The following is a 72,089-nucleotide window of genomic DNA, read 5'->3' on the forward strand; positions in this document are numbered from 1 at the left end:
ATGACATTGTGATTTGGAATTCTAACAAATGCATCGAACGAAAAGCAGCACGGAAAGTCGCATGAAGGCTGCACGTCTTGCATGTAGCATTAACTTCTAAATCGAACAGATCGAATCGAGCTATATTGCTATAAGAAAGGTTTAATCAGCTGTTACCAAACACAATGCCTTAATGTGTATTAAATATATATATATATATATATATAGATAATTTAAATAAATTAAATAAAAATATCGGTGATTTAAATAAAAATATCGGTGATTTATCAAAGCACTCATGTCTGCGCTAGCTAACTTTTCAAAGATAACTTTTGGCTAACCAGGTTCTGAAAGCGTTATATTCTGAGGTGACCATAATACCAAAAGTGATCCATGTCACCAAACTAGACATAGAGAGAACACAAAAATCAACTGATTACATATTATACCGCTCTCAAATTGTTTTACCACTATTGGATCAGCCATTTTACCTTCGTATTAGCTCCTCAATAGACGGTGTCATCAAGTGCGACGAAAAATATGTGACATGGTGCGTTCATGTGGTATCGGACACATCCTAAAACCGAGTTTCCGAGGCGAAAAATGCAAGTGAACGAAGAGTTTATTCGGAAGTGTCGGAATAAACAACTTGGAAACTCGGGAAATATTTTTGTGACTCATCAACCTGACGGTTAAAAGTAGAGATTTCTATTTCTAGTAGGCAAATATTAACGAAAATACTAGAGAAAGTTATCAATATATTATAGAGTATAACTCTGTGCGCAGTAACAGTCCACAAGTCTTCTTCTTAGCATCCATATTGTTGTTTGTTGTTGTTACAGTATTCTGACTTGACTTCCACATGACATATGAGAGCCGAGAGCAAGTGAGCACGCTCAAGTCGGAAGGACGACTTTACAACTCGGACCATCCGAGGAGCACATGAATGCGCCATGAGGCCAGCTCGTTTTGAATACGACCTAATGAGTCGTAATCTGTGGCGGAACAAACGACCTATGTGGTCGTATGAGTTGGAGGACTTGTTGTTATTAGAATGTCGATGTGCAGAAAAAAACAACTGTGTCTTAGGCTTGTTCATATTTCTTCTATAAATGGTGTATTAATGACAATAGATTAGCTGTCAGGCTATACCAAACAAACACACAAACACACATGCACAAACACATGCACACTCACACAACCACACACACACACACACACACACACACACACACACACACACACACACACACACACACACACACACACACACACACACACACACAGTGAAGGTGTTTATCACATAACGCACCACTTAACATGGCGAGTCCATTAGGGGGCCGTGGTATAAGAAATGATTTGCGAGGTGGTTCTTACATAATGACTGCATAACAAAAGAAAAAAATTGTCTGTTAAACACACATAAATCAACTGATTTTTTTTGGTTTGGCAAACTGAAAGAGTCAGTTGTCTCACATGCATATTTAACCTGACTGTTGGCCTCTTGTCCTGTTGTGGCATGTTCTCTAACACAAGGATCAGACTTGCGGCGGCAGACTCAATTGAAAGGCCATTTTTTAGGGGCCCCCCTCAAATACTATATCTGCTCATCAGCTCTTCTTAAAATGTGCCGATGACAGATTACCTTGCACCCTCTCACTGATTACAGTATATGAAAAGTCATCCATGATTTATCATTACAGATTGACCTGCAGAGAGAGAGAGATGGAGTGAGAGAGAGAGAGAGAGAGAGAGAGAGAGAGAGGAGAGATGCTTCTAATGTATACACTCTCAAATTATGTAAGCATCCTTTTGTCGTTCGAAGGAACACAAGAATAAATAATAATTTGTAATTTATTTATAAACAAATATGAAATGAAAAGAGACTGAAATTGAAATAGAGGTAAATAAAGAGAGAATCAGAAAAAAAGTAATTAAGCTTGTTTTTTCCCACACAAAGTCTGTGATAGATGAATCCCCTCCTCAACTTAATTAATATGAAGTGCAAACAGCTTATTCTCAAATACCTGTCAAAACACATTTGGATTATAATTTAGTGTCTAGGTTTCTTCCTCATAATTTAAAAGAGTTAGTAATGTGTACAAACATCGTGGCTGTGTTGGTTTCTGCGTATTCATTATAAGCATGCACCGACTTCTCCATGTTGTGCATGTTTGTTGTGCAAGGCCGGAGCCAAATACGTGCTCTATCCACTACGCCACCGGAGTGCCCTAGGTATGTGTATTGATGGAGAATATGCCTTAACATTAGAAACTTTACTCTTTCTTTGTTTCATCGTTTTTTTGTCTGTCTTTAGAGATTAATTATCTGTAAGTTGTACGGGTCCCTTAGTTTGGACAAAGGTACATAGCACACGCTGTGGAACTATTTCTCACCCAGTGCTCAGACTAGCCACTGGACTCTTAGTAACTATCTGCTAAAAGCTGCTAGGAATGTGAGCCCGGACTCAGGCTGCCTATAAGCTGCTGTATGAGAAAGGACACGCTGAGAGGTCAGGCCAACCGCTGTTTACCTACCAGATCAACCCTCAATCTGTTCACTTATGGGGGTTTCTGCCAATACACTCAATTCTACTAGAGAGTCTCTTATTTTGAAGAACAATTGAATAATCATAATTCTTGTAATGTTGCTTATTAACCGAACTTTTTTTAACACATTTATTTTACCCCAAAGAAGCATTAACCTGTTTTGGATCTAAATCACAAGTGTCTGTGGGTCAATGATGTTCAATGGCTAATACTATGTGAATGACATGTCTTTAGATAAAAGGGAGAATTGTGACTTTAGGATGGGTTTGTGTCTCCTTCTGTCAGAGCAAAGGTTTGAGACTGTTCTCCCTTGAGACATTTTCTTTGGGTTCATTTTCTCTTTAAGCTCTCTGGGATTGCTTCTCACAACTACTTTACCAAGGCCTGTTATAACTTCAACTCTTAAAGTGTTACCTTTGGTAGTTTTCCCATTACAAAAGGGACTTCAGTTTTTATCCTAGAGCATGTCTCAACTGAATACTGCAGTCTTCCTAGAAATAATAATAAGGCTTCTGGCAGGACTATATTCAGCCTGCACAGGGAATCAACACGGTGCAGGCTCATGTTTTGGTGGATGATTGGGACAGGTGTCACAGGCACTTTTCTCTGCTCATGCCTATATGAAGTGTACACTGAAAAGATGATTCACTTATGCTTGTTGGATGCAAACACAATCCATATTATTTAATATGAAAAATCATGTTCATTACAGAATGGAGAATCGCTCAAATATATAAGTTCCTGTTTATATTTGATGCTATAACATAGTGCTTAGTTAAGGTTAATTTATCATTAACTAAGCATTAACTAACCGTCAATTATTGTACCCTTATTGTAAAGTGTTACCCAGAAACGTTCTATTGTCTGGTGGAATTATACGTCAGAAAGCTATATATGGTTTGGTGACAACTGAAATGAAGGTTATAGGGCATGAACAATGAAACATATTTCTGTTTTAATTGCGTTATCTTTGTTAGCCAGGTGTGTCTTCCTCTGGCGCAGCAGTCCATGACCTCAGACTTGAGGTGATGCAGCCTCCAGCCTCAGTGGTCAAGCTCCAGCCTGAACAGGCATTACACAAACACTGCAGCAATGCTGGGCTGACATTAGACTGATGGTGGGGATAACCTGCCCTGCTCTACAAAAAACAACATTGAAATGTCCAGGGGGTGTTTTTATGATGAGGTAGATTGATTGTGCTGTGTGTGAGTTCAAAGCTTGTGTTCACCCCGTCGGCTTTAGTTAGTACAACCTCTGACCTTCACCCAGTTGGGATTCTGTGCTGGCCAAATGACACATTATCTATCTATCTATCTATCTATCTATCTATCTATCTATCTATCTATCTATCTATCTATCTATCTACCTATCTATCTATCTATCTATCTATCTATCTATCTATCTATCTATCTATCTATCTATCTATCTATCTATCTATCTATCTATCTATCTATCTATCTATCTATCTATCTATCTATCTATCTATCTATCTATCTATCTATCTATCTATCTATCTATCTATCTATCTATCTATCTATCTATCTATCTATCTATCTATCTATCTATCTATCTATCTATCTATCTATCTATCTATCTATCTATCTATCTATCTATCTATCTATCTATCTATCTATCTATCTATCTATCTATCTATCTATCTATCTATCTATCTATCTTACATGCAGTTGCGATGTCTCCTTTTATAGTCTCTGTTGATAACATATTAAATATCAGGACACCCGGCCGACAAGTTACCAGGTGTTGTACATCACTTCTGCAGGTAATGATTATCTCCGTGAAAATGAAACCTATCGAATGAACGTGACTTATGATGCGGGACTTGAACTGCAGGCGAACCGCTCGCCTCATCCATCCGTCCCGGGACAGTGTCTGTCCTGTGGGAGGGAAGAGGCGGAGGAGGGAGGTGGAGAACAGAGGGAGGGAGTGAGGGTGAGACAGAGAGAGAGAGAGAGAGAGAGAGAGAGAGAGAGAGAGAGAGAGAGGGAGAAATTGAATGAGAGGGACAGAGTGAAACTAAGAGGACCCACCACCACAACAAAACTTCTCCCAACAATCCAGCAAGTGGAACTACAGACTGGCTTCTCTCTCTCTTTTTTTTCTCCCCTCCCGGTTCCTGTAGGCTACTAAACAGCCTATAACTTCTGCTGTGTAAAGTTGTGGTGGCGGAGGCAGAGAGAGGGGGGGTCACTCACTGCTGGTAATGATGGACCATTTATTAAGGAGCAGGGCACGCAGGAGAACAGCGTTATTTATTTTTATCCTACATCACGTGACGGCGACACAGACTGGTAAAGTATTTGAACTTGTGGAGTTAATTAATAAATATATGTCCACGTGCTTATAGATGCTAGAGTCAGTGTAAAATGCCGACGTAAGTCCCGTCAGTGCGCCCTGCAAAGGATGAAGTCACCTTTTTACAACTTTATGCGAATATGTTTTGGGCGCCTTTCGTTCACCACTTGACCCCCAGCCGACACTTGAGTTATGAGCTCGTAATCTTTACCTTCAGGTTTACTTTGGGTGAACCTTAAAATACATCCGTGTTTGGAATCTGTGTGCATGTTTTGGAGATGCTTTCCTTTGCACCATAGAGTCGCTTTAGGCTGGGATTACAAAGGTGAGGCTAAGAAGTTGTCTAAATGTTTAAGAACTGTGTAGTAGATGTTCAAATATAGTTTATTTTTTGCATATAAGCATATAGGCCTATCTATTGTAATGCACCTCGTCATTGCACAGTACAGGGGGCACATACAATTGTGATTGATCCAGTTTACGTTTTGTTTGGCAATATGATTTAGCCTATAATGTTTGAATTTCAATGCGTCAGGTGTGCTGCTGTAAGCCTCGCAGCGACCTCGGGGAGAGATGTAGGCTATGACGATGATGTCATGCGTGTTTGAGTTTGCTTGTGACCAGCGTCGGTTTACTGTGAAGAGGTTTAGCGTTGGCTTGAGAAAGAGGCGAATGGGCTGAACACTGACCAAACTGAGTAGATTAAAATTCCTGTCATGGATCTGTTTAATGTGCCCTCTGCTCGCATAGGTCCTGTGAATGCGGCGCTTAGCACTCACACTCCTACTGCCTTAGTTTAGATTTCACAAAAATCAATATTTGACATGTTTTGTATGTAATGCAGGCTTCAACCTCAGGTCAAATGTGTTGTTACTTAAGTGGCCCAATCATACTTACTATTGTAGGAGTGGAGAGAGTGGACTCTTTCAATGATCCATTACCAGCTAGAAGAGGGTCTCGCTCTCTGGCAAACAGCTGTGCCTCTGTCTGACTTCTAACAGTGTCCTGGTGTCCACATTTGCTGCACTTTTCCGGCCTGTTCAGCACATGCTGCAGCCATTTTAAGACTTCCATGTTCCAAAGATAGCCAGTTACAGCCACCTTGTGCAAACACATTGTATGTCATCAGGCCCACCACTGCTTTCAGTAGCCACAGTCCTCCATGCCCTGGCCATATCCTGAGTATCATCAACTGGCAGCAGACACGTTCCTATCAGGTGCCATGGCTAGAGAGACTCCCTGATGGAGAGATATGCCTCAACAGCAGGGATTAACCCTGTGGTCACCAGAAGTGCTTAAAGATGTCTTATTTTTCATTCATGTTGCACCTACTTTATGGCTGACATTGTTTGTTGGAATTTTAGATATGTGCATTTGATTGATAATGTGTCTTTTGAGTATGTGTGTGTGTGTATGTGTGTGTGTGTGTGTGTGTGTGTGTGTGTGTGTGTGTGTATGTGTGTGTGTGTGTGTGTGTGTGTGTGTGTGTGTGTGTGTGTGTGTGTGTGTGTGTGTGTGTGTGTGTGTGTGTGTGTTGCAGTGAGGGGAAGCTGTCCCATATGCTTTGTATATATATGTGTGTGTGTGTGTGTGTGTGTGTGTGTGTGTGTGTGTGTGTGTGTGTGTGTGTGTGTGTGTGTGTGTGTGCTCGACAGAGAGATGAGAGGATACTTTGTAGTCCATGTTTGCTGACAGGAAGCAAGACATTCTTGCACACGTCCACAGTTAGTTTCCTCTGTTCTTTTGCCTCAACACATTTTTCTTTTCAGTTGTATTCTTTATTTATCCTTCCTTTCCAAGTGTGGGAATATAAGGCAGTGTTGGTTTATGATTTCATATGCCATATCTCTTCATTTACATCATCATTTTCCTCTAGCTCATCATGCCCTGCCTCATCCCTGACTAGTTCTATGACACAGGGGGAAAAAATGGCGCATTCAGCCCCCTCACTGTGTCTCGTTTGATCCAGACTTGTTGCCAATCTTGCACCCACCAACTCCCAGAGGTGGGTGGCAAGCCTTGTTCACCCTTTGATCTGGCAACAAATTAGTGGCAAATTAAAAAAACAAATGAAAAAGGCAGCTGAATAGAGCAAGATAAAACATAGGGAAATGTATGCCTGTTTCGGCTCTAGTGTGTTTCTTCTGCTATGCGTGAGTTTGTTTTTCTCTTAATGGTAACCGTAAACATCAGTAATTTAAGAGGTCTGTCCCTATAGTTGCAGACTCTGCAAGTGTCATATCAAACTGATCCCTATGCTTTTAGACAAGGCACATTATTTGGAAGTCGCCCCCAAGTCTCTGTAATATTATAAAATTATGCCTCAAACACTTCCATGGCGCTGGAGTGTGCAATCTATAGTTTTGCAACACACATCTGGCTTGCAGAAACTCAGTAAATCCCCTTCCCCTCTGGCTTTTTTTTTTGGCTCGGTGTTTCTGATCGCTGGATGCTGCAAGAAGCTTTCTGTGGGACTTGTTAGCGAAGCTTCCTGTAGAATGGTAATGAGCAGACATCAGAAGAACTAACTTCTTCAAGTGACCCCTCTACATGTCATCTGCCTCCTTAACCCACTTTATGAGCTTCACCAAAAGTTTTATCACAGTCATCCGTCACATGGCCATACACGTCTTATTAGTGTGTAGAAGCTTTCATACCAACGCTATCGGTAGAGCCTCTAAAGAGACTGTTGGAAGATAGAATGCTACCCTAAGTGACATCGTGACCTGGCTCGTATTTCAACTTATCTAGACCTGCCAAGTATCCTTAAGCATAGATAGACACCGATCTGCTAACAAAGAGGAGAATGGTCTTGGTCTCAAGTTTTCAGGAGTTCCGAAAGTGTTTCTGTCCCTCAGAAGCAAAAAAGGAATAGATTATCTACATGAGCATGCATACATAACTGTAATGTGTGCGGTGTGTGCACATATAGTACTAATCTTTGATTTAGCCAGCTCCAGTGTTACACTCCACAGCAGCTTCAATGTTATGATATCTGTAAAGCGAAATGATGGATTGGGGTTGAAACTTCAATGGGCTCGGTCATGTGTACGCTTACGTCTTTGAATTTAGGTAATCCGTTGTGCCTGAGGTTTGTATGCTGAGAAAGCCCATGTGCCATAAGAACTTTTTAAACCCTATACCCCACACCACCGAAAGGGTGTTTGGTGATTAGAAAGTGGGCCAGGCTTGGTGAAGGGCCAATGTTAGGCATGCAGTGGAGATTATGGTAAGGAAGCTGGGTTTACTGTCGTCAAAGAAAGTCCTCATGAGTACAAATGTGTGTTTCCTTGTCTAGTGCCTGCCTGGCGAGAAACATTGAGTGGCAGGTGTTTTCTCTACGGGCCCAGCAGTTGTTGGCCCATCAGCCCAGCACGCTGTGAACAAAAACATGAGAAGAACAAACTGTGGAGATTGAAGAATGTGAATGCTGATGTGAATTGGAAGGAAATGTGTAACCAGATTCCAGTAGAAATGATCAGCTTTAACACCAAAAGTAGAACTCCCACAGTAGTAGTTCGCATTACAGCCTGAAGAACAGCACCCAGCCACTCACCCAGATTCAACAGAGCACTATGAGAAATACATTATTTTATAACTGTTTTGATTGATTTAATTATAAGTTTCACATCCGCTTATAGTCTTAAATGTGTAGTTTTTTTTATATTTTTATATTCAAGATTCACAAAAACTTCATTTATCCCCAGGGGGTTAATTAAAGGTAAGGTAGATAGACCAGACATTGCAACAATGACAAAAAAGTTACGAAGAATAAATAGATCAATAAGTTATGCTCTTTCCTCATGTAGTTTACAATGAGCATCGAGATATGTTTATACAAGTGGCCCACCTAAGTGACTCCAGTGTAATCAACAGTGAAAACTAGTCACCATCTGGAGATGGGGATGTCTACTAATGATGATGAGAAAATGCTAGGATTGCAAGGCGAGATAGAAATACACCCACTGCCGTATAGTACACGGATGCACCTTTAGTGCAGGCATTGTTGTTCATGTTCGCTTTATTACAGAGATTTCAGGGATTCCCCACACACCGTATATTATTAGAATGCACACATGCACATGAAATGGTTAAGACATGACCATAGTCTCCATGGTATCGTTTGCACAATGCTCCAGAACATTTCCTGTTGCTGGTCAAGTCAGGTCCAGTCCTCCCCTGTTACTGGCCCTTCCTTCCACTCTTTCAGTGCATGTGTAGTTCAGCAATAAAACTCTACAGCCTCAGAATGTAATATATCGGCCATAGCCTCCGTGTTTTGTATCTCCTTATGGTATTACAAATATTTCAAATGAATCCAAAACGTAATGTTGTTGGGCTCTATCGGTTGTTTTCACCGATTTTTTGAAAAACATTTAAAAAAAAATCCCAGTAGTCGTCTACTCTACATTTATGACCACTGTAATGACTTGCTTCAAAACATTCAATGACAAATGAAGAAGACCCAACCAAAACGCACATTCAGGGGGCGGTGAACATCTCTGGCTCTTAGTTTGCACACTTCCAGCCTAATAACAAATGTCTTGGTGTCTCCATGTTACAATGCCTTTGTCATCAATGTTGTAAACACAGTCTTGTCTGTTTTGAATATCCTCTGTTCACAAGTAGAAGAGCAAAGTGTGACGAATAAAATAATACAGGGGATTTAGAGAGAAATGTTCACAAGGGCAGAGGTCCAATGTGCTGGGGTTTTTTCCCCCTTCTGTGGGCGTTATAATGAAGCTATATGAACTGTGCGTGCAGGTTGATTAGTCATGCTATTGTGACTGTGTGTGTGTACAGCTAGTGTAGGCCTATCAATCTTGTTTGGCTGTGTTCATGCGTTTCAATTTCCATTTGCGCAGAGAGTGTATTAGCTCTCCCGGTCTCATAGTGTTCTTGTGGACAAACAGCAGTGACCCAGACAAAAGGTCACACCCGCTGCTAATTAGATTAAGGCTATTCGTTATGGAGACCTTAGTGAAAAAACTGTGCCTGGATTTATTCAACCACTTCCCTTGGATCTATTACCAATTTCTCACTTTTAACCCCGACATGTTTGTTACAGCTTGTTACATTTAAAATCTAGAAAATGTAAATGGCTCTCCCGACAGACAGTAGCTTTTATTGAGAGCGGAATGTCAGTAAACAAATTATTCTTATCTATTCCTATCTATTGTCAGAAGCCTGCACATCTCCAAACTGTTATTCAAAGTGATTTCCTCTCCACTTTATTTTAGGGTGTGGTCCGAGATGCTATGGGAAATTCTCATTGTCCAGTCTTACTTTGGCTTTATTTCTTGTTAAAAATTCCCCAAATCCCAGAAGCAATATTTTTTGACAGCGCAGTACTGTGTGTGTGTGTGAGTGGTATTTTTCAGGCAGCGCTGGAGTGTAGGTGGTGGTGAGTCATAAAGAATGTCTTTGAGAGACATTTGCTTTAGAAACACAGAGAACACATTGTATCGATGATGTGTGACTGAAATTGTTATATGTTATATGACCGCAAGGCATGGAGAGACTGTGTCACCCGTCAGCCAGATAAGATAGACAGATGTGGATTGTTTGGTGGCACTTCCAGGGTGATGGAGGGCTCAGCAATTTTCTGTCTGTACAGACTGTGGACAACACTGTTGCTGGGGCAGATATGTCAGTAAAAAAAAATAAAAAACTATATTTATACTATTTCTATAACTAGGAAAATAACTAAAGAAATGTCTCATATATGGAGACTATGTGTTTTTGTGAAGTTGTGTGTACCTACAAAATAATTCCATGCTGTGTAAGCTACTACTGTTTTCTCAGATTTGCCAGATGTCTGTGAAATCGCTAGATCTTTTAGCCTCTTTTCCGATGTGTTCTGACCTTTTGGCGTGATTGGAAAAAAAGCGCTCTGAGTCATCAGTCCTTAGAGATACTGAAATGCTATTCAAAACATGATGAACTGGAGCCTAATCTTTTCAGTGGTGGGTGCAGTATGTTCCACATGCAAGGGTAACTAACCACCACTTCCCCCTTTATGCTTATCCACTTATTCCTAACTTTAGAAGTATAGCATTATATTTGACAGCTGAGGCAATGAAACCGATTAGCACAGAGAGTAATGAGATGCAAGCAAAGCCTGCTCAGACAGTCAGTGCTGCAGGATGGGCCAAGCTAAATGTTATATAAATTAATCCAAGGGAGTGAATAGATATATTTTATTGATTGCCGCAATGATTCCAAGCTGCCTGCCAATAGCCTGGGGTTTTCCTCTTGACTCCTGAGTCAGGGGTGGTGGTATTGTGACATAAGGTCGGATACTCCACACATAAACTTATGTGTTTTATGTGGGTGGTTCTTTTTTTCCAACTGGCTTTTAATGCTGTTGCAGCAGCTGTCAAGATTGCCTTCTCTTGAATCCAAAACACAGGCCTTTTCCCATGTCCTCTGAATCAGCTTGCCATAGTTATTCCTCAAACATTTATTTTGCACACTTGGATGCGGGATGCCTTCTATTGCCTGCCTGCACGTTTAACTGATATATGACAGTGCAGTGTCTTCTTTTTTTTTTAAGGAATTTCTGTTGCTTGTCTCAGGTTTCCACCTTTGGCATTGTTGCACATTCTGACTGCGCGCTGATGTGACTGTTCTCTTGAGAATGTCAGAGGTCAACAGTCTCCTCTCCTGTCAAACCCCATAGCTGTAACGTCCTGTTTAGAAACTGGGCAACGGTTATTTTTAAAACTCATAGAGGGGCTGAGTCAGAAATCTACTCTGTGGATCATGTGGAGGCAATGACATACCGTCTTTGGATTGGTTGAAATTTTTTCGCTAAAACGTTAATCGTGTTATTTTGTTTTGAGGGCCATTTTGTCAGGTGCTGTTTCGGATCATGGACCAACAGAAATCCAAGAATCCTGTATAATTAGATCCATGTTGCTTCAATTTAAAACATTATTCATACAGTTCAAAAACATCACAGCCTTGTGACCCCTCTTCCTCCCTCTGCATGAGTATGTATTAGAGACGTAGATAGTTAGAGAGTCAGAGAGTGAACAGAGAGTTGACTGGATTCTCACCTCTGACTGAAACACAAACTTTAAACTTTGCTTTCCCAAAAGGAAACTGATTTAAATAATCAAGCAAGGCCACAAAAGAGCTACAAAGAGCTGACTTGGGATCAGGCTAAGACGGATGCATTCCTACCAATTAAATTAAAGACAAACATAATGGATTAGGACTCAGACATGATGATAAAGTGCTAATTGAAATGCTGTGTGAAGAATAAAGCGCTTTGACAGAATGCAGATGCTTTAAAAACCAGTCCATTTTCTTATGAAAAAAATATTTAATACATGAAATCAAATCAATAGATTTTTTTTCATCGTTTGGATTTCAAAACGGATGTGGATCGAACGGAAGATAAGGATTAAAGTCTTAATTAAATCAAACATTGACACTAATCCTCATGAAACCATTGCACACTGAATATTAATATTTCTTAATAAAAAACTAACACTACTACTCTTCCTTGCACATAGATAATTACAAACTGGGTCAAGAATCAAGATGGCAACCCAAACATGTCCTTATTCTTGATCTAAGCGTAGGTGACCGGGATGTGACCTTTGAAAGTCAGTCGTTGCCTTGTTCCTCGACATTTAGTTCTTGGTTCGTTGTCATGATGGCTAGAGCAGATCATCCTGACTGTGTGTGGGTGAATATGTATCAGCCTGAGGTTTCTGTTGTTCAAAGCCAGCAACTTCTGTAAGGATTTCATTTACAATTTCTTTGATAAATCTGTATACAATAAAAATGGAAGTCCTGAGGTCTTAAATACCTTCAGATCTGTACCCTAACATTTTCTATTGTTGAAGCCTGGCTGTAATTCACAGCTAATTTACAGCCCTGTTGCCATGATGAGGGGTGACTGAGAGGGTTTAGCTCTCAATGGCCTCTGCTGTGCAAATATATAACAACACCATAAAATGCAATGCTCGGCTTTTCTGAAAGCAATGTCTGGACAATAGTAAACTCTCCCTTCATGTTTAATTAACAATGAGAATAAAAGGAAGAGCTCTGTATAAGCAGCAAGAGCTACGAGACAATTTGGGTTTAGGATCCTCATTTCAGATGCCTGGAATGCTAAGTGCCGAGTGACCGCGAACAGGCTCTCTCAAGCAGCTGGTGGGAAACTGGCTGCACACACACACACACACACACAACTCTGAACCTGGATAATGCTCACAGCAACACTTTATCAACAGGACAATCTAATAACATGACTAGCGGACTGCAAATTAATAACAGGCTCATTGTAATGAGACAGAGCCAGCAGGGGAAGAAACCTCCTATCAGAGGCAACGGTTGACATGCTCATTGCAAATGAACATAATTGGATATACACTATACATGTACAATATTAACAATTGATCAGATTGATAATTTGTCCTGTTTGTCATGCTTCAATAGTTTTGATGATATTACCATCAATTAACTAGAGAGATAAGGAGATTATACCTTATTCATGCCAGTGAAGTGTTCAGATTGAATGAAGATGAATGCGATTGCAGACATATTGTTGCTTGCCGGTCGGTGCAGGGTAAGCGGTGTGCAGGTGTCAGCTGTCAGGTGCGCTGCGCTAGGATTATGGGTTGGGCTGTGTACCACCCCTATGCTATAATAATAACAACCCACAGAAGTCTGGCCACCTGCCGCCACATCTCAGAGGAGCCCGTCTCTCTTCCGCCTCCTAGGAAGCAGGAAGCCTCCACGCTTTAAGGCCCCAGCTTCCAGCCGCACTAAACCCTGCTCTTCAAGCTCTCTAACAACCGACACTTAACTGAGCCAGACAACAAAGTGCTGTCACACCGGCAGAGTTTAAGTATTAGGAATGAAATGGCTAAAAAGCATGCTGCATTCATCTGCTACCAACTCCACCCTCTCATATGTTTTTATGTTTAATTAACAATGCTAAAAAATACAGAAATAAAGATTTGCAATTCTTATTAAGAATTAAAAAAAATATATATATTAAATTGTAAATAAACCCTGTAATGATATAGACTATGTACAGTCAAGCATGACATCTAAAGAAAAAACAGCATATTTCTTCTTCTCCTCTTCTCTTTCAGTATGTGCATTAACTAAAGATGGTTATTTTTCTTTCTTTTCATTTCCAGCTGATCCCATTGATGTGCTGCGAGTGTTGGGGCTGTCAGAGAACATGGAGGGGGTGTCTTTGGACGCTGGTCTCTGCACCAGCAGGAGGGGAACGCAGGAGACGGACCTGGCCTACAGGATAGACCAAAAGATCCAACTCAGCGCTCCCACCAAACAGCTCTTCCCTGGTAGTGAACTGTTTCCCCCCTACAAGGCTACAATATACAGCAAAGCCTCCAGTCCCCTGCAGCAATGCAATACTTAACAAAATGTATTCAAATGGGGTTTCAATGTTTTTGAGAGGGATTTTTTTTCTTAGTAAAATAGAAAATTGACTTTGAACGCTCTTAAGTCCTCCTCCTGGGTTGCTCACTGCTTTTCCCGGGCAATATTTTTCATCATTATTACCTTAAATCAGGTCTCACTGGCAGCAGGTGGTGCCTCTGCATGCCATAAAAATGTCAGCTACCCTGCTGCGTTCTCCTTCGTTTGTATGACTTAACCGCCTCCTCCACTCCTTTCCTCTCCTCTCCTCTCCTCTCCCAGATTCGTTATTTCCTGAGAATTTCTCCCTGATGGCTACTATCCGCGCTAGAAAGGGCTCCCAGTTCTTCCTGCTTTCGGTGTACGATGACCAAGGGGTGCAGCAGCTGGGGCTCGAAGTGGGCCGTTCACCTGTCTTCTTGTATGAGGACCAGCATGGGCAGCCCACACCGGAAATGTACCCCACCTTCAAGAAGGTCAACCTGGCTGATGGAAAGTGGGTAGTTTGACGGGCTTAATAACTTCTCCATGAGCATTATATTTATGACATATCTGTCCTCCTTTTGATTTGTAAGCACACAGTATTGGTTGTGAAGGTTCAATCGATCAGATTCAACATCACTTTGCATTTTATATTCATTAACTGTTCCCCCAAGCTTTAAAATCTGGAGCAGGCAGTCTGATGATGCATACAGCTCACCCTGTGCTTGACCTTGAGTGACATTGAGGTATTATGATACTTGGGTTAAACAGGTCTTTGCATTGCTATGAGACACAGAGTTATCTTGAGAGACAAAATACTTCCACTACTACATTTTCACAATGGTCAGTACAAAGGCACAACTATGGGTTAATTATCACTCTCACCTTGCTCTTTCAGATGGCACAGGATAGCGTACAGTGTGCGGGATAAGTCTGTGACCCTCTACCTGGACTGCCAGAGGGTAAAGACCTTGGATCTGCTGCGAGGGGACAACGCTGTAGTCAGCACAGAGGGTGTCACTGTGTTTGGGACACGGCTGCTGGACCAAGATGCATTTCAGGTAGGAGGACAATGCGGTAAAAACTTCTAAAGGCATATAATCAAGTGTTCTTACTTTGGCATCACCCTTTTAAATGTTCCACATGTTTCCATTAGTTACCAAGAAGAATAACACATTTGAACACAGCTTGGCCTTTTTTTGTGCATTTATGAATGAGGTAGACAAAGGAAGTCAACAAGGAAGTATCACATGAACTTTGTGTGATTAAGTATATAGGAAAAGCCATGCTATATTGGGAAAATATACAATATATCATCTTTTTCTCCCTTTTTCTGGTTAGCTGAATGAATTCAATGCGCTTTGAATAGCAACATGCACATGACATACTGTAGGATATTGCCCTCTCCCACCTGGGCGTGATGGGCTGTTCAATGACCACAGTTCAAGACCATACCATCAGGCCCTCCGAAGTCTTCATCAAACTCAGAGAACTAGGGCTCAACCACCAAGAAGCTGTATGTCTAGATCCTGAATGTTTGACCAGCAGACCCTCAGACAGTGTAGATAGACACTACCGCTTTCTCCACCCTGACTCTCAACACCGGCGTCCTTCAGGGCTGCGCGCTCGGCCCTCTTAAGTTTTGCTGCCGTCATTGATCACCAACAGGGATGGGGCTTCCTACAGAGAGGAGGTGAGAGAGGCACCACATGTTGGTGACACAGGTCCGCAAACTTCATCTCAACGTCAGGAAAACAAAGAAGCCCATTGTTGATTACAGGAAGTGACAGGGTGAGGGACACCACCCCATCAGCATGAATAGGACTATACAGTGTAAAGAGTCATCAGATGCAGGTTCCTCTGAGCTCACATCAACCAAGACCTGACCTGGACTCAACAAACAACAACATGACACGCACAACAACAGATCTTTAACTTCTGCAGGCCGAGGAAGCACACTGTGGACTCTAGGATACTCAACTGCAATTTCTGTACCATTCTAGAGTATCCCGACTGCATCACCGCCTGGTATGGGACTTAACTCAGTAAGGCTTTAGAGAGGGTGGTAAAAATTGCACAACACATCACCATGACAGCACTACCATCCACTGATGACCTATACATCAAGCAGTTTAAGAGAAAAGGCCAACAGGATCATTAGACTCTAATAAACCTAGCAACAAACAATTCTGCCTACTGCCGTTTGACAGAACCGCAGAATTTTTTCCCACACCATCAGGCACAGGGACAGCTTCATCCAACAAATCCATCAGATCAAGACTGAGCTCTCAAGCTTACCCATTGTCACTTTACTACACTGCACCACTGTTAACATAATGTTATGTATACATATTATACAGTACAGTATATACGTATATACGTGTGGAATGGAATCTCCCACCCCCTTACCTTGAAAGCTATTTAAGAGAAGATTTAAAGAGAAAATCATGGTTCAAAAGGTTGTAGGGTGATAATGATCTTCTGCCAATCAAGTGCTGCAGGAACAAAGCAGAGTGGAGGAGAATAGGTGTTTGGGAGGGAGTTAAGAGAATGGGAGTTGTCGTTCAGACATGCCTAGCTTCATCAATTTGCACGCAAAGCCAAGATATAACACATTCTCTCTGCTGTTTGGATATGTCAGTTTAGATCCGCTGGCTAGAGAAGTGTCGGTTGTGAGTCTGAACGGCCAATGTGAGTTTGGACATTCGCTTGACTTTGAATGTGCCGTAGTTTAGTAATGTCTTGTGATAGTCAGGACTCATCCTCTTGCAGGAAGAATACATGCTTCTTGTGTCAACACTGCTTCGGCTTCATTTAAATAATACAGAAAGATAGATAGTAAAGAAGTTACTGGTTATGTCATTTTTTTTTCTACTTGACATTAGATAATGTATCCTTTTTTAAGTTAAAGTACAATTGATCAGTTAAAAGCACTGTGGCACGTGTCCATATGTGTCCTATTACGCTCAGGGGAGGGAAATGAAAGAGCAAGAAAACGTAAACTAAGTTTTGTGAGTGGATCCAATTCTTCTTTTTCTTCTCTGCAGTAACCTTCATTTGTATAAGTCCTAGTCTGTGCCTCCCATGACAATATGCAACCCCGGCTCCATTGTCATTCCCAATGAGGCTCTACTCTAAATCTCGCCCACAGCATGAAATAGAGATGAGCTCGAGCCCCTTTCCCCTGCCATGTCCTCGGGGCTCTGTCTCTGCTCAGCAACTGAACTAGAAAGAAAAGGAAAAAAATAGACAGTAGTATAAAGGGACAGTCCGTTTCAGAGAAGTGAACATCTTTCAAAACCTCTTTTTTCTCTTTGTGTCCCAAGAATACCCCACAGTCTACAAAAGGAAACTGGTCAACTTTTAAGGAAGAACAGAGGGCGGATGGTCATTACTCCCTATTGGCCTAATAGACAGAAACCCTAGCCCTCTTCACTTTCACCAGGAGGAAACCAGATGTCCTTGCTCATGACAATTGAAACACCTACTGCCTTTGGGCTTTGCGTGTGAAGTCAATAATTACCTTCCGAATCATGTCTGCGCGTTAACTTTACCTTCCCCATAACTTCCCCCCTAACATAACTTCAGTTGCCCCTCCCAAGCTGTAAGTTACTCGCCGCTCCTTTCCTACACTTCCCTCTCAGAGACAGTCACAGGCATTTCAGTTTTTAAATGACTCAATATTTCACTCCAGTTAAGAAATGTGTCTCCTTGTGGGCTCTATAAATGTCCCTTTTTTAGAAGCAATGGAGACTGTTTAATCTTTGGCCTTTCTCCTAAAACACTCCCATGTCCTTATATATCGTCCGTGAAGAGATGATGATGATAGAGTATCTATGGTGATTTCAGATATACCCTTCAGACTATCTGCTGCTGATCACATCCATCCTTTAGTCCAATCCTTGCACCTTTTGTGGTCGTGTATTGAAGTTTGCACTTGATTCAAAATTGAGTCAGTTTTTCTTCTCTATGGAGAATTGGGAAACATTTTCTAATCATTGTTTTCATTCATTGATGTGTGTGACAGTAAAACTTGCATTTTTAGTGTGTGAATTGACATGATGTATACACAGCCATTAGTATAAAGTCGGTATGGCTGTGCATATTAAGCATCAGTGTTGAACACCTCGAGTGAGGCTGGTACCAAGGGAAGAGAGATTAAGCAGGCTGACCTCTGGGCCTGTGTTTCCCAGGCCCTGGTTCTGGGGGAGGAGGCTAGTGTTCCGGCCCAATTCTCCCAGCGTGGGAGCTCAGCGTGGGAGCCTGGGGACCATGGTCAGCCACTAATGGCTCTATTGCTTCCAGATTGGTCTGCAAATGAACACAGAATTTTCGGTGTTCAAACTCAACAACACCCGGCTTGCATTTTTAAAACTTCAAACTGTCCGGTTGTCTGCTTGTGCTCCTTCTTAGCCTCTGTGTGCCCTGTGTGTGTGTGTGTGTGTGTGTGTGTGTGTGTGTGTGTGTGTGTGTGCCTCCAACCACACGCTGACTGCTAAGATAAGATCCAGCCCCAGCGTTTATTTGTTAGGAAATTGAGATCCATTCTGTTTCGATTATGTAGCAGTGGAAATGATAACTGTTTTTGGCTCACTGTCACAGGCATATTAAAAACCATGACTCGTCAAGCATATCATTAAAGGAAGCTCTATTTCAATTCCTATCAACCCCATCGATTTACCACACAAATAGAACAAGCACATTAAATTGGTCAAGGTCTGTTTAAGTCATATTTCATCAGGGTAATGACATACTGTATGATGGTGGTCAGATGTTTTGTAGTTTAATGAGCATCTGTTGTACTTTATGCAAATGAGGACTATCAAAATGCTGTTTCACTGCGGTGGTGGTCCCACACCCAAAGATATGCTCACTCAAGAAACCAAGTTATTTTAAGAGATTGAGATCTAATTAGGCCACTGCAAATAAATTAGCGTACCGCCTGTTATATGGTCTAGTAAACTGTAATTTGGCGAAGGCATATGACTCTTGTCTATCTGGCCCCACATACCTTGTTGTAAACAACATGGGAAAGCAAAGCGGTCCCTCTCTGAACACTATTTGCCATCATAGCCATGTGTGACCTTCTGTTTGTGAGCCATCAGAAATCTGTGGATTCAGCTGAGGTGTTTTTCAACATTGTCTTTGCCGGGTCTTCAATGGGAAACAGCAGAGCACACATGATTTTGGGCAACACTTTAATCGCTGTGGGTTTCTAGGAGAGAGCCCCTGCTATGCAAGAAAAACAGGGAAACGTATTAGTGAAAGTGATGCCTTTGATCTCAAATTGAGATTGCATTCGATTGGATTAACTCCCTGTTGCCTTTCTCTCTCACTCTTTCTCTCTGTCTCTCACCTAGAGTGAAATCCTTTATTTTGCTTGACATTGGCTTTGAGCCAAAATAGAAGAGGAAAGAAGGATAAGTGGATAACAACTCATTTCAAGTTTGATGTGTTAAAGTGACTGTTTCAGCAGTCTCTTCCTAGTTTTTCTCTATAGTGATATAGACTTTAAGACTATAAGACTTTGTGTAGTCATGCACTGCTGATAAGGCATGATAACAGCTGATGGCAGGTAACAGTGAAGTGATGTGTTTTGATATATTTTCCCTCTGACCAGTTAAGCCTAATTCAAGAGAATACAATAGGATGATAATTACCACAACATCAAGCAGGTAATCTGACTTGATTTAAAAAATAATAATAAATGGCTGACCAGCTGTGCCTGGATAACATTTCAAGCGGCAATATGTTTGCAATGGCCTGTCAGTTATTACACTGTGCCATGTGGCTGCCTGAATTCTGTTTATTAAAAATGTCCATAAAATACCTTTTATTAATTTAAATGTTATTTTGAGACAGAATTGATGAATTCATATTGTTGTCTTTAAAAAAGTATTGCACATGTTATTGTAATGTGCAAAAATCTACATTTTTAAACCATTGTGTTTGGTATTTCACTTAATAGCTGACAATGTTGTGCTTTGCTGTGTACATTTACAGTGAGACAACTGCTTATTTCAGCAGTAAAAAGCATTCTATAATAATATAATGAGGACATGGAATAAAGTGAGATTGAGTGTAAGGGCCATTAAAGCTAAGAGAGGCTGTGGGCTTGGCGCTGCAGGGTCCAGCAGTGCTGTCTCTGTGCATGTTTATGTACACACTCACTACGCCTCCCGGGCAAGAAGAGAAGTGAAAGGTCCTGACAGGGGGGTGAGAGAAAGCTCTTTGACTGTTCTGTGTACACAATCAGGCCCCATGTGGAGTCATTGGAGCACCACAACACATTAGTCATTAGCAATTGTACCAGTAGTGACAACTTAATGATGCTACTGTGTTACATTTGGTCTTTGCTGCTGCATACAGCTGCTTTTGTTGTTGTTTTCTCGCTGCAGCATCTGTGTTGAATTGTTACAGGTTCAGTATTCTGGTTCCTGAAACATGTCTTCACTTTTTCAGTAGCAGCTGCTGTTATGTGTCTTCCAGTGTGACATGATGATTCTGCTTCTCCTGTATGCCTGGCTTTATAACGTGACATTTGTCTTGTCTGTTTTCTGTCTGTTTATTTCACAGGGAGATATTCAGCAACTACTGGTCGTGGATGATCCCCAGGCCGCTGCCAACTACTGCATGGACTACATACCAGACTGTGACTCTGCTTTGCCCTATAACAGCCAAGCCCCGCAGCTGCAAGAGGTCAGTACTGCCACCAACAGGAGGCAATGCCTACTGACAATAACCCACACTGATCTTTATACAGTTCTTTGACAGCTGATATTATACTGTAGAGTGTAGAGTATAGCTTTAGATCAGGTGAATTAACTTTAGAGACATGGCTTGCTTTTCTTATTAAAGCTAAAAAAGGCAGAGGTATCCGAGTACATTCGTATTTTTGCTTTTTGCCTTGTGTTTCCACATTTCCTTAGAGGCCCTGTGTTTTATAGCAAGTCTTAAGAAATGTAATGAGCTTCTACCTATAGCACTCATGTTCAAACATATTCAAGATGCCGAAGTGGGATTACATAAGCCCTTGCTTGCTAGCATGCCTATCAATAGACCTATACAGTATGTGTCCCTAAAAGACTTGTATGATTTACAAGCAGACAACCGCCCCACCCAAGAAGAGGTCTGAGTACATTGCAGACGTACTCAGTGTTTGCAAAAAGATACTTGATAGATTAAGACAGACCACCCCATCTGTCAAAGGAGAAGTGTCTTCTTTCAAATGCAGCCAAGAGGGGAGCATTCTTAAGGTCAGGTGTTCCTTCACTGAGACACACACACACACACACACACACACACACACACACATGCACAAACACGCATGCACAAACGCATGCACGCACACACACACACACACACACACACACACACACACATACACACACACGCATACATGAACGCAAGCATGCACACACACACACACACACACACACACACACACACACACACACACACACACACAAACACACACAAACACAAACACAGCCAGAAGCCAATAACTCAAACATGATATAAAAGTGCTTCACCTCCTGGAAGTGCATTAAAGAATTGAATCGATCATTGATATGAATTACTGTATATTTCTTTGGTGGTGCGTGAAAGATAAGAGATTAGGAGGAAGCAGCCAGGGAAAGTGTAAATGTGTGGCAGGGTGGGAAGGAAAACACTGTTGTAACTGAATACTTTTTTTCTTTATGGGTATACCACGTGTATAAACATGTGCATGCACACACATGTGAGTGCATGTGTGCTGCTGAGTCATTAATAGGAGGACTGTTGTGTGGATAATGCTCCAGAGAAGGTTCATTAAAGGTTGTGTGAGGCCATTTCGTCAGTCATTCAGCTGTGTTTTCTACAGCTACAGCTGAGCAATGAGCTCTGAATCCAGAACATGTCAACATCTGTCCCCCCATTGACCTACTTCCCATCATTCTCCATTACACGCTGACCTTGTTTACAAGTGGATCTAAATCACATCACTGAGGTCTCTCACACATTCCGCTTTTTCATTGTCATTTCCAGCCAGAGGGCCATTCATATAACTGACATGCAATAAAACATCACTGTGAAGGATGGATGACCCAACCTATATTTCTTCCCTTTGTCGGAGCACAGTAAGAATAAGCATGTCTGTAGATAGAATCATAAAAAGGGGGGTGACCTATGACCAAACAATAAAAGATATGTCTTTCAACGACGCTGCATATGTCTGTCCTTTCTCATTTCATGTTTACTTTAGGTTTATTTGACAAGCTCAGTGGGAATCACAGTAGGTATCTGACCCTATAAAGGTGTCGCTGGACCTGTGTATGCATTGTTTGACTTTGTACTGTTGCTGGCTATATCCTTTACCATATTTCAATTCACAACAGTCTTTTGTTTTTCTCCAATCCTCCACCTGTGCCCCTCATCTTGCGTTCCCCCTTTTCATAAAAAAGATTTCCAAACTTGGGTCTGATGATGCCTTGAAGCAAAGCGACCAGCCCAAAGATGGAGAACCAAAGGAGCACTCCAGAAAGGACAGGAAGGGCAAAAAGAATAAAAAGAAGAGGGACAAGGGATCTAAGGGCAAGGGCAAGGGAAAAGGCAAGGGCAAAAAGGGATCCAGAAAGAAAAAACATCAAGAGGAGGTCCTTGAAGATGGCTACCTCCGAGTGTCCACTACACTGCCTGAGTATCTGTCCCAAGAACCCTTTCGGCCCACAGAGTTGCCAGAAATGAAGAGCCCTTTAGAAAATGTCATCCCCGTCGAAGCCCTCGACAAGACCCTGGTAGAGATGCCCACACATGAGCCTGAGTCTACGTCTGAGGTGCCCAGTGCATTGCCTGAATCAAAGGTTACCGAGGAGGTAGACAAGTTTACCCTGTAGATTCCCAACCCCCCTTCTGCCATTTGCAGTTCTAATCAATCACTCCCTTTTTAACCATAGAGAGCACTTCTTCCGTCTCCAGTTACTTACCACCACCACTAACCAGCACCATCCTAATCATCACCTCCCCCACACCCCTACCACAAAACATGAGAAATCTTTGATGATCTCACTATATGCCTTCTCTTTAATCTTTGTGTTTAGAAAATGAGTAGTACATGCATACCATATATCCGAAAAGCATATGGTATGCATGTCTTTCTATACGTGAACCAACTACTACGACTATGCCACAAGAACTTTACATCTTTAAAAAAAAATCCAATCAGGTTCTTTAAATCCCCGTGCAACAAACAAGGAATATTGTTTGTTTGTATGTCTCCTTTCATGTTAATTATTTACTCATTTCCCATGCTGTTTCTGGAGCCGTCGCAGTGCTCTGCCGCGCTGCCACATCTAGTCCATCGGCTGATTACACATTGTAATTAACACGCACACCTGTCAACCCGTATTCCAGATAATCAGCACTTCCCCATTAAATCCACTTGTTTTTGCTAACATTCATGTACTACATTTTACTAAAAATGTATTTTCTCGGAAGCTAATGAGACACGGTCAGGTTTAATCTTTGCTAAATGACTCATTGAAGCCTGTGTGTTGGCTTGCAGCGGGAGGGCAAGCCAGTGATGGAGCCAGTGGTGGAGGAGTACGCAGATGACCTTTTCCGAGACCTCTATGATGATGCCTCAGTTTCCACAGTAACGGCGGGCCCCAACGTTACTGGATACGAGGTGAGGTTAAATGCAAATGGATGTCATGTCTTCACCTGACCTGAGCGTAGAAAAACGCTGAGACGTATAGTTTAGTATTCACTGCACTGCTGCGCTACTACTGGTGTTATTTTTCCTTTTTTTCCCATTCCTTAACAGATTATCGGATTTGAAGATTACAAGAATGACACCGAGTCCGAGTACGAAGAGTATGAAATCTACGAAGACGGCTTTGGCTTTGCAGAGCGGGAAAAGGCCGAGATGTGGGATGGAGAGGTATACATTTTCCAAAAGTGAAACTCAATAAAACAAGTGAATGGTGTGAATGGTCATGCATGAGTCCTCACAACAATCCACATGTATTCATCTCTTTTCTCTCTCCTCCTCAGGCTAGCCTCAGAGCAGAGAAAGGCCAGAAGGGAGAGCCAGCTATAATTGAACCGGTGAGCTGGCTGGAGGCATTTCATGAATAGTCTAGTAGCTTTAGTTATAAGCATGGGGATGCATTGATATTCTCCTAATGTGCATTTGGTTCTATCTGTGTTTGTTTATAGGGTGCATTAGTGGAGGGACCCCCAGGCCTACCAGGGCCAGAGGTAAGACTATTTGTTGCCTGATGACAAAGGAACACTTTTCTTTTCACAGTGTTTGGTCTCTGTAATTGCACAGGGCTGTGCTCTAATGTGACATAAGGTAGAACTGTGCAGATATGCCATCATATTACAATTGTGGTGTTTTTAGAATGGGGATCAGCGTTTTCAGGGGTGAACACCCAGAAAAGAACATCTGCACTCTTCACTACATTTCAAGAGATGCAAGATTGTGTCTGTTAAGAGTTGAGACTGTTAGTAGATGGTCTTTTGTATAGATCATTTAGCAGACAATGAAAAGGCAGCTAAAATCCAAAACATTATTGCCAATAAGCAAAATTAGTTCAATAACATAAAGAAGGGATTTCTGAATTGACGTTAGGAAGAAGATGATTATTTAATTGAAAACAAAGTCACAGTACGTAATGTTCTGATTTGGGCTCTATGAATGTTTCCTCCTCAGGGGATGCATGGCCCAGCTGGACCAACAGGCCCTCCAGGCCCCAGGGGGGATCCCGGTGAATTGGTGAGTGTGGCGTTTGGCCCTGGACCTGTTTCCATTGGGAGTGGTTTGGCCCGGTTTGACTCTTTACCTGTGGGACAGAGCTGTGGCTTTATATATATTATATGTGACCTGACTTTGAAACTAACATGTTGATGGGATCACAATGACCCGCGTCAGTCCTGAATAGGAAACTACTGGACTTCAGGGACAGATGTTGACTCACATGTTTGACCTCATTTACTGTTGTGTGGGTATGAGTGGGTGTGATTCCTTACAGAAATGTAGTTGTCCATGATTCATCACAATGGAACATCCCAAGCACACGCACACAGACACACATAAGCAAATGGTCTGTAATTTCCCAGTTTGTAATTGTTATTTAATTACTATCCATCCATCCATCCATCCATCCATCCATCCATCCATCCATCCATCCATCCATCCATCCATCCATCCATCCATCCATCCATCCATCTATCCGTCTATCCATCCATCCATCCATCCATCCATCTATCCATCCATCTATCCGTCTATCCATCCATCCATCCATCCATCCATCTATCCATCCATCTATCCGTCTATCCGTCTGTCTGTCTGTCTGTCTGTCTGTCTGTCTGTCTGTCTGTCTGTCTGTCTGTCTGTCTGTCTGTCTGTCTGTCTGTCTGTCTGTCTGTCTGTCTGTCTGTCTGTCAATAATTCAATAAAACAACTTCACTTGTGCCAGAAATTTAAATATGTATTCTATATATATATTTTATTTCCAGTTATTTCGCAAAAGTCAGTACTAGGAATAATATAACATTTGGTACATATTTATTATAATCACTAGTAGAGCACTGCATGTTACCAATTTGAATACTTATTAGATAACTTTAACAGTAACCCGATGAACACAATCCGACTGTGCACCATTAAATGAGTTGTTAAAATTGATTGTCACAGCGTGTAAACAGAAGATAAGGCAGTGTGTGTGTGTGCGGGTGACATGCCTTGTGAAGATGGCGCAAAGGTTGTTTTTGCAGTGATTAGATCGAAGGGCTGTTTCTTCTCTCATTGTAGATTTTATCTCTTTTTCCCTGTCTCACTCCTTTACTCTCTCTCTCTTTCTCTCACACACACACACACACCGTATAGCTGATTTTAATCCCTTTCCTTTATTTTTCAGGGTCCCTCAGGACGTCTTGGTCTTGCAGGGGCTGATGGGATTCCAGGTCCTCCAGGAACCCTGTTGATGCTACCGGTACGATTTTTAACGATTGCTTACACGCACGCACACACACACACACACACACACACACACACACACACACACACACACACACACACACACACACACACACACACACACACACACACACACACACACACACACACACACACACACACACACACACACCATTTCCCAGTGTGGAGTAGTGTTGTGACCACAAGGGGGGGCTGTGTGATTGAACTTCATTTCCATTGGGGGAGTCTTGCAGTGGGGACTGATTCCTCATTGTCATTGCCTTTCAGTTCCAGTATGGAGGTGATTCCCAAAAGGGACCAGTGGTGTCTCCACAGGAGGCCCAGGCTCAGGCTATCCTGCAACAGGCCCAGGTACACACACACACATGTACTTTGATGTCACTGTATGCCATATGTTTAAATTAATTCCACACTCTCTTTATGTTATTGCTTATTATGGTTGGTATTTCTTATAGACGTGTCCGTACTCGTTCTGCACTTTGAGCTGCATATATGTTTGAAAGTTCCTACACAAATACATGATTGTTATTCATTTTTTCACATGTTGATATTTTTTAAAGGTGCACTATCCAATTTTCCTGTGAGGAAAATTGGATCCTCGGAATACTGTTTGAAGTTAGAAAGCTACCTGAAAAGTTACTGTTTCACCCACCGTTTTGTTTACAAAAATATTCTAGTCTTAAGTTTGGTTCCAGGTGCCTCAAAATAATTGTGTTCTGATTAATGATGATATAATTATTCAATACTAAGAAACTAAAAAAAATTATATGTTTTGTAAACTCACCGTAGGCTCTGCAAATGTAAACAAATCTCCCCCATCCTTGAAACTGCATAGTGCACCTTTAAATGTCATGCTGTATGAAGACCAGATACAATTCATACTCAAATTGAACAGGTACATCCCAATGTTCACACATAAATCTTCCAGTTGTGTTTTTTTCTTCCAGATGTCAATGAAGGGACCTCCAGGCCCATTGGGTCTTACAGGTCGGTCAGGCCCAGAGGTAAGAGGCTCTCTCCCCTGGACTCAATATGCTCCTGTAACCCTTCATTTCACATTCTCTCTGACCAGAAACAAGGGCTGTGTTCGAAAAGCCCTACCAACATCCTACTCATACTAATTTTTCAATTTGAGTATGTTGTGGTTGTGTATGCGAGTTTGTGTAGGTGAGAGATGCCCCGATGAGTACTTACTTCCAGGAAGATTATTTGTAATGGATCGATAGGTTACTTTTTCTACTCAACTGCCCCACAATGCATTGCGTCTTCTCAAACGACATGGAAGTTAAAAAAATTAAAATCTTTATTGCATCTATATACTTCAGTGTAAATGGTCCGACGAACCTCACATACACAATTGATTGTTAAGTAGACAGTAGGTAGTATACACGTGTTGAGTATGTAGGAGGGAGGACATTAGTAGGCCGTTTCGAACACAGCCAAGCTCTGATCTCATCATCATGCATGTTCAGTATGATAACACTGTTGTGTTTGTGAAATTACTTCAGGGTTGCAAAATGTAAGATGATTATTTCAAACTCATTTGTATTTTGTTTGTTGTGTCCTTCATTTGAGTGAAGAGTTGAATGTCAGGCTTTAATTAATAATCTCATCATTTGTTTGGCAGGGTATGCCAGGTCCCTCTGGCCTTAAAGGAGAGAGTGGAGACAATGGTCCTTCTGTAAGACAAGCTTCTTCCCTTCACCACCTTTGTCACATGGTTTTCTGTGACACTCTTTACACCTTTTGTCAATGTATCTTCCTTTTTCATATTAGGGATTACTAGGGTCGCAAGGCACCCCAGGAATGAAAGGGAGATCAGGGAAGAGGGTGAGATATCTTTGAGAATTGCATTTCCCGCACCAAAACCCTCTGCAACTGCATCTTCTGTTAAAAGCATGCTGTGCCTGATGTACTATAGAACAAAAACCTATTTGAACTGGAGTGTGTGTGTGTCTCACAGGGGCGTGCAGGAATGGATGGAGGTCGCGGAGCTCCAGGTGAAACAGGCTCCAAAGTAAGTTCTTTTCTCCCCGCACCGCATTGCAGTAGTAATAATCTCAATTCATTGAGTCGTACCGAGAACCTAAAAATGTTTTTTGTTCCAACAAAGTATTTATGGGTAAACTGCACATCTTGATATGAATTGAGGTTAATATCCCTGTTATAATGAATGCTACGTTGCCAGTTGTTAGACCCTCATGATGAGTGTTTGGTGTTAGGTTACCATCAAATTTCCATGAACAACAATAATCCCACACGTGTTTTTTTAACTGTAGGACATCAAGGTCTTGTCCGATAACAAACTCTCTTAACTTGCAAGTGTAAGCCTTTAGGTGTCCAGCAGCCTACAGCTTATTATATGTATCGACAAACGAGGCAACTCAATACAGCTGCAGGAAGAGCTTAGTGAATAAATCAGACTCCCTTGATACCGGCTCTGACAGAACAGCAGAGTCTTTATCGGTCAAAGAAGCATTTTAGCGAAACCTACTAGCTAATCTGAAATTTCCCTCTCCCCCAAAACACATACTACTACAGAGCAGATGGGAGGCTCTGCCAGGGGACACTTTCAGTACAATTCTGCTAATGTTTACACATTGCCATATGTGTGTGTGTGTGTGTGTGTTTTGTGTTTCAAGGTTTAATACGCTTGCTTTTCTATTACTTTTCCAGGGTGACAGGGGTTTTGACGGCCTGCCAGGTCTCCCGGGAGACAAGGGCCACAGAGTGAGTTAGATTTTTGGTAACTTAATATTGCCATCATGTAATTCACTGATTGAGTCATTCAGACATGAAAACATGCCAGCAGCACGGCTTGCATGAATACCTTACACATCACATGGCAGATGTTTATTTGCATATTATGATCATGTTGATTGATGTGATTTCTGTGATGACAGTTTACACTACACAAAAGCATCCTCATGCATGACGCAGCTCAGCAATAAGCAGAAGAACAGTGTAAATAACTTGAGGCTTGTGGCTAATGCTTTTCTCTTGTAGGGGGACAGAGGGAAGCCCGGTCCTCATGGGCCTTTTGGAGAACCAGGAGAGAGGGTGAGTGCACCGTACTTGAATGAGCTAAACTTATCTAGCAGCAGAAAAACAAATCCTGCAGCAGTATCTGTTTTTTTTTCAAGGTTGAAAGGGAAAACCTTTCCAGATCAATGAATCAATTCTACAAACCATTTAAGACTGTAAAGCAGCACAGATCAAAGTGGGGCTTTACCCGAAACGCAGTCATAAACTCCTGAATGTTCTAATCACGCTGGGCTAAAAAAGACATGAAAGCAATGCAACGCATCCCTGACATACAGTAGAATTGAAAAAATACGAAAGAGAGAGAGCGCTCTGTCAAGATAGTATCATATGCAGGCAGGCGGGCGGGTGGGCGGGTGAAGTTTTATAGAGAGCGGTCTATTAGTCTTGCTCAAAGATAGTTGAGCCTTATCTGTCAGGCAGTGAATTTCTTTAATGAGCCACATTTTCACAGATTATGTCTGTGGGGATATAAATGTATCTCCACGCCTGAGGTTGACTGAGAGAGAGAGGTGTATGAGATGTGTGTGTGTGTGTGTGTTGAATGTGTTTCTGTCTTTGTGATTTTCAGGGATCTGATGGACCCGTTGGGCCGAGAGGGCAACCGGGTGAATCTGTGAGTAAACCACATCTGGAAGGATGTAATTCTCCCTCTAAATGCCTCTCATATGTTTATTACTGCTGTTAACTAAAAATACCTGATGAAGAGGATGTAATAATCAAGGCTGTTATTCAGGGTTCTCAGAAAGACTAGCGGAAACAAACAAAAAAATATTTTTCTTCTTTCAAGGTAAAACTCATTATTTCCTCCTAAACCCCTGAAGGGATTATGAGTTATCACTGAATTACTGTAAAAGCTCCAGCAGACACGTCAGGAAAATAACTTCCAAAATCATTTACTATGACGGAAAGTACAACATCCACTGCTTGTGTTGTACATGTACAAACACATTAGAAACGCATTATTCTGCATTGTACAACAACAAACTATACAAACTAGGACAGTCAGACCTTATTAATGCCATCCTGCCACAGTGTTCAACCTAGCATTAAGAGAGAAAAGGTCACTGGAAGAAAGGCGAGCAGCTGGAACACAAACATACAATGGGCATTGGGCATACATAGCATGCCAGCGTATACTATACTCAAAACTGTCATTGAGATACCATCTGCGTAGTAACTCGTTGGGAGTCAGCAAAGATCTTAAGAGCACCCTTGAAGAATCTTACACATATTTTTTTTCTGCACATCTCTGCTGCGGTGGAAAGTGGCTGATTGGTTATGACTCACACTCCATCTTTCTCCCAGTAGGTGACTTTTGGGCTCCGCAGGGTTCTGTCCCCTCCAAATGAAATGGAACACCCAGTGCAGCAAGAAAATAGAGTGCCATAAGACATGTTACGAAAGCTGTGTTTCAACTACAAAAGGTACAGGAAAGAAAAGGAAGGCTGGCTCTTTTCATGAGAGGGAGGAGAAGTGAGACAGCGAGAGAGAAAAACGTGAGACCGGAAATATGGTTAGTGGTGAAAGAGATAAGAGAGATGGAGAGATGGGGAAGAAAAAGGGAGAGAGAGAGAGAGAGAGAGAGGGAGGAAAGAGATAAAATCCTGGCCCGAATGATTATATTTCCATATCAATCACTTCCCAGGAGATCACAGATGTGGCTTTGGAACAGGTGGCTTGGCCAGCCTACAAAGAGTGAGGCTGACAAAAACAGAGCGCACAAAAAACACAGGCTAGCACGGTCTCCGTGGCTACCGCATACAAAAACAGATGCGGCCACAAACACACACACACACACACACACACACACACACACGGCGCACTCACAAATACATGCACATGCAAAGAAATATATTATCCATCTCTGCCTGTTATTTTTATACCCTTTTTTACATCTGATTTGTGATTAAGCATTCTGCACTCACTCCATCTCATCATGAATGCAGGTTAGCTGCTGACTATTTGCTGTGTTTTGTCTCCAGGGTCCTCGGGGTCTTGTCGGGCCGAGGGGGCCACCTGGCACAACTGGCCAACAGGTGAGACAACATCACCTTGGTTACAACATCAAAGCTATTCACTCCCTTCAACTCCATAACAAGGTCTTCTCGTTCATGGAATCATCAAAATATGACTGATGATAAACAAGGAAGCCATGTTGTCATTTCTTTTGAGTTGATTAAACTTTTATATTTCATTTATTATTTCTGAAATCTTGATTGTGTATTTTTTCTCAGGGTATTCCTGGAATTGATGGAGTACAAGGATCGAAGGGTAACCTGGTCAGTCCTGCTTGACTTCATGAACACATTTTCTAGCCCCAGTATTTCCATTAATTGTTATACGAAAATGAGTTCTTAATCAATGTTGTCAACTTCAGAAAACATTGGCCGCAGTGGCTTAGTGTGGCCATCTAATGAGGCCACTAACCAGTGACGAGGCTGATATAGTTCATTTGGCGGCACAGTGTGTGACTACAAGTGTTTTTTTTTTTCTATCAGGGACCAGCTGGAGAGATAGGACCCCACGGCCAACAGGGAAATCCAGGGGAGCAGGTATTACACCAACAAAACCCAAATAAACCTGTCCTGTCACTCTGAGACTTAATCCTCTTATAACACATCCTGTAGATGCATCCATATATTCTTCAAATATACTCAGGCTGTGTCTTGATTCAGGGGTTGCAGCCTATGTAGGACGCAGTCTCGCGGTCTATGAAGGCTATAGCCTATGAAGACGTTGCTGTTTTGTTATTTTTTATTTTATTTTATGCCATCTCTGAAAAAAACGCAATGAATCTTGGGATATGTTGGGCCACGAAGGATCCATCTGATGCAGCCTTCAAAACCGTGAAACGAAGGCTGCATTTCTCGGCCGCATATGAGGAGCCTTGCAAGGAGCCTTGCAAACGGGACAGCCTTTGCGCGCCGCTATGACGCAATCGGTCTTCAAATGCAGCCTACGTAGGGTGCAACCCCTGAATCAAGACACAGCCTGTGTCACTTGCAGACACAGTTGCATAAGAAATATTTGCTCTCTCGTACAGACTATTTTTGTGGAATACATTTTTTTTCTGAACTGAAATCTGTATTTTTTTTTTTACAACTGAAGGTTTACTTGCGCTTTTGGAGAAATAAAATTATCGAATTTCAGGACCCTCAAATTCATTCAGGATACAAGTCTGTTTTACTACCATATGAAAAAATATTATTTTGGTGGTGTAACATTTTCAACAGGCAACAAAATTCACTATTTATGAAAAATAAATAAAAGGAGAGATATTACAGTTTTTCTCAGTTGCTTTGGTGCTTTTCTCAGATCAGAATGAAAATTCTCATAACTATTAGTTCAACCTCCGCAACATTTAGTCATTTGAGCACATCATAGTTGCAATTTCTCCTTCCTCTGAACAAATTGCAAATGCTTTTGGACATGTATCAGTTGCTTTCATACAATTCTCTGCTGTTTTATAACATTGTCATTTGCTTATGTCATGTCAGTCAACTATACTTATGGATGCTGAATAGTCGTTCCCAATAAAACTAATAGTCTTCATTTCATTGCTTAAGTCATTACATACAAAATTGTTGAACTAGTTATCAAATTCTGTCAAGCAAATTTTATACCTTTCTTTATAATTTTTTCCTGGAAATGTCTCCTGAATTGAACAATTGCTCTCAGGTGGACTTCAGCTTACAATCACGAGGAGGTGTGTGAAGTATTAGTTGTAGCCAATGACTTTCCTCGCTGCATTGCAAGGGATAATATCCGTTGTGATGTAGATGAAAATATGTGGCCAGACAGACAGGAACGTCTGGATGTGCCAGAATGATTTACCTATATATGTTCAGTTACAATATGTCCTGTTATATTGTTCACATTTGTGCAAAGCTCTACCAAAAGGGTGTTTTTTTATGTTTGTTCTAAATAAGTGACTGAAGTGTATTTTTCTTTTGCACAATGCTGTAGAATTGCAAAGAGCATATACAGTAAAAATTTGAAACATACATATTCAGTGTCTTGTACTCACTTACTCCCCTAACTACAGCAATGTGTAGCTTTACTGTCGTTTTCAAAAGGCTGTACAAGTAGTGTATAGTGCTGTCTTGAGCATTTTCAGGTAGTGTCACCGAGTTCTGACCTTCTTTTTGCATTGGAAAACACTGAGAGAATAAACTGTCATAATGAAAACATGACAAAGCCATTTGACTATCTTGTTCATAAACGATGGTGTCATGACTTCTAATTTTGATGACACTGGCAGTTTCATTGACATGAATACTTGCTTTTGAGGAATAGACTATCCATTTTGAGCAAGTGACGTACTTTTGCAGGTTATCCACTAGGTTTTGCAGTTTGCAATTGTTTTGAGAAATGCACTAACTGCTGTGCAAATGTTAATAGTGATGTGAGAAAAGCACCAAAGCGACTGAGAAAAACTGTAATCATATACAGGAGATGTAATCAAAATGTAAATTTCCCAGCATGTCAACAATCCACTCAACGCCCTGCACTGCAAAAGGCCACCCACACATACTGCCCATGACACACACAGGCCATATTTAATGCACACAGATTCAACCTTAACCCACAACTCCCAGTCTTTCTCCGTGGTGTTGTGACACTTAACCTGATTGATGCTTTGTTCCGGTCCAGGGCTTGCCCGGTCCTCAGGGTCCCATTGGCCTGCCAGGAGAGAAGGTAGGTAGCATGTCTCTCACTTCATTTCAGAATTAAAGCTGTGACCTTTCTGACCCCTGTCATTACATACCCAGGGGACAACGGTTGAGCTGGAGTGTACAACCACAACCATTCCTAAGCTCCCATTCAGACAAGACATAGCTAGACAGGAAATCAATACACCAGAAACACACACAGGGGCATAACAGGCAGGCACCACAAGGGACAGCCTATGCCCGTGAACATTCACGAGGGCTAGACCGATAAAATAAATAAAAAATGTACTTTTTTTTATTTCTTTCATCATTACAAAATGTTTGGATGAGGAGCAGCCATGTGTGAAATGTGCAAAGTGGTCTCTAAGGCACAAGTCGAGGTGCTATATCATATCCTAAGCTCAACTCAGCTCACTATTCATGACTCTCCTTTGTCCGATACAGGGTCCCCAGGGAAAACAAGGCATGCTGGGACTTGCAGGCATCGATGGCCCTTCTGTAAGTACAGACACAGAAATACATGAATGCACGCCATTGCTCAAACTCACATTAACCTTCGCACGTCAAGCATCCATATACGTGAAAATAAAGAGTGCATGGACTGTTGCAAGTGCATCAGTCAACTCAAGATTCTCAATTGACAATGCAACTGAACATGTGCGACTACTCGACAGCTATCAACTGATTTAATAGAAGAGTCTTCAGAGTCGGCACAGCTTGCTTACCTGTCTATTGATACGCTTTATTTTTTACAGAATCCCTATAATATATACAAGACTAAATCCCTAGAAAAAAGCTATATACATCACCTTATGACCTGAGCTTCAATGTACTTATCCATAGAGGAGTAGACCTAGTCAGCAAGCCTTTGGTGTACACTGTTGGTTGCTGTAAGAACTGTCCGTAAAAAATGAGAGAGGAAAACTAAATTGCCATCTTGCATTTTCTGCGTCTGCCAATAGGGGGACACAGTAGGTATCTCTTGAATAGATTCAAAGTGTGACATTTAGAGAAGAATGAGAAATCTTCCCGAACACAAGGGGTTTCTCATCTCTCCCCACAATGCATTTTAGATTGCAGTCAGACACATTTGAATGAGTTTCACTTAATGTCCCCTCCTCCCACGTATTGTTCTGCCAGGCTTTGTGACACAGAATGATATTTGCACGGCTCTTCTGGCTCTTAAGCGCCGCTGGTGTTTCCTTTTCTTCATTGGTTGGTTGGTTGCTCTCAGAAAGTGTTCTGTTAAAAAGGAGTGAGACAATGATGATGTATTTTGCAGCAGCCGTGCTAAGTTAATCTGAATCCTGTTGTCTTGGTTTCAGGGTCACCCAGGAAGAGAGGGCCCCCCGGGAGAGAAAGGCATCCAAGTGGGTAACTGCATAATCTGAAGGCTTGCCTGCCTGTAATAGTCAAGATATTCAGAGTGCAGTATCATGCTTTCTTCTTTCCTTCGCCATCTATTCTAACTGTGCACTCACACTCACATTAGGGTTACAATATTGCTCATCGTTATAATCATTGTGTTCTCTTATACGATGTCATCATCTTTATTGTGCGGCAGGAGCATTACCTCATTAGGGTCTGCGGCATGCACTCATCAGCATCATCATCCACTTCTTCCATTTAACCAAATGCTAAATGACAATCAAGAACAGGACACAGGAACTAAGTGCCCTGCTGCTTACTCATAACCAATCAGAGCAATGCATTTTAGCTAACACTGAAGGATGATGTTGTTGTTGTTTTTCGACACAGGGTTTAGCAGGTGCTTCGGGGCCTGCCGGTTACCCAGGGACCAGAGGAGTCAAGGTGAGCTATAAATGCATCATGATGTGGAAGTGTAACGTCCACCCAGATATCTGTTCTCCTTTGCACACTTCATTCAACTCGTATGTTTACCTGCGAAACCGACAAGCTGTTTGAGTCCATGACTGACACATGACAGACACGGAGGCAGAGCACCTCGGCTCTCAAGGGGACTACTATAACAACAGTGTGTAAAAAGATTTGACGGATGGGAGAAATGTCAGTCTATGTGTGTGTGTGTGTGTGTGTGTGTGTGTGTGGTTTTGTGGAGCAGTCCATTTTGACAGAGTGTGCTTTTGAAATGGAAGAATACAAGTAATAAAGGTGGCAATTTGCTCTGTGTTTGTTTTTTGTTTTCTTTCTGTTGTTTCACATTAACTTGTCTTGTAATTTGGCTCAACATCAAGGGGAAGCTTGTCTTTATTGGCAAATCATTAGTATGAAATCAATCTAATAACTGATGTCAAATGTCAATAACCGCTCAGTAACAGAGCAATGTTAGGGGCGTAGAGAAAAAAAATCAATACACACACTTATAAATCATTTCAGTGTCTTACACTGGGGTCTTTACTGGAAATACAGTTTCTCAATGCGAGGCTTTTTCTTGTGAGTAGAGTTGTCAGTGATGCCAGATATTGGTTAAATGAAATGGTTCCCTTCACTTTGTTTTTTACAGGGAGGAGAAGGAATAAGGGGTCTTAAGGGGAGCAAAGGAGAGAAGGTAAGTCAAACACACAGTCGTTTATTTGTAGCTTGTTGTCAAACTAGTGTGACTGTCAAAGACGGGCAAATTCAAATGTAAGGATTTTTAATAAACATAACCTCTCCTCAATGCACCATAGGGAGAAGATGGCTTCCCGGGCTTCAAAGGTGACATGGGCATCAAGGGAGACAGGGTGAGAGCGTCAGAAAAACACAACACAAGCCTATAGCATTCCTCCCAGTTATTTTGTATTCAAGTGAAGATACAATCACCACTTCCCTCATACTCTCATTCTTGTCTTTAGGGTGATAACGGAGCCTCTGGCCCCCGTGGAGAGGATGGACTTGAGGGGCTTAAGGGCCAAGTGGGGTCCCTGGGAGAAGCAGGCGCTCTTGGGATAGCTGGCGAGAAGGTACTTTTACATTACAAGACCAGTTTGGGGCACAAAAGACTAGGATAAGGACCTCCAAAATTAGGGGTGGCGAATCCTATCTCCTCACAAAAAAATAATAATAATTGAATTTCTTATTTTTTAAATATTTTATTTAAAAAATATATATAAGTATTTTGCTGCTGCCTGTATGTTGATTTGCCTAAAATCACATGCATTACAAGCTTCAAATTAAAATAGACTTAAATGAAGAAGAATAAGACATGGACTTTAATTTGATTTCATGCCAATAAAACGCCTCTTAGCGCACAGTGGACTGGAGCAGATTCTGAAATCCTCTTTTAAACTGAATCGTAAATTAGATTTTGAATTGAATCGTGACCCCAGGAATCGAATCGAATCGCAGGATTCCAAAAGATTCACAGCCCTCTCCAAAAGACTATCTCTCTCTCTGCAATGCAACCGTTATGCTTCTACAGTCATTAAAATGTTAGGTAGTACAGTTACACTTGTTTCTTGTAGCCAAGTCTTCAGTTGTGACAAAACTTTCTTATAAAGCGTCTAGAAATCGTTGCAAATACTGAACATATGGATTTTAATGGCCTCACATTTATTACATCTGGTCACACAGCCCCTTCCTACGGCAGAACTGCCACTAAACTAAAATGCGCATGTTTAATCTTTCTGTCATCACTGTGTGCATTTGGAGATATATACCGCAGGATCGGTACATGCATAGTCAGCAGTAATGTCCTAAAAAGTCGTAATTAAATGGTGTTTACACACTTCCCTTTTCATTATTTATTTGGGTTGTTTATTCCTCCCCTCTTATCCTGCCTCTCTCTCTCTCTCTCTCTCTCTCTCTCTCTCCCTCTCTCTCTCTCTCTCTCTCTCTCTCTCTCTCTCTCTCTCTCTCTCTGCAGGGTAAACTTGGTGTGCCTGGATTGCCCGGATACCCAGGAAAACTAGGTTCTAAGGTGATTTAGCTTTGATCAGCTATTGTGATCAGTTAATGTGTTCCTCTGGCCCTTTTTTTATCAGATCTCTTTAAACCAGCAGGATGTGTGTGTATCTTCGGGCCTGGACTGTTTCCTGTCTGATTAAAAATGAAGGATGATAAATGGCTTATTAAAAAAAGCCTATTTTATTAATAGTCCACTAATGACATCAATTCATTACATGTTGATGAATGGTGTATTTAAGGCTGTGTTGGGCTCACGGATTAGATTTGCTTTAATTTGATACAGTGGTTAATTATACGTTAATGAGACATGGGGGCTGAAGAGTGATGAATGGAGGGCTGACGCTGATTAACCTCTGTGTGTGTCTCCAGGGATCACTTGGCTTCCCCGGTGCGGCCGGGGTCCTGGGAGACAAAGGACGAAGGGTGAGGACAGCGCCGTCATTTCAACCCCACGTTTAAATTCTGCCTGCTTCAGATTATTAATATTACGTTGCTTAAAACTCACCTCTTTTCGCACTGGCTTTTAAATACAAATTGAGCATGACATTTTGATGTTTTATTATGCTCCTATTTATTTTTTCATGTTGCTTATACGGTATTTTCTTGTGTGTGTTTTTGAGCCTGTACAGAAGCACCTTGGTGAGCTTAGGTTGTTTTAAAGGTGCTCCGAGGAACTTTCAGTTTGTGTTCATTCTTGCACCCCCTTTGGACAAAAGCGGTAGTGTTTTTACCACGCCAGCTGTTGTTCCTGGGTGGGCGTCCCCATGACAAAGGCATTGACAAAAACCCTTATAAAGATAGCATTCTTTGCACAGATGGTCTTTTTTTGCTGTTATATGTAATTTATGATCATCAGAGGATGAGACTGTTTCAGAAATATGTAAAAGTTCCTCGTAGCACTTTTAAATATGCTATATAAATAAACTTTGACTTGACTTGACTAATGCAGCTGTTTGTAAAATAACTTAACAATTGTTCACCTCTACGATGCAGGGTCCAGCTGGCCAGCAAGGGCCTGGGGGGCAAAGAGGTCCTAATGTGAGTAGAGCTATAAGTCAGATGCCTATTACACCATGTGTTTTTCTCACTGTATATAGCTGTATTTGCACCAATTAGACATCCATTACAACTTGCAGGAAGCACACTGCTACATCACTGCAGTGTTGTTTTCACTTCACCCAGGGTTTATCTTCCACCACTGGATGAGTTATGCCTGTGCTAATCAGACTGCTGTTTGCTTCCCAATAGGGAGTACGGGGGGGAAGAGGAGCAAATGGGCCTACTGGAAAGCCTGGAGACAAGGTGAGCACACCTCGACATATGTGCACCCAGTTACACAAACATAAACACACACGTAAACACACACGCACACACACCTTAGCAGTTTCAAGAAAAATATGGGTGAATGCACAGACCCAATTGGAGCTGGTTCGTTGCGGTTCACTTTCGAGATGACCATGGCCATCTGCTGCAGTGAGATGCGACCGTGTAAAATGAAGCATCGCCTGCCATGCATCGGTTTACACTCTCAAAGGCCATCTTGGGAAAGCTAAAAACATTGTTTGGCAGATGAAAAAACGAAAAAATATCGGCTCGGCTCATGTTTTCCGCTAATTTAATTGTGTTTTTATTTGTCATCTGCTTGTCCATCTGCTAGGGTTCCTCTGGACAAGACGGTCCTCCAGGATCCACGGGAGAACAGGTAATCATGTGAATGTTGGATATTACTGGCCATGCCATGGCTAAATAAGATCATGGCTGTGCAGCATTGATTTATGAGGCTGTATCTCGAGATGTCGAGATTGTTTTTTTCTGGCTTTGCAGGGACCGTAAAAATGAAATCTGGGGGTTTGAGACAGCGGGTTTGACAGTCTGTATTATTATTTTCTAGGGGCCCGGTGGACCACAGGGAAGACACGGTGAAGCAGGACCTAAAGGGCCTAATGTGAGTGGGCTGAGATGGGAATGCTCAGTGTGTTTGCCCTATCGTTTAATCTTACTCATTTTTTACAGCATCTTGTGCACATTTTCTGCTCACCTTTGCTAGTGTTCAGTTCATGACGATGATGTAAGAAAATGCTTTTGTTTCAGGGTCCTACTGGAAAAGATGGACTACCAGGTCATCCAGGCCAGAGAGGGGAACCAGTGAGTCACTTTTATTGTCAATAAAAGCCATGTATAAAGAGCCTTTTTTTCTCTGTTTATGAGGTGCACACTCTGGCATTAACTTAAGAGAGAGAGTTGAGAGTCCACAACATGATCTACTGGATGTGTAAACACAGCAAACAAGCCAGAAGCTATGACTGAGTATCTCACCGACTCTTGTTTCAACTCTTAGCTAATGATGCACTGGACTCACTTGTCTTATTCTTTCAGGGCTTCCAAGGAAAGAATGGAGCCCCTGGACCCTCAGGTGTTGTTGGACCACAGGTGAGCGGGTCAGCTAACGGTATAGCTAACACGTTGATTCTTAAGGAAACAGCTGTTTGTTTTGGATGGCAAGTTTAAAAAAAGAACTTTTCAGTGATGAGCGTTGTGTAACTTGGATGTTTTCAGGGCCATTCTGGTGAGACAGGACCAACAGGTGACAGAGGTCACCCGGGTTCCCCTGGACCACCCGGTGAGCACGGTTTACCAGGAAGTACCGGAAAGGAGGGTGCCAAGGTGAGTGGTCTTCATCATAATGTCATGATCATAACATCCTGTCATATATCGCTAAGATACTGATGTATTAGATAAAGCCAAAGGAACCTCTCAGCTCTGCCTGAATATATCCTATCTCCTGGGTCTCATCCTATCCGCTAATTTGCTAATAAATAACAGCGGGAAACCATGCGCTGTTGAGTATATCATGGCTCGTAAAAAGATAAATGTTCCTTCTCTTGGTGTGACTCAGTGGTTGGTGTGATTTATGATTGCATAAGGGCCCTGCTGGCTGCTGGCTACTTGCCTCATCTCTAATCACATATGTGTGTGTATGTGTGGTTTCCAGGGAGACCCAGGTCCGCAGGGAGCCTCTGGGAAAAGTGGCCCTGCAGGGCTCCAAGGCTTCAGAGGGAGCCGAGGGAACCCTGGTGCTATGGTAATGCAAACTCCCATACATCCTCACTTCAGCACCTCCACTCACTATCAACCTCAGATTCTCTTGAAAATGAGACGCTTGCGATTTTTACGAAAGTGTGCCCACGACGTTAGACTTTTGCAAAAAGAAAGAAAATCTGCCAAAACTGAAACAAAGCTTTTTATTAACTAACTCAGGTGGTAAACTGTGTGTAGTGATTAGGTTGTGGATTGATTTGTGACCGCTTTGTGTGTGTGTGTGCCTGTGTCTCTTCAGGGTCCTGCAGGTCTGAAGGGAGGAGAGGGCCTACCAGGTGTTGCAGGAGCTATTGTAAGTCAGATTACTTCCTACCCCATCCCCGCTCTCTTTGTTCAGCCGCTATGTCAGATGGAAATACAAGGGCACTTGAAGCGGGAGGCTGTTTCCATGGTGATCAGTGATCGTGACCACCGCATTAAATCAAAGAGGGAAGTGTGTGACGGTCTCCATTCACCTCTCTATCTGCTCTATGTTCACAGGGCGCCACTGGAGAGCGGGGCGCCTCGGGGCCGGCCGGGGCCATCGGGGAGACGGGGAGGCCTGGTGGAGTGGGCTCTGCCGGGCCCATGGGGGAGAAAGGCGAGCCAGTAAGATTTGGAACATTGCCTATTTTTTGGTTTCTGAAGCAAAAATGTCCACTAACTAACATTCAATGTGCTGTACCGTCACCTCCGAGCACTGGGTGATATACAACCTGTGATCGTGATCTCGTTTTCTGGAATTTGTCACAATGAGAAAAGAAAGCGAGGCAGCGTACATGAATGTAATGTGATCAAGCCAAGTGTGAGTTTCTTTCCCGGTATATAGACACATTAATCAATGTGTCATGCTGCTTTACGGGGATAATACGTATTGTCGCATTTTGCTAGATGTGCGTGTGCTGTTTCTCCACCATCTGCTCCCTAGGGAGAGAAGGGGACTGCAGGCCCCGCCGGGCATGATGGAGAGTCAGGACCTGGGGGGCTGCCAGGGATCACTGGACCTTCTGGGCCTCCAGGAGAGGACGGGGACAGGGTTAGTTTACATGGGACCGCTAGCATGGACCAAAGCACTGCAGTGATTATGGGACTTAATAGTTTGTTTGTTTGTTTGTTTGTTTGTGTGTATGTGTGTTGACATATGTGCATCTGTCTCCATAGGGAGAGACAGGAGGACCAGGCCAGAAAGGCGGCAAAGGAGACAAAGGAGGAGCAGTGAGTATGAATGCAATACAAAATGGCCCTAGCAATGCATCAACAGGAGGTGGAGGAAAAATTGGCTTAAAAAATGTATTTGGGGCAATTAACCACAGCAACTGTTTGTTTGGACAGTACATCCTCTGTTGGAAGGAGCAGATGGTTTTAATCACGTTTATTGAGCCTCTGCATGTGTATTGAATTTTCTCTCTCTCACTGTTCCAGGGACCCCCAGGACCTGTTGGAATTCAAGGACCAGTGGGCCAGACGGGACCCACAGTATGTTGCACAAACTCAATAAAAACACACGGTAATAAGTTAATAAGTTACTATGGGATTGTTAATTGCATTGTTGACAATGGCAATCTGCCTGTGTGTGTGTGTGTGTGTGTGTGTGTGTGTGTGTGTGTGTGTGTGTGTGTGTGTGTGTGTGTGTGTGTGTGTGTGTGTGTGTTTCAGGGTACAGATGGTGAGCCTGGCCCTCGTGGGCAACAGGGCATGAACGGGGCCAAAGGAGATGAAGGACTCAGGGGCTTTAAGGGGACAGTGGGTCCCTTTGGACTGCAGGTAACACAACACTAGCAATTATAAAACAGCCTGAATATCCACTGGATTGTCCCTTGTTTCCCATGTATATACTTTCCCATGTCTACACCCCGTTGCCATTTCCTGCCTGAGCATGGGCATATTTAGTTTAGTTTATTTCGATCACATAGATACACAACATTACATACCATAAGTAAAAAAAGTTGTCATCTTAATTTATACTCAATAGTACATCATCTGCATATTTTGCCTTTGTAGGGAATGCCAGGACCACCAGGAGAGAAAGGCGAGACCGGGCATGTTGGTTCAATGGTGAGTTGAGTATACTGCTCAGCAATCTCAGACACGTATAACACTTATCTCAACCTTGCCTTTGGACCAGAGTCAGTCCCTCCGGTCTGTTCTCAACACCACTTTCTTCACATCATCTTGCACCGTATGACTTTGCATTGTATTTTGGTTCGTGTCTGATATTGAATTCCAACTTGACTTTTTCTTCACTTTTCCAAAAACCTTTGAATGTGTTTTTCAGCTTGGACCGCTTTTTTTTTTTTTTTTTTTTCTCCTCAGTATCAAAAGCAGGGTAATGGATCTTTTGAAGATCAAACATATATACATGCATTCATTAGAAGAATAACAAGGAAGTGATTTCTTGGAATAGTTAGGGTGTAATACAGAGGGTGTCTGTTAATTCATTAGTAATGGTGTGTTCTCAAAACTGCAGCACTGTACAAACGACACTGCACCATAACGAGTAGTAGTGTGCCACACAGAGAATGATCTATGAGTGCAACAATCACCTACTGACAGTAGAAAATCAGTTTGAAATGCAAACCCCATTGTGATGTATCTCAAGCTCCCTTCATACAAGAGAATTATACTGTAATACAATAATTCCATGGTTAATTATTATTTCGTAAAATGAGAGAAAATGTCATTTCCGAAAAAGCCAATTAAAGAAACAAAATACTATAATGGGCCAATTAGGTGGACAGGAGAAATGATCTTGTTTTTTGAAGATTCTTTTTGACCTAGTATAGTTTCCCAGATTACGCTCTATGAACTATAACTGGCCCCACAAACACCCCACCACAGCTCATTAAACTTGAATTAGTGTCACCTATTTATTTTGTTAGAAGCAACTGTGCTGATTCTGCTGCTGTGTGTTCAAGTAGTGAACCAACCTTTTCCCTTTGCCAATAATCATTAACATTTACCGCCCTCAAACTACAGGCCAGTGGTTCTGAGCGGGGCTGAGTCCTTGATTAGATGTGATTTAAATCCCTGTTGTGCAAATACGTGAAGACTGATCATTAGGGGAAAGGTTTTGAATTTAAGCTATTCTGCTCACACATGCCTAAGAGCCTTGACTGACAGTCAGCCAAACCTTTTGAGGAACGGAGGAAAACATGGCTTTATATTTGTGACTTGCTTAGACACGACAAGGCAAATAATTGGACTCATCATAACAGGAACAATCATAGGTGTCACTGTTAACCTTGATAATGGTTCTCCTGATCCAGGTTAGTATCCTATAACCACACCAGTATGCCAGCATGCACAATGTCAGGACCCTGGAAATGGCACACTTGAATTAAAAGCTGCCATTATAAGTAGACACACACACACACGCATTACAATTATGACACATTGAAAGTGTTTACATCTGAACAATGCTTACACATTGTAGGGGTTGTTAAAGCAATAAAAATTACACATGAGCTCTGCCAAGTAGTTGTCCTTAGCAGTTTACTCAATACAAGTCACTCAACCATATTATGGCATATAACATTGTGTTAAATATACTAGCAACTATAAAATACAACTTAAAGGTGAAGTGAGCGGTTTATTTGTGTTAATATATATGTGTTATATCACTCCATATTCCTACAGCAATCACTTCAACAGAGTGCGGACGTCATATCACAGGTCTCCAAGTCATTCTGATTTGCAGTAATAGCCCAATTAAAATGTTGTAGTATCCCGATTTTTTATCCAATCAGGAGAGAGAACGCTACAAACCGTCACTCGTCTCAATCATATATAGTATATACACTCCGTGGTCTCACTGCCGGTGCACGCCAGAGCAACAGATGAGTGAATGTGTATGCGCCTACAATGGCGGAACAGGTAAAAATCCTTCCCAATGTCTGTTTTGATGGTTTTTATCATGTTTTATCCGGTTTTATCACACTTATGGATCCGAGATGATGCTAGATAACTTGCTGCTTGAAGACCGCAATGCATTAATGTGGTGACGTAGGGACGAGCGAGGGGATTGCTAACTGCAGTAACTGACAGGAAGTTAGCTAAAAGAACCATTCCGCTTACAGCTCCTTTAAACAGAACTCTTTTGATTATTTTCCATACTGTATATCCCGACTGTATGTGTGTTGGCTATACAGTAACTATCTTTATCTTCTAAAATGATATGCATAATAATGATGGTGTAAAATCTTAAACAATCTCAACAAATCTTTTCAAATGTGGGATGGATCTTAGAGGCTGAATGACAAACGGGACCATGACTTTATGTGAAAGAAAGAGACACGCTCAGAGAGAATGCAGAGGGCCTGTATGGGAAGAAAAAGAAAAGAAAGAAAATATGGAGAGCGAGAGAGTGACGTAGAGGAAGCAGTGGAGCAGTGGAGTGGACGGAAGAGAGGAAGGAAGGAAGGAAGAGGCTGGGCACACTGATTGTGAGCAGGGAGACGGTGTGACAGCTGCTAATCAGATTAGCCCCAGCTCTGGCTGTCTAATGAGCATCCTCCTTTGTGACAGTCTCCTCACAGCGCCGTCAACCATGAACACACGCTCAACAAGATTCTCTACAGCCTCTCTTCTCCACAGCCAGATTAGGCAGCGAACGCATCAGAATGGAAGCAAAACAAAAGGAGAGAGAGACAGAGAGAGAAAGTGGGGAAGTTTCATTCATGTGTATGTGTGTGTGTGTGTGTGTGTGTGTGTGTGTGTGTGTGTGTGTGTGTGTGTGTGTGTGTGTGTGTGTGTGTGTGTGTGTGTGTGTGCGTGCCTGCTTGCGTGCATGCGCGTGTGTGTGTGTGTTACGGATCACAGAATTCTCCCCTCCAATGCTCCAGTATCTCTCCACCAGAAGGATATGTGTTTCCTCCAAACAGTCTCTCTCTCTCTCTCTCTCTCTCTCTCTCTTTCTCTCTCTCTCTGGACACAGATTGTCTGTCTCTCTGTCTCAGTGTCTTCCTTCTCTTTACGACACACGGCTCCCTCCAAGACTTCAGAGCGATTCAGAGCGTAGCCGTATAGCTCGACTGAAACTGAAGCAGAGCACAGTGAGGATTAATTGCCTGGCGCTCTCTTTAAGCTGCACAGAAGTCAAATGACATGCCGGCGTCACTGTGTGGCTCAGAGAATACTGTGGTCTGTCTTCTTGCACAGTGCAGGCTAGTAGGGGTTTCTTATTAATAAGAGAGGAATAAGAAAGCAAGTGGGGAGGGGGGAGGGGAAGGAAGAGTGAGAAGGAATCAGAGCCTGTGTCATATGCTGGGTAATGACCTGTCTGTTCATCATGTCACTATGATAATGATCATGGATACTGCTGGGGCCATTGCATAAGCCATCCACCATGGCCTGACTTCTAACTATCATCATTTCAATTAGGAGGCAGCAGCCCAATCCCTAATTCAAATTCTGTGTGTATTTCTGTGTGTTTCGTTGATGTGATATTTACTTATTGTCTGCACTGAGATCCAATTGAAAACATTTGATTTCTCTTTCTCTCTGTCTCTCTGTCTCTACAGGGGCCTCCAGGACAGCACGGCCCAAGAGGCCCTCAGGGGCCGAGCGGCGGAGAGGTACATTGCAGCATTTTTTAATTACTTCATTTTTTTTAAACTTGTTTTTGTATGTGAGCATGACTATAGTAATAAGTAAAATGAGCTCAATTGCAAAAATCTGTGTTAGATTAGTTGAACTAATAAATGCACCAGCATGGTCCATTTCATTGGGTAATGCTAATCAGCATAATCAAACAATTATCTTTTCCAGCATTACCGTATATCATAATTGTGCTCTTATAAATTAATAAATGTAGATCATCTTTCATAATTTCTGTTGGTCTGATTTTTACCTAATATCCTCACATCAATTTTGGATAACTCATTGAGGTTTAAAAAATATTTATTCTATGGTCTTGATTTTTACTAGGACTAAAATTGTATTTATACATTATCTTTCCAAAATCAGATTTTCACAAATGCACTTTTGAAATTTCACACACACCCTGGGACAATATTGGAATTCTGCTATAGTTATCAAGTGATGGCAGCTGCATGCCTTCCTTTTTAAGACACAAAGAAAACATGATGATGTATCAGCTTTGAATTCAAGATGTCTTCCATTAGAAGAAATATCTGAATTTCAGACTGAACAATGACCTATCGTCACACACCATGGATTCTTCTATTCTCCATCTCTTCATATAGAGTACAGTGAACACGTCCTGCCACAGACCCTCCACTGGGTTCTGAACGTTAATTATTCAATAGTATTAGGATATAATCTCTGGGAGAGAGTTATATTTGCTGCTCTATGAATCATTAAGAAGTATTAGACTATCATGCCTGAGAGGCAGTTATATTTACCCCTAGTAATGGCCGTCTCTCTACAGCCTCTTCCAATGGTCAATTATTCAGCAGTAAGCTGCAGAAATCTGTGTGAGCAACGCTAATGCTTTATCACAGGAAGCATGGAAGTACAGCGGTGCAGAGATGGTGGAATTCATAAAAGGATTGATATAGGAAAAGTGGAAAAGAGCGAAATGGGGTAGAATGGGGCGTGGTGAGGAAAGCAGCTGTCAGCAGGAGCTCTGTAGCAGTGCATTGCTGTACTCAGCCCTCATGTTTGTGCACTCTACCGAGGACATGCTTTTACTGGGTTTGTCTCAAGACATAATGCTCTGGCATACAAGCACGCACGCTAACATGCCCGCACACACATACACACACACACGGACAAACAAACAAACAAACAGGTTTCCAAGAGAGGGGGGAAAATAGCTTCCACTTCACTGTGACTCAGACACCATCCACATAGCAAAACCTGAGAAAAGTTGTCCTTGTGTTGGTGTGATAATTCTGTTCTAGTTTTAGCTTTGAGCAGGACTGCTGACAAACACACACACACACAACAAAAAAGATTTAAAAAACTGCAACAAGAACTTGATTTTCAAAAAGATCTAATGAATATTTCAAACTTGCCCTTGTTTTTTAAAGGCATTTTGACTCATGTTGTTCTTTTTCTCTTCTGCCTTATAGGGCCCAGCTGGAATGCCTGGTGGAGTTGGTCAGCCCGGAATTGTTGGAGAGAAGGTTAGCATATCCCATTAGCAACTATTATGCAGTTTGTCCTCATGCCTGCACATATATAGAATGAATGGTGTTTTATGTGTGTGTGTGTGTGTGTGTGTGTGTGTGTGTGTGTGTGTGTGTGTGTGTGTGTGTGTGTGTGTGTGTGTGTGTGTGTGTGTGTGTGTGTGTGTGTGTGTGTGTGTGTGTGTGTGTGTGTGTGTGCTCGTTTTAGCCAGCAGTGTCTGTGCAACGTGTGTGTTCTTAGTTGACCGAGTGTTCCTTCTCTATCAGGGTGAGGACGGAGAAGCTGGAGACCCTGGCTCAGTTGGAGAGACTGGTGGTCCGGTGAGTCCATGTTGCTCCCATGTGTCCTTACTGTCTTGCTCAACCCTCCATCTTATGTGGCTATTTCTCTTTGCACAACAAAGGAAGAAATGAAATAAAAACCAACATGGCACACTCCCCTACACAGGTTTCCATGGTCTTCCAATTCACACAACTATACTGTATAGAGGCAAATGCTAAACTGAAAACAAAAGGCCATTGAGGTGTTATATAGGTGCCCATCAGTACTGTTATATAGTCAAGGAAAGGCTGCCATATTTGTTTTGAACTTATCTGCTTTCCCTGAAATCTCATATCGAATTTTCTCCATATATAAAGTACTGGAGAACTCTATGAGCCATATGTCAAAACAGGGGGCTATCTCTTCGTTCCAAACCTTAAGAATCGTATTTTTTTTTTGCGATCACCATCCCACACTGGATCAACATAGCTTTCCAATGACTTACTTTTAAAGTCTCTACGTAGTTGTCTTGAACCAGCTCTTTCTGGGTTAATGGAGGATGTGCCAAAAGACATCTGAATAACAACCAATCACACCATTTCTCATTCCACTTGCTGGGTGTCCCTACAGGGTGCTAATGGTGATGTGGGAGAGAAGGGTGACTCTGGCCTGCCCGGTGCAGCTGGGCCTGCAGGAGTCAGAGGGACACCAGGGGAGGACGGACCCAAAGGCAACCCGGTGAGTCTTATAGTCCCTCTGGATCAATGACTGTCTCCCTTCCTCTGTCAGTCTGTTAATGTCACGGCGTGTTATATGATGGTTTCTGACTCACTGTTGTTTTGCCTACAGGGCCCTCTCGGATTCCCAGGAGATTCCGGACCCCGCGGAGAAGTTGGTGTCAATGTGAGTATTGTTTGCCCATCATTCTTTTATCATTCATCTGTCATCGACTTATTGTTTTGTTCTATATTTCTCTTGCGTGACATGTTTTTATCCAGGGAGTAGATGGTGGACCGGGGCCGAAAGGAGATAATGGAGAACTTGGCAAAGCGGTGAGCAATAAAATACAAAAAAAATCCCCCACTCAATACATCTGCTGACATCACTAGGAGCTGTTGTGTGCTTAGATTAAAGTGTGTGTTCTCTCTGATGAATGTTGCTTTCTCCTGTCACTATGTCAGTTTTAACTTGAATCCCTTTTTTCTGTCTATTGCAGGGACCTCATGGAGCATCAGGAGAGCCAGGTCCTTCAGGACCACCGGGGCGGAGGGTGAGCTCAGAGTTTTGTTTATGTCCGTGTGCCTGAATGCACTGAAAAATGTTTCCTTAAAAGTTTAAAAAGAAAAACTCATAATCGCAAGGCAACTGTCTTAACTTATTCATAACTTATCACTTATATTCAATTTTGAGTTCTACAGTACATACTAAGAATTTCAAAAATGAAACATAGTGACAATTGTGAAGTTTTTACTTTGAGAGGTACATTTTCATTACAAAGGACGTTTTTTGTTTGCCTCTAAACTCAGAAATCTAGTGAAGACAGTTGCCTCGAAGAATTGAGTTTTCATTTTTACAGCGTGTGAATTTTAGCTATATGTGTAATTCAAAGCTGTTGTCATTATCTCAGCGACATCTTGTCTCTCCCCACCCCAGGGTCATATAGGTGCTGCAGGGACTGAAGGGAAGCAAGGCTTGAAGGGTGCCACGGTAATGATAATGACCATGAAAAACGGTCCTGTAGTTGTGAATGGTTTCTTCCAACATAGCCCTTTTCTTTGATGTATTTTCCTCCTGATATCTCACTGTCTGCCTCTGTCCCTCTGCTCTGTATAGGGGACAACAGGGACCGAGGGCCCGGTGGGAAAGATCGGTCCAGCTGGTCCCCAAGGCCAGCCAGGGAGGCCTGGGCCAGAGGGTCTACGAGGCATCCCAGGACCAGCGGTCAGTACCCAGTGTTAAATGCTATTTAAAAAGGTGCTACGAGGAACTTTGAAATATTTCTGAAACAGTCAAATTTTTCCTCTGAAGATCATTAACGACATATAAAAGCAGCTGAGAATGCTATTTTCATATAATTTTTCTTAATGCCTTTCTCATGGGTAAGCTTACCCATGAACTACAGCTGGCGTAGTAAAAAACACACTACCGCTTTTGTCCAAAGGGGGTGCAATAGTTAACACCAACTGAAAGTTCCTTGGAGCACCTTTTATCAAAACTACATTGGCACCGTCACTGTGGATTCTGAAGCAACACTATTAAAACACTATTAAAAGAAACCCACTGGCAAGCAACATAAATGTCACAACATGAGGTCCTTTGTGTTTATTGAGTGCTTCAGGCTACTTTAAACTGATATTTAATACATGTGTTTTATCTCTTAGGGTGAACACGGATTAAATGGGCCACCGGGACTAACTGGACCATCGGGACCACTAGTAATATCCTTCTACTTGGCTTTTAAATCAAGCCTAAGGAGATTTTTCTATAATATTAAATAAATAAAAAGTTTTTATTCCTTACTCAACCAAACCTTGTTTCAGACACACTCAATCAACGCATCTGACATTGTGTTAACAGGGACCACCGGGACTTCCAGGATTGAAAGGAGAGCCTGGAACTTCGGGAGAGAAAGTGAGTGTATACTAAGCGGTTGACAGTCAGAACACACAAGTACCAGTATATCTAAACCAATGGAAAAAACAATGCTGATGATGAGCCCTGTCTGTGCCTACAGGGTCATGGTGGTTTGCTTGGTCTAGTTGGCCCACCAGGAGATTTTGGTGAGAAGGGAGACAGAGGCCTACCAGGGAACCAGGGTACACCAGGATTTAAAGGCGATGAGGTACATCATATTATCTTTGCATAGATCATATATGTGTGAATCTATGAATCATGATGCATCTGATACACTGATACACAAAGATGGTTCAGTTCACTAACAACATATGATTGTCCTATGTCCAGGGTAAGAAGGGCCTAGCTGGTCCCACTGGTCCACCGGGACTACCTGGACTCTCAGTAAGTCACATGGATGTTACAACAACGTATATGCTTTTCTGTGAGCAATGTATATTTATACAATAATGTGTTCAGCTTCCTATACATGATGAGCTTTTGATTTTGCTGAGTGTTGAGCCCAAAACCATATTTACATATATGTATTAACCTACGTGTACAGTTTGTCTATTCTATATGAACTGCTCATATGGACTCTATATACCTGTGGACTGCTGTATTTTCTCAATATCTGAAACCATTCTCTACAGGTTTCGAACCAAAAATTGCAAAAAGCCATCTGTCAATAGATGAACAGAAAGGCAAAGAACAGTTATTCCAAAGTACACAGCCAATGCCCTATAACGTTGGTGCAAATTCAAAAAGTGAAACTCGATGAATACTAATTTAAAGATCATATTTGAATCTCTATATTTCCTCTGCAAAGAGTAAAGCACTGGCTCGATCCAGAGAGCGTACAGTCCTGTTATTAAATCATTGTTATTTAGTAGAAAAAGTAACAATTTAGGCCATAACCCGCCCTATTAATAAGCAGGTGTCCAGTGTCCATTTTCCAGTGAATAATTGATCAGTATTTTTCAGTTTTTACTTGAGTAATAACATATTTTATGCTGTGTTTTTATATTTTTAATGTTTACTCTATCCCCCTCTCCACTCTTAGGGTGCATCTGGTGAGAGAGGATCGAAGGGAGACATGGTGAGTCCAGTAATCTGTCTTGTTTATCCATTGATATTCCTGTACTCACACATCAGCTTGGTTAGCAGCTGCTGGGGACATATGCTGGGGAAAAGAGAATTTTTTTTTTGTTTTTTTGGCTAGAATGTACCAATGCTTCATAATCATAATGCTCTGCTGTGTTTACCACATGTCTTTGGAACTAAAAGCCTGCTGTACAGCCACGCTTGCCTTGTGTGTTATTTTTCCATTGGGCCCCTTTTAATAGGATTTGGTTCTGGTGTGTGTGTGTTTGTGTGATGTTATGAAAACCACTATAGTGCGTCTCGGGAGCCAGGGCTTTGACCACAGAGTGCTGATGCACACAGCTAGATAATCCTATAAAGCAGCAGCCATGTCTGCTTGGATAAAGCTGGGATTTAGCCAAGTGGTGTGAGAGTGGCTTGAGGTGAGACGTGATTGACAGAAAGTTTTTTTGTCATCTTCTATCCTCCAGGGTGCTGTTGGTCCCAGAGGAGATACAGGTCGTGCTGGCCCCCCAGGACCTGCAGTAAGTACTGAGAAATGAAATGATACACATCAATGGCCCACTCACTTCTAGCTTTGTATCTCTTCCTTTCCCTTGCACCTCTTGCTCACCTCTCAAGTGGCCTTGAGGAAAGAGGGACCGACTAGTTAGAAGGTCCTGGTTCGATCCCCAGCACCTTGTTATTTGTTAAACTAGTGGTGGATGGTCTTACATCTACGGTGCTCCCCATTTTATACCATCGCGTCCTTGAGCAAGGCACTTAATCCCCAAACTCCTCCAGGGACGCTGCACTGTGGCTGCCCCTGAACTGTGGCTGACCCTGCGCGGGGACACCCCCCCTCCAAAGTGTTGTATCTTGAGAGGGGATATGCAACAATACAAAGTTCAATGTATCCATTGACTCATAAAGTAACTTAACCTCTCTGTGCTACTTCCAGGGACCCCCAGCGACACTGATTGAGCCCCTGCCTATGAGGGAGGGCAGGCGGAAGAAACGCAGGAATTCGGATCTGGCCGGTGGAGCAGCAGCCCCATCCACAGAGGAGGAGGAGGAGGAGGAGGGGGATGTGGTACTGACTATGGAAGACTTTCTCCAGGGAGATCAGCCTCTAGAAGACGCTGAGGGAATGGAAGAGGTCTTTGCCACACTGTCTTCCATGAAAACAGAAGTAGACCTGATGAGGAGGCCTCTGGGAACCTTCGAGAGCCCGGCGCGAACCTGCAAAGAGCTGATGATGGTCCAACCTGACTATAGAAATGGTTAGCAAAGACGCTGTTCTAACAATTTATGCCCATTTCACCTCCTTAAAAAGTTTTATCCACGAAAAAAGGGGGAAAATTAAAATGAAAAACTGGACACATTTTAAATTTGGAGGCATTCTTTAAAAAGTTTAAACGAGGAACTTTTAAATATTTCTGAAATTGTCTAATTTTTCATCTGTTGTATCATAAATTATACAAAGTGAGACCATCAGTGCAAAGAATGCTATTTTTATATAGTTTTTCTTAATGCCTATGTCGCGGGTACGATCACCCAGGAACTACAGCCGGCGTGGTAAAAACACTACCGCTTTTGTCCAAAGGGGGTGCAAGAATGAACACAAACGGAAAGGCCCTCGGAGCACCTTTAATAACATACAACCTTTTTAAGTCAAAATGATTTTCATCTCATTTAGCCAGCTACATGTTATTATCTTGTTGCCCTAGATGTGTTCATTATATCCACACACGATGCTTGATTGATGTGGTGTCTGTGCAATATGCAGGGGAGTACTGGATTGATCCTAACCAGGGTTGTAACCGAGACTCCATCAAGGTCTACTGTAACTTCACAGCTGACGGAGAGACATGTCTCTACCCTGACAAGAGGATTGAGATGGTAAGTCTCCAATCTCTTGCCGCAAGCCCTTAACAAAGCCGACATGGTCCTACTACATATACTGCACAAATCACTCCTCATATCCCTTAAGCCTGCACTGTAACTCTACATTATCCTCTCTCTCCGCCCCTTCTGTGTGTTTAGGTGAAATTAGCGGCGTGGAACAAAGAGAAGCCGGGAAGCTGGTACAGCCAATACAGGAGAGGAAAGCAGGTACAGAGAGACAAATAATAATCATCTAACCTCACCACCTGCCATTAATCTCAGCTGTCTCCAAATGCCAGGCAGTCTTTTTCAGCTGAATGACTCATCCTATTTGAGAGTGTATGAATGATATTCATGGAGGAACCTGCATTTTTACTTATCCATTTCATACGAATGTTTGTGTGTCCATCCACGTTTTTTTTTTTTTTGTGTGTGTGTGTGTGTGTGTGTGTAAAAATCTGCACATTGTGTAATTTGGTAATGACTTGTTAAATCGTGTGCAGTGAGGAGAGTTAATTTGATTTGGCCAGCAGTTGATTTCAGCAGTCAGGATGCACTGAGCTATCGGCAGATCCGTCCGATCGACTTGCATTCAGGGCAGCACTCGGAGCGCTGGCCTTTCATGTGCACCTGATCAGAGGTCTCATAACCCTCTCAGATAATCACAGGGCTGCCAGCACAATTGCAATTCACTGAGCTTCTCACACCAAGTCCTTGAATCTGCTACAGTTTTTTTTTTCCATCCGTTCTGCCTAATGTACTTTCCCTATCCCTGTGATTCTGTGGAGAAGTTGAGGTGACTTTTTGCATATGTATACTCATCATCAGTACACACTGGAAGATTTATAATACTACTGGTGGAATTTGAATTAGAACTAATATTTATTCTGACAAAGATTATAGGCTGAAATGAGTTTTTCTGTGGCTTCTTCGCCTGAGAAAAAAAAAACTTTTTCTTTGCATTTTTCTCTCATTGACTTGAGATTTTAGTGCAGACTTGTTAAAAAAAATTTGAGTACAGAACATATTGTAAAATTCCTCCTCCCTATGTAAGTGTACTAATGTATCTGTGTCATCCAGTTCTCTTACAGTGACAGGGATGGGAACCCTGTGCATGTAGTTCAGCTGACCTTCCTGAAGCTACTGAGTGCAACGGCCAAGCAGGGCTTCACCTACACGTGCCAGAACTCGGCGGGCTGGTTTGACAGCACCTCCCGCTCCTACCAGCATGCCCTTCGCCTGCGGGGCAGCAATGACGAGGAGCTGACACAGGCCAAAAGCCCCTTCATCAATGCAGTGCACGACGGATGCCAGGTCAGTGCAGGGCAGGGACATGTCAAGTAAAAGTGACCGATGAAAGGAATGAAACGGATGTGTTTATCAGATGTGATTAGGTAGTAGTCAGCTGGGACTTGGTTAAATAAATGGTTAGCCATCAAATCACTGGCTTTTATAAGGATTGAGAGACCAGGGGTTTGGGTACAACTTGTAAGTCAAATTAAAAGGAGAAGTAAGTGATATGGTCCTTTTAGCTAACTTCCTGTCAGTGACTGCAGTTAGCAGTGCCCTCCCTCGTCCCTACGTCACCCCTCTTTGTCAGATAGTGCCGCGATGGAGAGCAGGGAGTCATCATTAACGGGCAGACAGACCCGCCTCTTTATAGCGCTCTGTCTCCTGATTGGATAAAAACGAGCGGGTTACTCAAAATTGGATCTTGCCATTTCTGCAAAGCTGAATGACCGGGAGACCTGTGTTGTGAACTGTGCGTACTGTTTAAGTGATTGCGGTATGAATATTGAGGGATTTAACACGTATATTAACAACAAAAAGTATCACTTATTTCTCCTATAAGCCAAGTCAATTCTAACAACAGCTTTCATTTTTCTCTTTCAGTCCCGCAAAGGTCAGGAAAGGACTGTTCTAGAGATCGACTCCCCCTCGGCAGAGCTGCTACCCATTATAGATGTAGCTCCAGCAGACTTTGGCAACAATAATCAGAAGTTTGGATTCCAAGTAGGACCAGTCTGCTTCAATGGTTAACATCCTGTCCACAAAGAAAATAGAAGAAGAAGACAAAAAGACCTTCACAGCAAGTTTTACAGTAAAACAAACTGGACTTTTACCACTGCCCCAAATAATATTTAATATATTATGTTCCTGTATGTGGTGGGTTTGTGGAATAATATTTAAGACTCTTCAACAGCCAACGGTTCTATGGCTTTACAACAATAAGAAGAAACCACTAGGAAGAGGACATGCAACAGTGGGAACAAAGCACATTTACCAAAGGGAAATGTTCCAATCAGACATATTTAATTTTAAGTGTTTTTTGTTTTTTGTTTTCCTCACTGTTTGAGTGTACTTTATCCTCTAGAATTATGAGGACTACTGCTCCCCTTGAAGATGACCACTAAAACAAACGAAAAAACAGACAGATCAGACCGATCATGGAAAGGAACGGTCTGTCATTTTGTGGTATGGGTCAGTTAAGTAGGATCTTTCGGCCCATGGATGAACGAGGTGCTACCTAATGTTTTACAAGGACTCAGACTCAGAGTGAATCAGAGACATTGTCATATACTCATTTGCATGCTCAGATTTCACTATAATAACAAATGCCTAGCAGTTGTGAACTAGCCTGGCATATTAATGCCAAACAAGCACAGTGATTAATTTGCTATGCGTGGGAATGATAAATTGTCCTTTTTACCCTTCAACTGCAGTTTGCTCAGTGAATTGACTTAATTAGTATTCAATAGGCGTGGCTAGTTATTGAACCCAATACTTACTTGAAGGGATACGGTGTCCTTATTGGACTGCTTTCCTCCATGGGCTTGATGATAAGCTTTTTGAGCCCTCATTTTTCCAAAGACTACAGTACTGGATTATGTCAGAATAACATTATGTCTACTTGCTGTGCCAAACCTTAGCAAACAGGTTGAGGATAATCCAGGGCAAGAATTAAAAGCATGGTGTTTTAAATGTTCTCGGGTCTTCACTGCAGCCCCTTAATACCAAGAGAGACATTCTCTTAAATGCATTTAATAATTGCAGACTTAACCAGTTTTCACTTCTCTGACCTACTCAGAGGTTTTCGGTCAGACTACTATGTTGCTGTTCATTTGACTTTGCTCTTCAGTGGTGCTAAAGATGATTTTTTTTGTTGTATTGTATGTCACAGTGTTTGTGTGTCTCTGTGGGGAGGCTAATAGGACTAAAGAGGGAGAGGGGTTATTGCTCTCTCAGCAGTTACAAACACCCTCAGAGGCCGGGGACTAGTCTACAGTGTTTTTTTTTTTTTTTTGCACATCTTCTGGCTGATTGTGCCAATTTCACAGGGCCAGATAATAAAGGAGGTTATATGGACAGGTTCAAAACAATGCCGCGGTTGATCGCTTTAAATTAATAATCCACTCTTAAACCAGATTGATATCTGTGCTGTTCCACTGATTTTGTATAGTAAATCCAGTACCTATGAATACATACAACTGTCTACCTAACCTAGGAATAACAGCATCAAGACTGGAGTTATCACCGGGTAATGTTTTGACAACTTGATCCATTGTAGATTTTTTTGACGTTTATTTTAGATTACTTTTCTAAATTGTAGAGCTTTAAATAAGTGATTGTCCTCACACCCCAGTAAAACTTCCAGGTTCCATTATAGTGTTGTTCACTGTCTGTGGGAGCAGCTCCAGGAATTCGACATAAAAAAAATGAAAACATTATTACTAAAGTCTGTATGTCCATGTCATCTTAAACAGAGACTTTTCTTCAAATTAACAAATTGAGCTGTGAAATATTAACACCACAAGTATGTGTAGCCTATTCCGTATTACGCTTTGTTTTCCCCTCAAGCAAATTACATTTCTTTATGCACTGCCTACCTCCTCCAGCCGAAACAGTAGACTGTGTGTATGCAGCGTGTGTAATTGTAATTCAGTCCCGCTGTTCAATTTATTTCAAACATTCCACTAATGAACTCCTCTCCCTCGGTCCCTTCCTGCGCTGCCCCTCCTGTGTATAGTGTTGGTACTAATTTTATATATATACTGTACAGTTATTCTGAGGACTTTATGAGCAGTAACGTGTTGCCTGAATGAAAAACAAAATGTATTTGTCAAAAATGTACGTACTGAATGTGCGAATAAAAAACAAACATGAAATCATGGTGTTTTTTTTTCTCAAACCGATTCAAGCAGGTTAGAAAAATATCCATAAGAGCATGTGTCTGTCTACATTACAAAGTCCAGTCTAATACTATAGACAAATGAGGCTCTTCATTTAACCAACTAGTTCTACAACATTCCCCCGAACAAGCTTGCAATCAGAATTCCCCACATATATATATTCAACTCTGATTTGTTCCTCAGTTCATTTATTTCAATTAGCCCTGTTCTCAGTCCTCGGGAGAAACGGTAGGGGGAGGAGACGGAGGCAAGGCAGAGATGGATGGTGAGAACTAGAGAAGAGGTGAGTAATGGAACGGCCCGGGATAAGAAATGTGGCTGTTTGTGGAGATTTGCTCTGTTTGGTTGGAGGAAGCAAAAGCTCTGCTGACAGATATTTATGTGAGATTAAGAAGAGCGGGGGAAAAAATAAATGGTAAAAAGTGCCAAAGACCACTTTATATTTAGCCAGTGTTTGACTTTGTGTGGTTAGAACAATTCCATCCAGCCCCTTTCGCATACTATGTCCCTCCGTCTGTACTTATCTCAGTGTCTAGCACAAACACACAATAATTGCTTTTCAGACCCATTCGCGCAGACTCGCATTCAACCTCAACACACACGCTACTATTCTTGCAACACATTAAAGTACAAGACTCTCATTCCCTTTGGGGCCAATGTTCAAGGTGAGCGTCAATGGCAGAAGAATGGTTACCGTGTTATTTCTTTCTTTCTCCTTTCTGCTGCTCTCTTCCACTCAATTGAATTTTAACCACACTCAGCTCTTGACCAGGAAAGGTCATCTGTTGCCAGCGCCTCAGAATAATGATCAAGCAGAAGAGCAATGTGACTGTCAATATGGTATTTCTAGTGTACTGTGGCCTTTTCTCTCGCTCACATTCAACCCTCTAGTGCACACCATTCAAGTGACATTGTGTCTCCAATGTCTTGCATTTGCTTTTGCTGAGAGCCGAAGCTTTGTTGGATAGCATTACTGTAGTGCCACGCAACTGTTAGCTCTGTTGAGAGCAGAAATCATTACGAAAAGACTTATATAGAAAGAATAAATCCTTCCGAATTGAGTTGTCAAACATGACAATCATTTGGAAACCATGCACAGTCTCTTCACAGCACGGAGATAAAGCAGCTTAAAGCCAAGAATCAGCTCAGCTTTGTGAAGGCTTGTGGAAATCCTATGGAAATGAAGTCAGACTGGAAAGATTTACATTTCTTTGCCGACAAACATAAACATACAACATAAGCTACATGTGCCTGACACAAAAAATAATCTATAACGATATATTGTTTCAATTATTCATTTCAGATATCTTAAAGTCGTTTCATGCTACCAATACTACAAAAACTCAAATGTATTCATTCAATCATCATTACTCAGCATGCCTTTAGTGGCTTTGGTGACACAACCAAGCTAATGCACTCTGATCTGCAAATGTCAGTGTTATATACCGAATAGCAACAAACACCATAAGCTTTACTGTACAAATGGGAACCTTTTAGGTTTACTCTTGAGCTCAGATGTTCCCATTCTGCAGTTGATAACTGACAAAGGATTTTAGCACAGCCGTGTGTCTATAGCTTGACATTGATGAGCTACTTTTTTAGGCCCAGGAGTAGGCTACATTAGTGTAACCCACAGGCAAATTGGAAACAAGAGTGTGTATTTTATTTTATTTCATCTCACGTCTCCCAGTTCTCTCTCTCTCTCTCTCTCTCTCTCTCTCTCTCTCTCTCTCTCTCTCTATCTTGCTCTTCTCTCATCTCTTTCTCAATACTCAGAAGAAGAAAACGTTAGAGAGGTTTCTCTTTGTTGTTTGTTGGACTGTATATAGTCTACCTCCTTGACTCTCTCCCTATCCAGTTTGCCTTCCCCTCAGCTCCTCCCCTGCGACATTGAGTCTAACTTAAGCTGATCGTGTCACAGAAACAGTGAGAAGTGAACAAATTAACCACACGTTCAAAATTAAAGCGAGAGAAAGAAAGTCAGTGGTAATATCTACATTTCTGGGACGTTCCCCTTGGTCTCAACACTCCCTCCTCAATGCTGCGGATATTGTGTCACTGTAGATAAAAGCAGACGTTATTTTCCACGCCACTGATGTGTGTACGATTGTGCAATCAGCTGCTCTCGGTTTTAGCACCCTGTACTATACGAGTGGTAGGGAATAACATGGATCATATCTGGCTTTGCGTAGAACATGCTCCTTGATGCGATGTATATAATGTGTGTCTGCGTGGGTAGCCTATCATGAGCGGCGCTTTACTCTTATTAGTGTGCACGGAAGCGCCTCTCCTGCCAGGTCCCATCCACAGCTCCTTTATCTCACACAAGGTCGGTGGTGGGGGGGGGGAAGAGAATCATTTCCGCAGATGCCTTTTCCATCAAAAGCGCTTATCGACAAAGCTAACATTAGTGAAGCAGTTTGAAAAAGAAGATGACTTGAAGACGAAAGGAGGGCAATAAAGAAAAAAAAACTCCGGGCAAGTGGACAAAGAGCACGCTGCCGTTGTGAGGCCCAAGGCGCTGCTGTGTGTGTGTCTGAGAGAGTGTCAGTTGATTAAAGCAGAAAAGTCCTGATTCAAACTCACAGCTTGAGAACAACCCCATGCCCGCAGCCTCCAACACACACACACACACACACACACACACACTCCTAATTTGCTGTCTGCTGCAGCTCTCAGCGGCCCACCACCACAGCCACAACAACTTCTAGCACCATGCCATCCTCACTTAAGTTAGTCTTCAGAAAAAGTTGGACTCTCTTGTCTGCACGCTCTGCTAGACAGTGGTGTCTTATTCACCACAAGGAGAGGGACATGTGGTAGAATTGGGAGGGAGAGGGGGGGCAGCAAGAGAGATAAAGAGAATGGTAGTCATACACTTGACAGGCCCTGTGTTGTTTGAATCACATAGGCCCAATAAATCATTCATGAATCCAAGAAGAATCCAGATACTGAACTAGTCTCCAACTGATTTTATCCTTAAACCAACCCTGTTAGTTGCAAAGTGATTTCCACTTTGGCCTTTACTAAATAGTACATAGCATGTGAAAGCTAATTTTAAAAAGAAATGCAGCAGTGCACGTGTGTGACATAAAGAGTTTCAGGTCTGTATATTTAGCTTATTAAAAAGGTAACGTGAGATTTGTTTTGCTTTCTTTTAAAACACTTTCTTGGAGCTGGCTTCAGGTAGGCAGTGGTAGTGTGTTAATGTACAAACCTATAGCCCTGATCAGTCAAACAGGAGGAATAACCCAATGTTGTATTTGGCGTTTTGTGACTGTGAGTAAGCGAGAGAGAGAGAGTGTGAAAAAAAGAGTGGTAACTGCATGACCCCATCGCTCAATAGAGATGATTTTCTCCCATAAATCAGACACAGTAGCAGCGAGGGAGAGAGAGAGTGCAGGAGAGAGAGAGACAGAGACTGAGTGATTCAGCTGTGGGAGTACACTGGCCCAGACCTCAGTTGAAAAGCCGGGGAAACTAATCGTTTCCATTCACCTCAATGAGTCTGCCGTCGTCTGTGGTCCTGAATGCGAAAAAAGAAATTCTCATCTTCTCTCCACCTCTCTCTCCATCATCATCCCCCCCTCCTCTTCCTCCTCTGCCCCCTTATCCTTCACTCTCTCCCTCCCCCTTTTCCCGCCCTTTCCGTCACTGAATGATCAATGCGGCCTGTCCATGTATCAGCTCCTGTAGCCACCACTGACACGCTTGTTATTCTATCACAGAGAATCAGACGTGGCAGCATTTCATGGGCACCTGGACCCTTTTCATAAATCTTGCAAAAGGCAGAGAGGTGAACTGCAGAGGAGGCAAAGCATTGGCGTGACAGACCAGGAGAGAATTGGTGCTCAAAAACCCCCTCATTTATTCTAAAAGAGATACTGACTAAAATAATGCATTTTTATGGTTTGTATGTGTGCAGGGAGTTGCTGAAACTCATACATTGGGTTTGGAGACAGCAATGGTTTTTACTGTCCCCCTATATGAAATTGAAAATGTCGAGTAATCTCTGAACATATATAGGCTACCAGCAAAATGAATAAGGCAGAGTGATCAATACACCTTGCTAAGCGCATCCCTTTTCGCTCCACTTATCGGTGCAACTGGCAACGTTTTTGAATTATGCCTTCATATGTTTCACGGTAATGAGTGCAATTGGGTCTGACTGTGCTGCTCTTCAATAATTCACAACCAACCTGAGACATGAGGCAATATTGGGAAGCTGTTACTGGGAATTATATCCGCAGTCACTCGTTTTTACCCGACTGCCCTACTCCCTCGCTTTGATTTCCTTCTTTACTCATTTGTTTTAGTTTTCTATTTTTTTTTTTTTAATTTGAATTTTATGATCCAAAAAAACATATGCCGTCTGTTTGTCTCACTCACATGCGGTACAAGGCCAGGCTATATGGCCACACAATCATGTATTGGTGGCTTTGACTTGGATTAGGAGTACTCAGAAAAACTTGGCAACGCTGGGTTTCTATAAAATCCCCACTACGCTTGGTTAATGAATGGCATTTACATTTCCTGCTCGCAGTGTCCATTAGGGAAGATTATTTCACAATCGACGCAACACCTTAAGTTAAAGACGGATGTTAGCACTCTGCCAAGGACTTTCCTACAATTCAACATCTTAAGTGCACACCGAAGGTTTCTGAATAGTGTATTAATATACCATGTAACGATTAAAGTGGCAGCCTTTTTCAACTGATAAGCCCTGACCTGTTTACCTTGGACATAGTAGAGGAGTATAAATACAGAGAAATCCAGGCCAATTTGAACATAAAGCTACTATCAAATCAATCTAGAGTGGACCAAAGAAAGTGATGTAGATATGTAGGCAATCATCATGGATGAAACAAGTTTTCCCCCCGGGTTCTCCATCTACTTCCACTAGGGCACATCAAACAGCCATTTCAAGTCAAGTCCCATATGCATTCCTGTTTCAGCATCAGATGAAAGTGCAGCGATGCACTGATTGAATGCTTTGCTGTCTGTCTATCCAGCAACACCTTCTGAGTATAGACCGCAGGGCTTCAATATAAATGCTGTTGAAAATACAGGCTGCACTGACATCCTGTGCACTTCTTTCTTTTACATTGTTACACACATGTACTAGTAATAATCAGAGTACTAGTAGAACTGTAGAATGGATGTATGCTTGTGTTAGAGGGATGGTGTGTTGAGATGCTGCTGCAGTGCTAATGAGGGACTAGGGCTTTCAGGTGCTGGCGCTTTGAGAGAGAGGAGGTGAGTGACAGGGCTCATGAATAGTGATGGCCGACAGCTGCTCATTAACCAAGAGACTGTCTGTCAGCCAGCAAAACGGGAACAGCAGCCCTTCCCCCTTATGTGTACACACACACACACACACACACACACACACACACACTTGCACATTAACCCACACACAAGCATGGAAATACCTACACATGCACACTAGACCGTACAGATTTGCCCAAAAACCAACGCTGCACGCTCATAAAAAAACAGACAAACACACACACACACACACGGATAATATCTCCTTCATCTGGGTCCCCTGTGTCCCCCTGTGCAGAGGAGGCCAAACCTGCCTTTCCCCCTGACAGCATGAGCGGAATAAGCCTGTTACCTCTGTGCTCACACCACTAACCCGCTGGGGCAAGCCCTTCACCAAACACGGAAACACCTGCCACATGTAATTTCTCTACGAGGGCCCAGTGAGCAAAACAAGGTACATAAAATGAAGGATATAAAGGCAGCGCCCGCAGGAAGAAATTATGGTCACCTGTCATGTGCTTTTTAAATCTGCATTGAGGAATGTCTGCCACGTTAATAGTCTATCCTTCACTTTATTTTTGATCAAATTTAAAGAAAGTTCCAAATTGAAATTCAAGGTGACCTTGATAGTGTTCAAAAGAGTGTGTTTTGGTTACACAACTAGTGGTCTTTGAAATTACATAAAAGAGTGCAGTGCCGCCGATGGATGGATTCTGATGCGCGTCTATTCCTGCCATTAAGGTAGTGACGATCTCCTTTCAGGCCTCTCCAAGCACCTGTACATTAACAGCACGGATAGCAGCACACTAAAGTCTGTCTGTCTGTACTCCCTTCCAATGGCATTCACCAATACACACGCTACGAAGTAGATCCAATGAATATTTGCTGAGAAACTCCAAAGACAGACAGACACACAAAGGCCTACACACACACACAGCGCTGCCTTCCTTTATAGTTAGAGATAAGACAATGAGAAGCATTTGAAAGGGCAGTATTTGGTGTGTTGATATGAAAATATATTCCTGCTTCAGAATCAAAGATTGTCAACAGTAAAAAAATTCAACCAACTTTTTATCAGTGGAATATGTATCGAAATAAGGTCCTATCTTGTTTTCTGTCTGTTGCATCCACGACAAAACTACATTAAAAAGATGTTGCTTCTATTTTAGTTACAAACTCTCTCATTGAACAGACAGTCTTTATGGCTGGATTACAAATAAGAGTATCAAACAGCAGAAAGACATCGACTGTTAGAACTTTGTTGAATCCTTGAATCCAAGTCCCTTTAATTGCATTTATTTTCTTCAAACACTTTGAATACACGCCTGAAATTAAAGATGGCAAATAATCCATTACAAGCAGTACATGGAACAGAAACACTGTTGGAAAGGCCGCTTCCCTCATGCACCCGTACTCGCCGTGCCCGCGCTTATATTACTTTTGGACATTCCATTCGCACAGAGGGGCAGAGAGTTCAGTGGAGGAGTAGTGTCTGTTTGTGTGCGTTATTGACCAAAACGTGAGTTTGTCCATTGTGAACGGCACATAACATGCTTTAAGTTAAGCCTACCGTGACTTGTATATTTCTTAAGCTTTATGAGTGTTTAAAGTGATTGTATTACCTGTTTGTCACGGCCTGTGTTGAGCTAATTATTCTGTAGAAAACGGCGATTTTGCCCACTTCATTATCCTAATTTATGCAGCCTTAGTTGAAGTTACTAGCCTGGTGTCACACTATTATATGTAAGCCCCTGATATTAATGTTATTTCGCTACATATAGTGCAATTTCGACGATCTTTTGTGTGTGTGAATTCGCGGGTCGTTTACTAGTGTAACGGTCACGTTAATGAGCCATTAAGCCCTTTGTTCTTTATGTTTCCCGCCTCTGACCACTTAACACTGGTTTGTGTTTCACCATTGTAACACTGTGTTAGTGAAAGAGTATATTTATTTAGCCTACCTGTAGTAATGCACAGGCAATACTGTTATTCCTTTTATCATATTTGTGAACATACTGTATAGCCTATATTATTCGATATTAATGCAAGTGTGGTTTCTTGTCTATTTCCTTTTCAGACCACACACTCTGTTACTTATGCAGACATAACCCCAAAGCCTAAGTTAATTAACCTGTGCATTGCTGTGCTGTGCTGTAAACCACCAAAGTCTGCTATTAAAGCCCATTACTGCATCCTACTCTACTGTGTGTTCTTACCGACACCCCAGGAAGACACTCTGCTCTAACCCAATAGCCTTATACAGTCCACCCATTCAACAAACACACATTGAATGAATGTTCCTCTCTCTCTCTCTTTTTCTCACCCTGTGCAGCTGTGAGGGGTCTAGGTAGATGGATGGATGGATGGATGGATGGATGGATGGATGGATGGATGGATGGATGGATGGATGGATGGATGGATGGATGGATGGATGGATGGATGGATGGATGGATGGATGGATGGATAGATAGATAGATAGATAGATAGATAGATAGATAGATAGATAGATAGATAGATAGATAGATAGATAGATAGATAGATAGATAGATAGATAGATAGATAGATAGATAGATAGATAGATAGACTAAAAAAGTTGTAACTCATCAGCACGCATGAAAGGCTACAAAACCTGTCTCAGCAGCAAGGTGAGAGAGGGCATCACAACCAGGTTCTTGTGTGCGTTCCACAAATGTGCACCACATACAGATCTGCAGTACCAAAAAAAATTATTGCCAACAACTTTTTAAAAAATTCAGTAACATTTAATTTAAAAGACTCGCACTAAGCCCTTTTTAAAACCTAAACTATTTAATCAGAGGTCCAATGTTAAGTAACATGTGGCCAGTCAATAAAGGCAGTTAGCAAATGAAAGAAGCCAATATATTTTTTCTCTGGGCTCACATGCCATTGGTTATTGGCATTACATTTCACTCTGCAGGCTGGGGAAAGTGAACTTCAATAGGGTTCCCCCATGTTGCTCTCTTTCATTTGGATGTCTATTTGTCACAGTGACTGGCAACAGGACACACATTGGATTCAAATGCTGACCAAGGACCTGGCAGAAAGGCTTAGCAGGCAGTTTACTCAGAACACAATGATGAAAAAACAAGCCTTTGGAGGTCCACACACAGGCAGTCAGGTAAAAGCAAACACACCCAGAGGGTCTGAGACAGAAAAGGGCCTGAGATAATAGGCAAAGCAGCAGGTTACTCATTGGTAACTTGCATAGAGGTTTTTAGAGTGCTAAGAGACTCACGTAGAAATAGCAGATTATATGGTGGAGGAAAGTCATTTGACAAAGCATGTTGGCAACAACAAAAAAAAGTCCCCCCCCCCCAGACTAGATTTGGGACAAATTAATGGATCAAATATTGAGTTACTCCACTCGCCAATCAAGTGTGCAGACGTCTCACGATCATGCTTATTATACCGTACATGCACATCATGCACAGAACTGTCTCCACCTTCAAACAGCGGGGGGACGTCACTAAAATATTCATGGGGCATATTAGAATCTGAAGACGTCTAAGAATTCCTTGAGCAGCCAGTAACGACCCGCCCGCCTTGGAGGGAAAAAAATGGCGCTACATTAAAGGATTGCTCACTGTAATTTCACTTTAATGCTAAACATCTATTTGGGCCGGAAAGCATCCATTTGAAAAGCACTCGCTCACTGTTCCCCTCAAGCCAACTCCCATTTCTTTTGGAAATTCAAAGTGAAGCAACAATGAGCCAGTTTTTTTTCTATAGTTGGCAATGCATGCTGGTTAAAAGCCTCTGATGGAATGCTCCTTTTGTTTTGTAATCGATCGAGAAGGAAAGGCATCCACCGTGTAATTGTAGCCTCATTTGATCTCAAACAAACCGTGCTGTCCCACACAAGAGAGAGAGAGAGAGCATGACAAGCATAGGCTGCTGGAAACACCTTCATTAGAAAAAATATACTCAGGCACACTCACTTCCTTGGACTAACTCTTGCACACACACACACACACACACACACACACACGTTTGCTCGCTCCTTTTAAATCTTATCACCCGTAAATCATATCGCCCGTCCCTCTGCTGTCCTGTCTTTTTCTCCAATCTCAATCTGTGTCCACACACACACACACACACACACACACACACACACACACACACACACACACACACACACACACAGCCTATCTGGGAATGAAACAGGGATTGATTCTAGTCACACTAGAGTGGGGCAAAATGAGAAGTCAGTCTGAATAGGCAGCGGCGCCTAATAATACAGATATGAACGTCAGTGGGAATAATTGACGAAAGTGTTTTATATGTAAAAGTCAGAATCTGAGAGAATATGAGGCGCAGGTTGTGTGTGTCCCAGGAGCCCACAGCCTTGTTTAAAGAAGAAAATAGAGGATCATTGTGTGGTCAGTGGCTGTCTACAGGACACAGCAGCACTGCTCAAACTCAGTATTCCTTTATCTGTCCTTCATTCACTCTCTTTCCATTTTTAGCCACCTTTTTTTTTAGCCTCTCTCACTCAATTGTCAGTCAATGCACATGTACCCCATTGTCCCATCTTCTCTCTCTCTCTCTCTCTCTCTCTCTCTCCCTCTATCTATGTTCTTTCTTTAATTCCATCCATTGCTTTTGTATTCCCACTCTCAATGTCATGTTTTTTTTTCTCTCCACTCTCTTTCCCCGGCCTCCCCCCCCCCCCCCCCCCCCCCCTGCATCCCTCTGTAAGGCGTGCACAGCTACATCAGTAGAGGCTGATCACATATTCCAGGCACACACGGACACTGACGGGCGTAAATGAGTGTTTTGAAGTGTCCAGGCAGGGTTCTTTAGACTGCTTGTTGTGAGCAGGAAGAGGCTGTGTTGAACCTATAGTGCATGCTGTCCGCTCCTACCTTCCAGTTTCCTGCCAAATCCCTGTCTCTTACTTTTCTCTACAAAGTGTCAACCTCTGGCTTTCCCCACCCTCTCTCTCTCCCTCTCTCTCTCCCTCTCTCTCTCTCTCTGTGCCTTTCATCCCCTAGCCAACTCAATGTGTGTTAATACTAATGCATCTTCCAAAAACCCTCCATGTCTTAGCATGGTGTGCACTCAGCCTGAGAGGTGACTTATTTTCAAAAGGGTATACTGCCATCCCACCACTCCGCCGCCTGCAAAGTTGTGAGCATCTCTGTGGTGTGATAGTCTCTCGCCCTTATCCCTTGTTTTTTTTCACTGTTACATACTGGCTAGCTTGTCGGCATGACAACATATCTCTATGGCAACAGACTAGCCTCTAGCTAAGATCCCAGAGGTGGTTTTGGTCCTGAAGTTTGGCTTGAAGCTTTCCACCTGGTCCATTGGTGGCAAGACAGCGGATGACAATCAATATGTTTTCCATCCGAGCCACAAGGTGTTAATACCTGCTTCCCTGCCACCTCCCCGACACACTTCATCACCAGCTCGAATACCAGTTACTTGTACTTCGATGCTCAAGTCACTTGACCTAAAGCATCACGTTGAGTAACATGTAGAAAAAACTAAAGCAAAAGAAAATGCTTCCCAATAACCGCCCATCCTTTTCTTTGCCCTGTTTTTCCAATTCCAAATCAGACGTGAGTGTCATCATGAAACTATGATTACCTCGGACTAATATACAGCCGGTCAATACTGTACGCAGGATGAAAATCATTACAAAGTCAATTGACGTGCTCCATAATCGACGGGGGAGTTTCCCGAAGCTTCCCATAAGCATTTGTCTCTCGGCGTGTGGCCACAAACCAACAAGGCGGCACAAATAAATCTCCACACACTCTCGCCTCTGTCCTTGCTTGTTCTCTCTCTCTCTCCACCTGCCTCTTTCCAGATGACTTGTCCTCTACCCCCACTCACTCTCTCTCTCTCTCTCTCTCTCTCTCTCTCTCTCTCTCTCTCTCTCTCTCTCTTTCTCGCTCCAAGTCCCTGGATATTGATTGGGACCCTACTGGAGGCAGCACGGATAAGATAAATAAGTAGTCAGTGGCCGTGAACAGCTCTCTAGCTCACGCTAACATGAAGGGAAGGATAATCATCTGCCATGCCATGAGAAAGTGACCATGTGAATCTGCAGGCCTCGTTTATACAAATTACCTTGAATAATATTGCCTTAGCCACTCAAGGAAGCCTGCAGTCTCAAACCCCGAAATGCAGCCAACATACTGGTGTCAGTGACATTTGGATTATTCAGCACATACGACCTGGTCATTTTCACTGAATTGTCTTATACTGTAGTTCTTAAAATGAAACCATCTGCGAAATATCTAGTCATCAGAACTGGTGTGTAAAATGAGGTGCAGCTGCAAACATTACACGTAGTACTTAATGGAAGTCGTGTGCCTGGTGCCCCGTCAGCTGTGCAGTGGGAAACAGCATTTAAACAGGTGCCTGCCTAGTTTTCACTCTGCCCGGGGATCATTTTCTAAGTAGTGCATATAGGGGGCATTAAGTTCTGCTGCACAGACCATGATACACAAAGTCACACTTAGACCTCTATCAATCAAACCCATTTCCACTGAAACGCAATAAGGAGCTGGTTTGATTATCACACACCACTATGTACAGCAAAAACGCTGCTATCTCAACACACATACACACACAGGCATGCGTAAAGTCATCTGTAAACAACAAGCACACACTGTGGGATAAATAACTGCCGGTATCTCTTGCAGCGGTGGGAGCAGTGGCGCGAGGCTTCCCCTCAGATTTTGAAAGCCCTATCTGTATCAGGAACAGCAAACCGAAAAAGCAATTTGCTTTGTCACACAGAGACATGCTTGACTACACTGAATAATTGCACTGCAGCTCGGGAAAGAGCTGTTTTCCTTTTATCTAATGAAGGCCTTCAGGGGAGGGAGCACGGGTGCGTGTGTGTGTGTGTGTGAGTGTGTGTGTGCGTGCGTGTGTGTGTGTGTGTTTATGTGTTTGTGTGTGTGTGTGTGTGTGTGTATATATAGGTGTGATATGCAATATACATGTCTCGGGACTTCTATGTGTGTGTATGTGTCACCATATAGAAGACGTGTGCAACTGAACGATAAGCAACTGCAGGTATACAGTAGATTTTCCTTTGCTGAGTGTCTATATCTGATCCAATCCTGCCAGGATGCCTTTGTGGCTTGCATTCCTTGGACACTGTCCCCCTTTCCTCAAGATATCGATCCATCAAATCTGCATGTTGCCTATCGGCTGTGTCCAGCTGCAGGTTTGGAGGCCGGTCCCCCTGATTCAATAATGCAGAGGCAGACTGGAACATAAAAAGCTCCTGTGCTTGCCTGGCTTCAGACACTGAACTCCCAAGAAGTGCTGAGTCCACACTCTGCCGGGGCTGCCTTCCTCCATGGAGCTTGGCAGATCAGTGAGGAAGAAGGAGGGGAAAACTTCAGTGCACATACCAGACAATACAGAGGACTGCAAGAGGCCCTAGTGAGGATCTGGAAGTGCAGTTTAAAGACAGGCGGTTTTTAAAGGAAATAAGTGTGTCTCCCATTCCGTTTCTATTCGTCAATAGTATTGGTTACAGCGGTGTCCGGAGGCAGACAAGAAGGCCGTGTTTGATCGTTAGGGGCGTGGAGATGAGAAAACAAGTGGAAAAGGTAACCAAACAGAACAAAGACAAGGAAAGAAAGAAAGAAAGAGAGCATCTTCCCCGATGACTGCTGCTTGTGTGTTCAGGAAAAACGGAGTTTTGTGAATTGCTGTAATGACTCTAAAGCATTTGTTCCACTGTGGAACTGTAATTAAGCCATCAGCCACAGTTTGGAGTCTTTAACTTCATAATGAGGCTGAATGTGTGCAGTTCGTGCACTGTGGATAAGCTGCAGTAATCACATCTATCTGCCTAATTATGTAAAAGCATTATTTTACCCTACCAGTGTTTCACTCTTTATCTCCTCTCTCTCTCTTTCTCCCTCTCTCTCTCTCTCTCTCCGTCATGGTCTCATCTTTTGAATACAACTGGTCCCATAAAAGCACAGGGACACAGCTGACACGCCAGGAGATATTAACCCGAGTCTGCTATGCTGGGAATTGTCAGTCCAAATGGCTGCAGGGAGATAAAGCAGAGCGAGGACTGAGTGTTAATAAAGGGCACTATATAAGGAAAAGAGTTGTGTTTTCTAAGGGTGGGCACAAAGCTCTCACCTCTCCTGAGGAGCTTTTTATTACCTTTCTCCATGCCCTGCTTAGTATTGGTCAGAGGGACATTACAGTGCAGATGGAGGTATTGTATGAGACATTTGACTTTACTCTCCCTCTCTCTTTCAAGTTCATTGATGGTTTTCAGGATAAAAACTTGCACACATTTCCTGAAAGACAACAATAGGATTGTTATTATCATTAGCAGTGCACCTCCAGTAGTGTGAATGAAGTGAAACTGCTGCGGGTTATTTGCAATGAAAGTAAACACCGTCTGTCTCAATGTCCCCTAATGGAGACAACCTTGTTGTACTCTTTTTTTTTCAGGCTTACACATCAAAGCTCTCCTTCTATAGTACTTAAGGAATCACAACATGCTGCACCCGCGCACACACACACTCACTCTTGAGAGTGTTGTGGCAGTGGAGAGTGAGATCTTGCGATGCTGGGGGACTTTCTACGCCGTAGACAGGCTGCAGCGGGGCGATGAAAAAAAGAGAAAAGCATGAAAAAACATGAAGCTGCCGCTGTTTCAATGGAGCAGAAAGTAACAGTGGAGAAAAATGTCAACAACAAATAGCTGCTGGTTTCTATTGCCGCGGGCGACATGGACTTTGGTTCCCTCATGTTTCTTTCCTCCCCCATTATGCATCATCTTTTCATCCAATTAAAC

General features: G+C 42.3%; 1 protein-coding gene across 1 annotated transcript; it reads left to right on the top strand.

The window, feature by feature from the left end:
• Nucleotides 1-5,367: 5,367 nt before the first annotated feature.
• Nucleotides 5,368-57,955, top strand: col5a3a (collagen, type V, alpha 3a; the record flags this gene model as incomplete). Its single annotated transcript, XM_080044021.1, has 67 exons — nt 5,368-5,416; nt 14,006-14,173; nt 14,532-14,745; nt 15,130-15,292; nt 20,808-20,930; nt 22,676-23,086; nt 23,776-23,898; nt 24,037-24,153; nt 24,267-24,320; nt 24,432-24,473; nt 24,931-24,993; nt 26,138-26,212; nt 26,485-26,568; nt 27,165-27,221; nt 27,845-27,898; nt 27,994-28,047; nt 28,181-28,234; nt 28,894-28,947; nt 29,224-29,277; nt 29,831-29,875; nt 31,245-31,298; nt 31,497-31,541; nt 31,761-31,814; nt 33,916-33,960; nt 34,380-34,433; nt 35,261-35,305; nt 35,694-35,747; nt 36,421-36,465; nt 36,587-36,640; nt 36,752-36,859; nt 37,762-37,815; nt 38,172-38,225; nt 38,796-38,840; nt 39,051-39,104; nt 39,460-39,504; nt 39,694-39,747; nt 39,894-39,947; nt 40,179-40,232; nt 40,359-40,466; nt 40,795-40,884; nt 41,140-41,193; nt 41,382-41,489; nt 41,809-41,916; nt 42,042-42,095; nt 42,303-42,356; nt 42,537-42,644; nt 42,882-42,935; nt 46,400-46,453; nt 47,915-47,968; nt 48,239-48,292; nt 48,864-48,971; nt 49,083-49,136; nt 49,232-49,285; nt 49,450-49,503; nt 49,887-49,940; nt 50,067-50,174; nt 50,615-50,668; nt 50,811-50,864; nt 50,968-51,075; nt 51,198-51,251; nt 51,910-51,945; nt 52,421-52,474; nt 52,891-53,212; nt 53,719-53,831; nt 53,976-54,044; nt 54,897-55,130; nt 55,710-57,955. 67 exons carry the CDS (start codon nt 5,368-5,370, stop codon nt 55,854-55,856), a joined length of 5,607 nt encoding a protein of 1,868 aa, XP_079900147.1. The 3' UTR covers nt 55,857-57,955.
• Nucleotides 57,956-72,089: the final 14,134 nt, after the last annotated feature.

The sequence above is a fragment of the Ammodytes marinus genome, assembly GCF_949987685.1.
Source record: "Ammodytes marinus genome assembly, chromosome: 16".
NCBI lineage: Eukaryota > Metazoa > Chordata > Actinopteri > Uranoscopiformes > Ammodytidae > Ammodytes > Ammodytes marinus.